Source organism: Crinia signifera, chromosome 5 (genome assembly GCF_055691185.1).
Source record: "Crinia signifera chromosome 5, ASM5569118v1, whole genome shotgun sequence".
In the NCBI taxonomy this organism is placed as follows: domain Eukaryota; kingdom Metazoa; phylum Chordata; class Amphibia; order Anura; family Myobatrachidae; genus Crinia; species Crinia signifera.
The window spans coordinates 253,018,091-253,090,179 of record NC_139221.1 but is presented as its reverse complement, the minus strand read 5'-3'; the positions used below and the strand labels follow the sequence as shown (position 1 = coordinate 253,090,179).

General features: G+C 45.3%; 1 protein-coding gene across 1 annotated transcript; it reads right to left on the bottom strand.

The window, feature by feature from the left end:
• Positions 1-29,532: 29,532 nt before the first annotated feature.
• FZD8 (frizzled class receptor 8) lies at positions 29,533-32,301 on the bottom strand. Its single transcript, XM_083188811.1, has one exon. The coding sequence runs from the start codon at positions 31,968-31,970 to the stop codon at positions 30,204-30,206; it is 1,767 nt and encodes a 588-aa protein (XP_083044937.1). The 5' UTR covers positions 31,971-32,301; the 3' UTR covers positions 29,533-30,203.
• Between the last annotated feature and the right edge of the window lie 39,788 nt (positions 32,302-72,089).

Below are 72,089 nucleotides of genomic sequence, written 5' to 3'. Positions count from 1 at the left end.
CGCAGGTGAGTATGGCTCTGTACATCTTTTAAATTCTAGGTCTCTGGCTCAGTGTCTTGATGACCCCTCTTGATGAAGGCGCTGTGTGCGCCGAAACGGCCGTCGAGGAGACGTGTAAAGTATTGCCTTTTTGTATCTGCCTGATGGGTGTTCATAATTACTCACTGTTCTGAGCCTGGATTCATTATTCATTAAATGAAATCATTTTGAAAAGTTTATTCTTCGACTGGTGCCGGTTGTTCTGCGTGCTCTGAGCATTCTGACAGGACTTTTCCCTATATATATATATATATATATATATATATATATATATATATATATATATATATATATTGAGACCTATTAAGGTCGTCCTCTGACCGGAAATAGGGCTATAATCCTTCCCCTATATAAGAAGGCTGCTTATGTCCATTCATTCTATCCTGGTTTGCAGTGGAGTAAGCATCCACATTCCCCTACTGCGGTAAGTGCTAACATTTTGGGTGCATATGTGAACCATTTTTTGTATTATTGGGAGATTTATACCTATTTACTTGGTTATTGTCTGGAGGTATTTAAAATCCTCTAAAGGGAATTGTTATTTAACTAGAAGTACGCTTTATCATATCCCCTGCTTTGTACTCTCTAGCGACAACATTATTGATTTTGCTGAGACTTTGAAATGTATGAAATGATTTCTCTCACTCTATTGGCATTTTAAAGATATATGCATCTATTTTAGGATGCCTCATTGTATGAGCCCTCCCTTTCATATATGGTTTATTTATATTGTTCTCATTAGGACTGTGTTTCACGTTCATGAATTTACATGTTGCACCCCTATAATGGTGACTCCGCCCCCTGGCTTTTTTGTGTCTCCTCTCTGCTATATATGTTTTTAGTATACCTCAGGAGGTTACTAATGGATTATTTTTGGATTATACCTTTATAGGATTTTACTATTTTTTACTGAGTGTGAGAAAGGAAGTTCCTATCCTCAAGCCTGTGGGTTAAATCCATACTTTTGGATCTCACCCCCTTGGTATGTACGGTTACCCCCTTATATATTTAGGAGTTCATCTTTCCTAATAATTGGGATTTATTTATCAATATCTATTACCTGTAGGCTATATACACCTTCTTGTCCACCTTTGAAGGAATTATATTTGGATTTTTATCCTTGGCTCTAACCTCCGTCTCCACCCACACTGGTATGTGTATATTTAGTTCCGTCATTTATTGCTTGCTCCCTCTTCTTTTAATTTCTTTTAATTAATTTTTTATGATAAATTGTCTATCGATCTGATGTCCAAATGCATTATTGCAGATTTTAACTGACTGTACGTGTAAAGGAACATTGTCCATTACTGCCATTGTTGTCTGGATTTCTGGCCGTATTTGGCCATGGTATGTACAATTCATGTAAGACGAAACTTCTATATATGAATTCCATTCTGTACATAGTTTGTGCCAACATTCCCTTTCTTGTACCACTTTTTAGCCATGCCCCTGATGAAGTCGTGTAGACGAAATGCGTTGGGATTCCAATAAAGAACTGCTTTTTACATTCGAGGTCTTCGGTATTATTTTTGAAGTATACGAATACTCCGTCTGAATAAAAGTGACCGCAGGATCACACCTATTTGGGACTATAAGTTTGTGGCTAGGTGGTACCACTTGAGCGCACTCTGGACACCCCCCATCCGTATATATATATATATATATATTTATATACATACATACATATACACACACACACACACACACACACACACTATATATACACCTATAGATTGTAAGCTTGCAAGCAGATCCCTCCTACCTCTGTCGGTTTGTTACTACCCAGTTAGTTTTTTCACAGTTGTAAAGCGCAACGGAATATGCTATGCTATATAAGAAACTGTAAATTAATATTACCCATGAACTCATGTTCAAATGTAATTTTACTTTACTTTTAAATGTGTTTGTAGGGACAATATATTGAATAGATAGAAACCTGAATCCCTTGGAATTGTAACACCACCACACAACTTAATAAAACACAACAATTACTACATAATACCACAGCTCCATGGACTGCCTTAATAAATTATTTTTTCGACACATTTCAAATACTACACTGATAAGAGCATCTAAAAAGTATATACCTAACTAGCTTAACTCTCACCACTATCTACAAATGACATATTTACTTAATCAGATACAGAAAGCTCATTACGTAGAAAGCAATTCATGTATAATCAAGACTGACATTTCTCTGGGATACCCTCCCCCACGTTTCTGTTGATTTTACTGCGGGGTCATAATAAATCAGAATGAGGGGCTGCAACATACAAAGCTACTCATCAATAACTATGACGAGACGTGATAAATAAGACTAGACTACAATGCCAATCAATACATTAAAGGTTCCGCCATCGCTGTTGAAATTGTAAAAGTATTCAATAGATTTAAAAATGTGTTAATGTCTGATAGTAAAGGGGCGTACACACTGAGCAATTTTGCGCTCTTTTCTAAGCAATCTGACTAGATTGCTTTGAAAGTAAAAACAGATCTCTCCGTGTGTATGCCCCGAGTGATTAATTATCTCCTGCTAAGTCAGTGCATGCAGTCAAAATCTAGTCAAATTGAATAGCAGGTAACTGCAAATCTCTCTGGCCCTTATTCTGAACTGAGCGGTACGGCCCGCGTGCGGCCGTACCGCCGATGTTTTCACTCTGCACATGCGCAGAGGTCAATCTGCGCATGTGCAGGCGAAATCGCCGCACATAAAGTTTCTACGCCGCAAAGGGGGCGTATAGGGGCGTGAGGGGCTTCATACCCTCATTTCCCTATGCATACGCCCCGCGTTTCATGGGCGTTCCCATGCAAACGCGGGGCGTATGCATGGTAATGAGGCTATGACGCCAGTGATGGGGGCGGAAAGCTGACATCGCCGGATGTCAGTTCTCCGCCCCCATACAAGCTTTCACACGGACGATTGTCCGTGTGGTCTCAGCTTGCGGGAGCTGGTGGGGCGTGCGGCCCTGCCTTCGATGGTCGCAGACCATCGAATGCAGGGGGCAGCTCCCACCATGGTGGAGGCGTACGCCCCACCATTTTCATGCGGATCGCCAGCCGTCCGTGTACGGACGGCCGTGGCGATCCGTATTGTGGGCGGGGATTGGTTTGTGCGGCCGGAGCACCGTATGCGGCTCCGGCCGCACAGATCTGAATAAGGGCCTCTGTGTGTACAGAATGAAAGATACTGATTGCAATCTCTTATTCTGAACCACAACTTTTTTTTGTTTAAGCAAACATCCCTTAGCACAAATCTCTGCATGTGTATGTGCTCTCCATGGGCAATCTGGACACAGGTAAATCGCCTACCCTAAATAGCTTAGCATTTCTATGTGTTTATGCCCTTAAGCCTCTATATGTTGTATATTGGCGCAAATATTTTCATCCATTTATATTAGCAACTGTTAATTTCTCCTTAAGTTAAAAAAATCAAAATAAGCATTTTTCCCCTTATTTTATTATTTATTTACAGTTTCTTATATAGCGCAGCATATTCCGTTGCGCTTTATAATTGGAAACAGTGATTAAATAAACTGGGTAGAAACAAACCGACATAGAGGTAGGATAGAATAGAATAGATAGAATTCCATAGTATGGCAGTCCCATCAGATTACAAGACAGTCCTGAGATGATGCAATTAGATATAAATGCTACTGGAGGTTGTGTAGGGGTTCCTGAATATGATAAGCTTGTCTGAGTTGTGTTTTCAGGGAACGCTTGAAAGTTTGGAGCCTAGAGGAGAGGCTTAATGTGCTTGGAAGTTCATTCCATAAGGTGGGTGCTGTCCGACAAAAATCCTGCAAATGTAAAAGAGTCTTTCTAGAAGATGGTTATGGGGCCCATTTAGCATATAATTGCCCCCAATTCCCCCAAAACACCCGTTAGCAGCAAATATTATCTATCCCCAGAATGTATGTACAAGGGTGTCACAACTGGTCAGATCAGAGCTGGAAATGACCACAAGGCGTAGGGGCTGACTAGTATAGGAATTGGGGTGCCTTGATAAGGCTACTGTGCATCACCAGGAGGCACCCAAGGCAGTTAGTTATACCCCTTTCACACCGCACTTGTTAAACAGTATATTGCCGTTTTTTTTACATTTCAAAACGTGTAAGGCTGCAGTGGGAAAGTGCCAGATTTGATTTACCGGTTAAAGATAACCGGTTTTCAAAACGTTTAAAAAGCAGAGTCCTACACGTTTCAGAGATGTTTTTTATGCAGTGAGAATGGCTCAGAAACGGTATTTAGTAAAAACAACAGATTACAGACCTGTGATAGGCTGTCCCCTGCATTCTGCCTTGAAACGTGTTCAGGGGATTAAACGGGTTGACTGATGTGAATGGTACTTAAACGGTATTTTAAACGGTAATCTACTGCAATGTGAAGGCTCAGACACGTTTTAAATACCGTTTAAAAATACCAGTTTTTGAAATGTTTTGGCAGTGTGAAAGCGGTATTAGAAACAAGACTGCAAGGTAAATATTATTAATACCACAGATGGTACAGATAGTAACTGGTGAGACTTATGTGAATGTGAATGGCAACAAATACAACAGGATTCAGTACCATAATAGAAGCATGAATAACATTAGTAGGTGCAGTGTAGGAACGCTGATGCAGTCTATGAGTGCTTGGTAGCAAATGGAGAAGTGTAGCACACTGATGAAGTCCTGTTTAGATGAACAACAGATGTGGTACTGTGTGAGAACACTGAGGGAGTCCAGACAATTAATACAGCAATAACAATATACGGTACAGTGTAAGAACACTGAAGGAGTCCAGATAACAATATTGACAATAACTGTAAAGGTATTGGGGTATGGTGCAGTGTAAGAACACTGATGGAGTCCAGATTATAATACAGACACAGGAGATGCAATATGGAGAAACAGCAAGGTGGTATTGACCCTTGGAGACTTGAAGACATACCGAAGGAATTGGGTCGAAGATAATATGCAGCAATAACTGAAGAATCTTGGATGAGGACTACCGATTGTGGAACATCAATAGAGCTGACGATCACCGCTGGAGTTGCTAATGATGCAGGAGAATCACAGATGATGAATGTAGAAGAAGCTGAAGAATCACCAATGATGCTGAAGAACAATCAATGGTGAATACAGATGGTGGAACATCGCTGGAGCTGAAGAATTACCGATGATGCTTGGAAGTCAACGATGGTGGAACATCGATGGAGCTGAGGAATTACTGATGGTGCTCGAAAGTCACCGATGGTGAAACATCAATGGAACCAGACTGCACACTTGGAGTACACCGGTTCTGGAGCAGGATGGAAAGCTCTGGAGAACAGCACCTGGAAGCAGCTAAAGAGACAGGGAGCGCACCATACAGGTAGCACAATCTGATCAGTAGCACTGGCCACTGGCTTTACTTACCCAGCACCTATATAGCAGCAGGGGAGTGGTGCTTGGCCGGGCAATTAGCACTGCTGAGAGCCTCACAGGATAGCATACCTCCCAACTTTAAAGCTGCTTGAAGAGGGACACCTTTGCGCACCCGAAAATGCATGGCTATCCGGAAAGGGGGCGTGGCCTATAAGTGGGTCTTCCTGTGAGGCCACGCCCCATTTTGCCGCTGTGGGGACATGGTCTCGAGGCTCTGTGAGCCTCTAGCCATACCCCCAGCCCCCCCTGGCTGCGGGAATAGATGCTGTGCGCACAGTGTTTATTCACCGCTGTTCAGCAACTGACAGGGGGGTCTCTCAACAGCTCCCCCTCACAGGACACTGCTGGCTGCAGGAGGGTCACGGGAACGTCCCTGAAAACCGGGACGTTCCCGTGTTAATCAGAACTGTTGGGAGGTATGGGATAGGCTGAGAAATGCCAGGAAGAACTTGGCTGCTCCCATGTTCAGGGAAGGTGCGAAAAGTTGTTTATACAGCACATGGCGCATAGCTGTGGTAATGGCGGTGGAGTGAAAGCCGCAGGAGATAGAGGCTGACAGGCAGGTATGGATTAGTGTTTGTCTGCGGCAGCTGCCACGCTAGGAGACTACTGGATTGCTAATACAGATGCAACCTATGAGTGCTGGATCCCTGCACTGCTGACTGTGGGCAGAGCGCACACAGCGCTGATGTAAGCATGTTTAAACACTTGGAAGGTAAATATACCTGTCTTAATACTCTGGCAGTGACAGAGGGACTGCAGCAGGAATCTTCGATCCCTACTGCCATCGCTCCTGCCCTGCCTGCAGCTGCTCCCTCCCCCCCATAAGTTACTTTGGGTGATGCGATGCTGCCCGATTTATCAACATCACACAGCATTGCATCACATTGGGTCCCATTGTTTCCTATGGTCTACAGACCGCACTGCTGGCGGAGCTGTGCGGTCAATGGGGTCGGCCGGGGGTCCTCGCTAACCGTGCATGCACAGACCCCCAGCACCGGCGAATCTTTCGGGGCCCTGTCCCTGCATCTGCAGGATGATGCAATCAACTGAAAGGATCGCATATTGCAATGGGATCCTGGGTGGTAAATGTCACCCAGATCGCATTGCATATGCAATCCAATGATAAATGGGCCCCTATGTATGTTAATAGAAACAATTGTCATTTTATTCTTAATGCGTAGTGCTGTAGACTAGACTAGGAGTTAATTTCATTTTCTTCCAATCGCTGCTGGTACTGCACTGCCACCTTGTGGTAACTTTTGAAATGGTCACAAATGTATTGATAAAAAACTTTTGTTGCTTTTTAAAGTGTACATAGGGCCTAATTCTGGTTCACTCGCATAAGTAAATTCTCTCTTTCATGGACAAAACCATGTGCACTGCAGGGGGGCAGATGTAACATGTGCAGAGAGCGTTACATTTGGGTAGGTTTTGTACTTCAAACTCATATCTACATTGTAGTGTAAAAATAAATCAGCCAGTATTTACCCTGCACAGAAATAGAAAAAAAAACAAATATAACTCTCTCTGCACATGTTACACTAGTCCCACCTGCAGTATACATGGTTTTGTCCATTAGAGAACAGAGAATTTGCTTTTGCGAGTGAACCAGAATCAGGCCCATAGTATATAGAAGTATATTACAGTTTACGGTATATTGCAATGACTGGGGCTATACTGCTTGATCAAACATTGAAACATGAGGTAAACTCCCACAACTGCATACAATATTAAGCAGATTGCAATAGCAAAAGTGCATATTAGGGCTACATGATTCTAGACGGACACAGAGTACTGTTGATTTGAGTATAAATGTTTCAGTATAAATTATGGATGTGCACCGGCCACTTTTAGTGTTTTGTGAAACGTGTTTGTATCTCCGGCAGTGTTTTGGATCCGTGGATCGGACCCATCAGTGTTTCGTGTTTTGGATCTGTAATTTTTTTTTTTTTTTAAACAAAAAATCCCTAAAATCGCAGAATGTTTATTTCTCCTACGCCATTATTAACCTCAATAAAATTAATTTCCACTTAATTCCAGTCTATCCTGAATACCTCACAATGTCATTTTTAGGCCAAAGATTGCACTGAGGTAGCTGGATAACAAAAGAAAAGAGGTTCAAGATGGACTTTAACTGCAGTATCACTGGACTATAATGGCAGTATGACTGGACTTATGCAGCAGTACCAATGGACTTTAACGTCAGTGTCACTGGACTGGAGTAATACAGCAAGATTACTGGATTGGATTTATGTAGCAGTATCACTGGACTCCAACGGCAGTATTACTGGACTTATGCAGCAGTACCAATGGACTTTAACAGCAGTGCCACTGGACTGGATTTAGGCAGCAATATCACTGGACTGGACTTATGCAACAATATCCCTGGACTGGACTTATGTAGCAATATGACTGGACTTTAATGGCAGTATGACTGGACTTATGCAGCAGTACCAATGGACTTTAACGGCAGTGCCACTGGACTGGACTTATGCAGCACTATCACTGGACTATACTTATATAGCAGTATCACTGGACTTTAATTGCAGTATTACTGGACTTATGCAGCAGTACGACTTTAATGTCAGTGCCACTGGACTGAACTATACAGAACTTTCTCTGGACTGGACTATACACACAGTATCACTGGACTGGACTATACAGCACTTTCACTGGACTGGATTATACACACAGTATCACTGGACTGGACTATAATATATTGCTATCACTGGATATTGTACTGATATATTGGACTGTATCACTGGACTGGACTATGCAGCACTTTCATTGGACTGGACTATACAGCACTATCACTGGCACTGGACTATACAGCCCTTTCATTGGACAGCAGACAGCACTATCACTGGACTGGACGGCGGTGTGACAGGCAAGCAGGCAGGCAGGGAGTCAGGCAGTCGGCCAGGATGTGCTGCCTCTTCACTCTCCATTAAAGGGTCCATATCTCGCAAGTTCCTATGGCAGGATCTCCCAAGATCCAACAGCGGGTTCTTGCGAGGTCGGAGACTCGCGCTCCGAGTCTGGGTGGGAATTCCCGATCAAGCTTGGAGTGCGAGCCCGGATTGGGGGGTGTCTGGATTCCCCTAATTTGAACTTGCACATCCCAAGTATAAATTACCCAAGAAAGGGGCAAGGCTGATACAGTGCAGCATGCACAGATTAGTCATACTTAGGTCTTATTCTTGTGTGTTTTTATTGTGTTCTTTTGTAAGTTTTTTTTTTTAGCAAGGACATTTCGTTAGTTATTACCTCTTATATTACACTTTCAAACCCAAATGCAATAGCCTGTGACCTGCAGGCACAGATGCGTTTTTAAATAAAGAACAAGATGTGTGGTGCGCTATCAACAGCAGCTGGCACAGGGTTGTCAGGCCCCAATAATATATAGGTAATAAATAAAAAACATGTGCCAGCGCTGGCTGAGAAGAGAGTAAAAGAACACGGTTCTCAAAATATGATAACAATTTATTAATATAAAAGATAAAGGATGAATAAAAAGTGAATCACTTTAGAACAAATGTCCATGACACAATCATAAAATGCTATAACAGGGATAGTGAACGTTATATTGGCTTTGAGCTGTTTATGAAAAACAGAACCTATTCTGTTTTACCTAAACAGCTCAAAGCCAATATAACGTTCACTATCCCTGTGATAGCATTTTATGATTGTGTCACAGATGCGTTTTTGTATACTGGTTTAGCCATACCGCCCATCTTTTCAAATACCAGCATCAGGACTCCTGTGTGCGGCCTGTATGCTTTCTGCATAAAAAGTTGCGTGGCCTTGCAAAGTTGGCGCAGATTCATAACCATGATCCACGCCCCCATTTTTGTGTGGGGGGCATGGCCAGCTCCCTGTGAGTAACTGTCCATGTCCCGTTTCCCTGAATAGATGCTGTGCACATTCACACAGCTTATTAAGTGCACACACTGAATGATACCGGTAATTTATACCAAAATGAATCTGCATGTTCATAGATGTACACTAATGTGCAAAAATATACTAATGCTACTGGCACTTAGAATTCCAAACGCAAACTGGCTATGCACATAAATGCAGCATCAGTTGCATATCATTCATAATCAACCATCTAACCCCATGGTGGTGCAGAATGGCTGCTTGGTCTGAGACACTAGCACCGTGGTTTCTGCATACAGCACATGCCATCATAATGGACACGACATTCCTGCATTTTTGCTGCCACTCCCTTCCCATTACCTCCCACAAACCTTCCCTGACTGTCAATCAATTTGTACTTTGGCACAGTCCCTGACTGTCAATCACTTTGTACTTTGGCACAGTCCCTGACTGTCAATCACTTTGCACTTTGGTACAGTCCCTGTCAATCACTTTGCACTTTGGCATGTGCACAATGCGATCTTCGCTCAACTCCATTACAATTGTGACTATGCACGTCTCTGAATCAGGCCCATAGTTTCTTATTGCTAGCCAAGATTAGCAGGCAGCTTTCTCTGTTGAATGATATTGTAAAGAAAGTACACCGCTCCACTGTCCCTGCAGTCATAACAGCCTGGAGCTGTCCCAATAAATCAGGAGTTTCCATCAGAATCGGGATAGCTGTCTGCCAGTGCTGTTCTCTCCAACCTGATGCTGGTGACTGGTCGTCATCTTAGAAATAACGTGTTTTTATACTGATTTTACATACTTTAGTACTTTAGTATGGGGATGTAGAGATTATTTGCAAAAAAGCTTTTCATTTGTAACTTGGTAGTGTTACTGTACACCATTGTGAGATGGGTGTCACAGCACAGCTTCAGGTGTCCCCTTGCGGTCTGCACCTCTCCTGGGGTCTCCTGGGACTGTATGCTGTCTGCACCACTCCAGGGGTCTCCTGGGACTGTATGCTGTCTGCACCACTCCAGGGGTCTCCTGGGACTGTATGCTGTCTGCACCACTCCGGGGGTCTCTGGGGACAGTATGCTGTCTGCACCACTCCGGGGGTCTCTGGGGACTGTATGCTGTCTGCACCACTCTGGGGGTCTCTGGGGACTGTATGCTGTCTGCACCACTCCGGGGGTCTCCTGGGACTGTATGCTGTCTGCACCACTCCGGGGGTCTCCTGGGACTGTATGCTGTCTGCATCACTCCGGGGGTCTCAGGGGACTGTAAGCTGTGTGCATCACTCCGGGGGTCTCAGGGGACTGTATGCTGTCTGCACCACTCCGGGGGTCTCAGGGGACTGTATGCTGTCTGCACCACTCCGGGGGTCTCAGGGAACTGTATGTTGTCTGCACCACTCTGGGGGTCTCCTGGGACTGTATGCTGTCTGCACCACTCTGGGGGGTCTCCTGGGACTGTATGCTGTCTGCACCTCTCCTGGGGTCTCCTGGGACTGTATGCTGTCTGCACCACTCCAGGGATCTCTGGGGACTGTATGCTGTCTGCACCACTCCGGGGGTCTCCTGGGACTGTATGCTGTCTACACCATTTCGGGGGTCTCCTGGGACTGTATGCTGTCTGCACCACTCCGGGGGTCTCCTGGGACTGTATGCTGTCTGCACCACTCCGGGGGTCTCCTGGGACTGTATGCTGTCTGCACCACTCCGGGGGTCTCCTGGGACTGTATGCTGTCTGCACCACTCCGGGGGTCTCCTGGGACTGTATGCTGTCTGCACCTCTCCTGGGGTCTCCTGGGACTGTATGCTGTCTGCACCACTCCGGGGGTCTCCTGGGACTGTATGCTGTCTGCATCACTCCGGGGGTCTCAGGGGACTGTAAGCTGTGTGCATCACTCCGGGGGTCTCAGGGGACTGTATGCTGTCTGCACCACTCCGGGGGTCTCAGGGGACTGTATGCTGTCTGCACCACTCCGGGGGTCTCCAGGGACTGTATGCTGTCTGCACCACTCCGGGGGTCTCCTGGGACTGTATGCTGTCTGCATCACTCCGGGGGTCTCAGGGGACTGTATGCTGTCTGCACCACTCCGGGGGTCTCCTGGGACTGTATGCTGTCTGCATCACTCCGGGGGTCTCAGGGGACTGTATGCTGTCTGCACCACTCCGGGGGTCTCCTGGGACTGTATGCATCACTCCGGGGGTCTCAGGGGACTGTATGCTGTCTGCACCACTCCGGGGGTCTCCTGGGACTGTATGCTGTCTGCATCACTCCGGGGGTCTCAGGGGACTGTATGCTGTGTTTGCTATAGATGTTTATAACTATAGCAAACACAGTGTTACACACTCGCCGGGTCGTTTGCAGTGGGGAGGGATGGGACAGACGGCGGCAGGGACGGGGATCGCACATGGAAATGCCCAGCGTTTTATGGACGTCCCCATGAAAATGCTGTGCACAGGAAGCCAGCCGCCCACCCCGTCTTTGACCAGGCACATGCAAATAAAAGGCAGTTCAGAATGACTTTTATTTGGGAAGGCAGGAGATATCAATGGTTTCTCATGCCGTGGAGGCATGTGAGGGGATGTGTTTTCGTTATACATCCCCTCGCATGTTACCGAGGGGAATCGGCAAAGGTGGGGGGAGGGGGTGGGTTTAGACAGGCGGCGTCTCTGGTGCTCAGTAAGCTGCAATGTTCGCAGCTTACTGAGCAAACCAGAATCAGGACCTTGGTTGGAATTGAACCATGAGTGAGGCAGTAATGCTAACATTACACCATCCGTGCTGCACCAATGTAATTCCCACAGAAAAATCTGTGTAAAAGTGAGCATAATACACATGATGTGCTAGGATCTGAGTGTAATGTAGATTGTGTGGTAGAGTAGTCCCCATTGTAAGTTTCTCCTGCATCCTTTCAGCCGGTTCTGTTAATGAGTGTTCCCTCTCCCTGCGCTGTATGGCAGAGTATTTGTTTGATGTGCTCATTTACACGCTGTTCACGTGTGTGTCTTGTGTGTACCTCTGCCCCAGATAAATTGGGGCTTTGGTTTATAAAAGCTGCAAAACACTAAACTGCTAAATATACATGTATTCTGCGATGAAAGGGTGAGGGGTTGATTGACACACTCCTAATTAGATAAAGGGCCTTTCAGCTTTTTCATTGTGGTTAATTATGGATCTAAAAAATCAGTTCCCTCCATTTACTTAGCTGAGATTAGTTGTCTACAACCCGCGCAATTGCCACACTTCGTTTACTTTTTATACTTGTACATGTTTTATTTATTTTTCATCTTTAAATGTTTGTTTTGCAAATTACATTTGCATATATATATATACACTTCACCTCTCACAAATTAGTTTTTTATTTTATTTTTGATATGCGCTTTACATTGTAAATCACTGGTGACCAGTGGCGGCTCCTGATGGGAAGCTGCAGCACAGTTCAAAATTCAAATAGTGGAGCTGCACCAACTGCCAATCAGTCAGTTTGGAGGAATGGCTGTTGGTGTGGCTCCCCTATTTGTATTTCGGACTGTGCTGCAGCCCCTCCTCTGGAGCCTCCCCGCTGGTGCCCCTTTTAAAAAAAAATGAACATGGTATGGTAATTAACATTAAAGCATAGGTGCATGTTTGGTTCGTTACCAAAGCAATGAATAGGCAGTAACACATTCAACAAAATGTTATTAATAGGGAGAAAGGCATCTCAATGTACATGCATGTCAGCTGTTTGCCCATTTCGGGACAAGGGAACAGAGACACCCCTGCCAAATGTGGGGGCCATTGGGAGATTTGGTAAGAAATTTCAAGTTTTTTTAAAGCAGTAATCACTTACACTGCAACATCAAACTGGTTTTGCAGTGTAAATGATTGCCGCTTTATAAAAAATGGAAATTTCTTACCAAATCTCTCACTTTCTGAATCTCTCATCCTATTAAATCTCACCCATGGTTTATGATACTATATAATAAACTGTTAATAAAATAAATACTCATCAATAGAAGATTCCGGATTATGGCAGGTACATGCCAATAATTTAGTTATATGCAGATGTACCATCCCTTTAAAGTGTGAAGTTTGCAAACAAAGTGACCATTAATGTACTGCTAATTGCAACCATTATTGATATGGCTGGAGCTATCCACCAATCTGAGTCCTGTCATTCATTTACTGTATGGAAGCATGTGGAGAATGGGCGCAGGACTACAGAAGGGAAATGTTATAGAAAAAACTATTGGTGCCAATGAATGGTCGTGTAGGGCCCCAGTGTATTACTTTGCCCAGGGTCTATAATGCTGTTAAGATGGCTCTGACTACTTATAGATGTGCTGATGGCAGCATGCCTTAGTAATTAAAGATGACTGGAACTTTTAGCTCCACGTAAAAAATACTCTTTTGAAAACACATACACCTGAAAATAATATTTTATTATAGTAAATACTACATCTATTACCAATTTATTCTCCACCTAAATCCCTGGTGGAATTTCTTTTCTGTCCTCCAGCAAAAAGAAAACCCCATATAGACAACACACAATGCTCCTTGCAGAGCCTAACTTAATAACAAGTACATACAGGGCCACCAATAGGGGGGTGCTGTGGGTACAGCTGTCCCAGACCCCGGCCTCTGGAAGGGCCCGGGCAGTTCATTTTGCCCACTGCAACCCCCCGACTGCCTCCACTGCTCTGCTCTCAGTGCGCTGAACAAAGTAGGTCCTAACAACCTAAATTCTGTTATTTTAGTGTTTTTTATGCTTTAAAAAAACAAAAAAACAGAACCCAAAACGCTGAGGGGGTGTTTTTGGCAAAAGCCAGTAGAATCCAAAACCTGAAGGTAAGCAGAACCCAAAAGGCAAAAAGTGGCCGGTGCACATCCCTACATAATATGTGATCATATCTGTGAGTGCCTAGATGACCACTTTTCATGCCCAATTCATGGCCGCAGAAGTGCGTAAATCGCTATTCATCATGCGCCAGAGCGTACATGCACATCCCTGAAACTGGAATCATATCAGATCTTGGTTTCAGTGCTGGCCAGGGGCAGCGACAATGCAATGGGGGTCGACGATGCAGTGGTTTGTGAGAATGGTCTGGACAATGCAGGCATCGCTGACAATGCAGATGTATTCGGACCACTCGGGACGAGGGCCGTGGCAGCTTTGTGATGTCACACGCAGCCGCTGAGACCCTCAAACATGGCCGTCCTGCATCTGGCCTTACAGTTATGAATCAGAATCATCATTATTGGCCAGGTATACTTGCGTATACTAGAAATTTGATTTGGATTGCTGTGCAACAGCCAGTTAGGTAACAGTTAAACAGTGACAGTACAGATATACATGACACATACAGGTATTCGCTAGATCAGGGGTCCTCAAACTATTTTGCTCTGGGACCCCATTAGACAATAAAAATTACAGGACCGCAGCAAGTGACTGCAGAAGGTCACTTCTGCAGTCACTTGGCCAGGTATACTTGCGTATACTAGAAATTTGATTTGGATTGCTGTGCAACAGCCAGTTAGGTAACAGTTAAACAGTGACAGTACAGATATACATGACACATACAGGTATACGCTAGATCAGGGGTCCTCAAACTATTTTGCTCTGGGACCCCATTAGACAATAAAAATTACAGGACCGCAGCAAGTGACTGCAGAAGGTCATCACATCACATGTGTAGTGCCAGCATTGTGGAGGCACAGAGTGATGGAAGGAGTCTAAAATAACAGACGATTCAACAGATTGTTTAGACTCCTTAAATCACTGAGGGCCAGATTCTCTAAGCTTCAAAAGTGATAAAATGGAGAGTGATAAACAGCCAGCCAATCAGCTCCTGTCTGATATTTTTCAAACACTGTCTGTGACATGACAGGTAGGAGCTGATTGGCTGGCTGTTTATCACTCTCCATTTTATCACTTTTGAAGCTTAGAGAATCTGGCCCTGACTAAGATGAAGTCGCAAGCCCATACTGAGTAGGTCGGGACCCACTTTGGGGTCAGGTCCCACAGTTTGAGAACCGCTGCGCTAGATGTACTATGGGCATTGTAGATGCAGAAAACATATATTCGTTGAGCTGCACAGCGCCTAGGCAGCCGTGTGGTGTGATCCAACATGTTGGATGGCAATGCCTTGTGCTGGGCGCCCCCACATGCTAGCGCTGGGAGTTGTAGTCTCACAAAACTACAACTCACTCTGACACAGGCCCTTTATCAGCTACTCTGTACAAGATACAAATCAATATAGGCCTAGCTTCTGTTTGTACACCCAACCCCAATGTTTAAGTAAACAAGCCAAGTATTGTCTCCTTTGTACACACACAGTTATTGCTGTTATAAGATTGCACTTCTATATACTAACCAATTGCCTGTCTCTCTAATTGACCCTTTACTTTGCTTAACCCCCCCCCCCCCCAGCCATCATTACTCATGCATGCGTGCGTTACAGAATGTGAACTGTCTCCACGCGCTCGTAAAAAGCTGAGCTGTCTGACATTGTCATTTCCTCTTAATTGTAATTTCGATATTTGTGTTACTAAGTGGGGCTGAGGTTTTTAAAAATATACATTTTAAATGAGGCAAACAGACAAATTAGTTGTAAATAAGATAATGCCTCTTTTGCAGGTAGTAGTTATATAAGCCCTCTGGGTCTCTGCCATTCTCACAGTGATTTACAGCTTAAAATACTCCCAGTCATACACGCCCTGTCTGCCAGGTGTCAGGCTTAATGGAACACAGCCCATCCCATTCTGAAGCCCCTTAGGGTCTAATCTCCCATCCCAAGACCCTGACCCTTTTCAACAGTTCACAGAAACTTGAAACTATTTGGGCTTGCTAATAAATCTTGTATAGGGAACATAATCTTTTCTGAAAGATGAGTGATTAGGATTGGATAACCTATTCACATTTTTTGTTGCCAGGTAAAATCATTATCACTCAATTCCTCAATTATTTTCCCCACCTGGTTCTTATGGTAGAACAGTGATCAGATATACTGTCTTTATAATGCAATATACAGTGTGGGTAGAAACATAGAATATGACAGGAGATCCATATGGCCTATCCAGTCTGCCTGTTAGGGTATCAGTGTAAGGGATCATGTTAGGGGGTGGTTATCGTATTAGGGATGGGGTATTAGGGTTGTTTTAGAAAATTGAGTTAGGTGGTAAGGGTGTTAGAGTTAGTTTAGGGCATATAATTAAGCCAGTCATTCCAAAACTGTGTGCTGTGGCACCCTGGGGTGCTGCTGAGCCCTTCCAGGGGTGCCCTTGGTTAGTGATCAAGACACAATTCAAATTATTATGGGCACTGTAATAGGCAAAACCAGTGCTTGTGGCTTTCATTCATATGTGGACAAACAAAAGCGAATCCTGTCTCTCATCACATAACTGAGCCTAAGGAAGACATATAAACACGATTTATTTAATTTAATACTATTTTTTAAAGTACTAGAGTAATAGTGTGATTCAAAAAAGTTTGGGAAGGGCTATTCTCCCTTGTGTCCATGACCCCCATAGAGAAAGAATAGAACCTGTGGCGAGCACAGCAAGCCTGCAAGGGGCTTGTTTGCGCTCGCCTCCCTGTCTAAGCACCGGCAGTCGGGATTCAGATGTTGGTATACTGACTGTCGGGATCCCGATTGCCGGGCAGTCATACCACACCCAGGCAACCAATGGAGGTACTGGAAGAGCGGATCAGCAGCGTCTTGCTAGGAAGATCAGCCTAGCAGCAGCATTTAGAATGGATTGCAGTGGCGAGAGTTTGCTCTTGGGAAGACCAATTAGGATACTATTGTAATAGTCAATGCTGGATATAATGAGTGCATGGATAAGGGATTTAGGGGGGGATGTTCTAACATCCGCACCCCAGCTCCACCCCCTATCGCCATCCATCGCATTCATAATTATCGCATATGCAGTAACATATGCGATAATTATGGCAAAGGACAGCTCTTGCATTAAGAGCTGTCCTTTGCGATAGAGTCAGCGGGTCCCATGGGAACCCGGCGGCTCTCCCCTCCCTCCCTTACCCAGCTGCTGCTGCGCCGGGCTCTCCTCCTCCCTGTACCCGGAAGAGGATCAGTGCAGGGAGGAGGAGGTCACAGGTCCGGGCAGCACAGCTCTGTGCTGCCCGGACACAGGTGAGAGGGGGGGCGGCAGGGGTCCGTGCGGGACAGCGGTGGGTCGGTGCGGGGCGGCGGAGGATTGCGGTAGAAGCCCATAGGCTTCTATGGGGCATCGTCAGATTTTTCTGGCGATGCCCCCCGCCGGGGTAACCCGGCGGGGGATGCTTAGTGCATCCCAAAATGCGGTAAAAACCCCAATAGCGGGGTTTTTAACGCATTTTTAGCTTAGAGAATCTCCCCCTTAGTATGGTCTTGTGTAAGATAGGGATTTGTGTGTGGCATGTGCAAGAGGCATTAGGACCGCTGCCGAGAAGGGCGAACACCAGGTCCCTAAAGATCTAACATTACCCTGCAAAAACAACTGGGACAATTTGCAGGTACATATACGTGAGATTATAACTCCAGAAGGGTGAGCATTTACTATACAAACTGGTGACTACAAAAATTATTTTTCTGTGCTACAGTATTTCTACTACATTATTGGACAGTTGAAAACCCACTATTTATCTATCACCTCATAATTCTGTGTACACAAACTGGACTTTATTTACTGGCACCACCAATTACAATTATTTGCATATCCCTATAAAGTTTCACTTATAAATGGAGGATTGCTGAATGTCCTAAATCAATACAGCCCATGATACTGGGACTTCAATTCAACATTGATCTGTCTTATATATGAGATTTGTTTTTATTTAAGTGTTTTTATTTTCAGATGTATTAACTGTGTATTTCCATGCCTTTATTTATATTTATATAAAGCATCTATTTGCAACAGTGTGTCAATCATTCAATTTTTCCAACCATACGGTGTGTTTATAGCATTAATATCAAGCAGCGCAAACATACTTCAATTTCCCTCCCTTTAAATGATGCGAAATGGGCCACACCCCTTCCCCAAATGACAGGCCCCATTTTACAAGGCCACACCTCCTTTTTAAACAGGCTTGAGCACCCACTAGCGAAAACATAAATCGGCACCTCTGTCAGTCATAATAACCTTTTTGTGTATATTGCCCAGTGTGTACGCACTATGGGGGCTATTCAGACCTGATTCCTGCTGTGCAAAATTGCAGAGCCCTGTGATCAGATAGTCTCTACTCAGACAGAGGCCCTTATTCTGGTTGACTCGCAAGGCTGCAAAATCTCCCAGACGCCGCAGGGCCAGGCACCCGCCGCCCTCACACCCGCGATCACCTGCACAGCTGGGAATAGATAATTTGCATAAACATCCATTCACAGTGCGGGGAGAAATCATTCGATCTTCGGTGACCATGCAATGATTTCTCCAGCGCTCACACATCTGAGACACCTCTTGGTCCCCCGTGCGAACAATTCAATCAGAATCACCCTCAGAGTGTAAACCTGCTCTGTGCAAGTCTGCAAATGGTTTGCAAAAATATTGCTGATTGCTGGCCATCTGCAAATCCATACGCAACTCACTCACCATTGAATGATTTTTTCAGTCTTGTGATAACAGCTGCCCTTTGCAAAGCAGCCGGTGGGGGGATGAGCGCATCCCCGTGGCTTTCCCCCCTCCTCCTGTGCCCGGCAGCTTCCTGCTCAGATGGCTACCCGGACATCAGGTGAGGGGCGGCGGTGTGGGTAGTGTGGGGCTTTGGTGGTAGGTGTGGGGCGACTGGGGTCATGAAGAGAAGCCCATAGACTTCAATGGGGTTTTGCTAGCTTTTGCTGGGGATACCCCCTGCGGTGCTAAGCCAGAATGCGGTTTTTAATGCATACAAAATTCGGTAAAAACCCGATAATGGGGTTTTACGGCATTTTAGCTTTAGAGTATCCCATCCTGAGCCTCTGCAAAACTAACTATATAAATATCTAGAATTGGATTGTGGTGTGCCATACCAATATCATTCACTTCAACAAAGAAGAAGCAACAATAAAACTGGACCTGTCTGAATTCGACCCGGTCACCCATTGTGGGAGTCTGCATGTGCCCATAGTCACTCATGTGTGAACCCCCGGAGCGAACGAGTTTTACACTCACTGAGACATTCCCAAAATGATTGACAGGCAGGAGGTGGTCGCTGGGATCTGCCCCATGGAAATGTTGAGCGCACACTTGCGAATGCAGGCCTGTCCCTGTATACGTTGGGTCACATAACATCAGTGCCTGCCCCAAATTCGCACAAGAATGAGCAAGATAAGTGTAAGCCCAGGCTTATCTACGAGGAGAAGAGACATCATTCTATGGTGATGGTTTCTCCTCTGCGCAGATGCATGCGAGAGGATGTAGATCTATTTGCATCATGTCGCGGGGATTCGGTTGGCGGGGGCATTTACCTGCTCACTCCCGCTGCAGGGGGCCTGGAGTGGGAGGAGAGAGATGACAGGCTACTGCACCAGCACAGCCTCTCTCCCCAGCTCAGCACACTCTGCTCAGTGAAGTGCTCAGCTGTCCTGTCTCTGGCCCTTGTTTAATTTATTTTTTCACGGGTGCATGACCACACTCCTCCCGGATGCCCTGCACCTGCTGATGTCCACGCCCCCTCTATTTTCCCAGGGCCTGGCTGACCTGTCAGCAGCCCTGGAAAGAAGTAAAGTATGAACAAGATTTTTTTTAAATCATGAAACAATCATGTTAACCTAATGAGTGTTGACCATGGACATGTTGATGTCACGATCCAGGTAAAATAAACACTATTTTACCTTTAAAGTGTCTCTCCAGACTGTCACTGTGCTCCAAGTCTGGATATCCTCAGTGTTGTTTGTCTGCAGATCACAGCACAGATTCTCCAGAGTCTCTCCAGTATTACCTGATGCTGCAGCTGTGAAGCAATACCTGCAACCTTGCCTATGCCTCAGATCATTACAGCTGCACTCGTTACAGACCTCAGCCATGCAGCTTCCCTCCTGGTTACTGGCCAGTCAAGTCTCCTCCCACCTGCAGCTATAAAAGTACTAGGTGGACGCCTGCTCTTTGTCAGAGCTTCCATTGTCAACCATCAGGTTAGATGTGCCTATGTTCAAGTGCTATACCAGCTCCTGCACAGTCTGACTCCTACAGTGCTCGGGCACTGTCTCCTGCTGCTTCCAGGCAGTCTCCAAGCCAGCGGTTCCTGTCAGCTATCATTCCTGTCGTACTTCACCTGCATCCTGCACCTGTGTGCCTCCAATCTCCTTCACTAGTGTCCATCTGTTCCTGCCTTTCAAGACCCTGCACCAGCGTTCCTACACCTGTGTGCCTCCAAGCTCCTTCACTAGTGTCCATCTGTTCCTGCCTTTCAAGACCCTGCACCAGCGTTCCTACACCTGTGTGTCTCCAAGCTTCTTCACCAGTGTTCACCTGTTCCGGCATTCCAAGACCCTGCACCAGCATTCACCTGCGTGCTTCCAAGTTCCTGCACCTGTGAACACTTGCACCTGCCTGCTTCAGTTCCTGCACCTGCGACCACCTTCTCTCCACAGATCTTACCTATCCGTATCTGTGCCCCGGTTCCGGCCTACTCCGTACTTCCGGCACCTGTGCTCCTGTGGTCGTTCTGCAGTCTCCGGTGAACCACACACATCAGAAGCCTTCCTTTCTGGAAATCCCTTGGCTCATCTTCAGACCAATCTCCAACCATCCAATCTCCAACCATCCAATCTCCAATCACTTACCTGGACCTGCAATTCCGTTACCAGTATTATTGTCTTGTAAATCCTTCAATAAAGACTTATTTATTATTTCATCTTGTTGTCCTGGTCACGCCTTCAGGCCCTCCTTCATGTGTGAGTGGATGCCTAAAACCCTTTACGGGTTCCCAGGGTAATACGCCTGCCCCTACGCCTGAGACTTCCCACCTCAGGCGTGACAGTTGATATTTAGCTGAGGGGCTGGTAATGATAGAATCTGATTGGTTGCTATGGGCAACATCCCATCTTCAATAGACCTCCATCTTAGTAAATGTACCCCTTAGGGTCTAGAAACTCTCCACTGGCCCTGGTGATGTTGGTACCGTCCAATTGGCATGCATACAGATCATAGTGTGCATGGGCAAGGCCTTATTGCAATAAAATCCTGCTACTCTTCTAATCACTGTCCGTTTGCAAGGTAATTGACAGAAAGCCGGCATTTATGGGTGTCACCCAGGAGTTTTCTGGGAGTGTCAGGAAAAACACAGGTGTGCCCAGGAGTTTGCATGGAGGGTCTGTGACATCAGCTGGATCCTCATGTTGCTATCACGCTGGATGAGTAGGTCCTGGGCTACACACAGACTGCACACAGTGGGATTTGCAGCTGATTGGAGGCCTGCCATATATTCGCAGGCCATTCACAGGCTTCGGAGCAGGATTTCACTCAGACTGGGCAGCAGCTAGCTAATCGCAGGGCACTGATAAATTGCACCGAAGCAACCAGCTCTGAATAACCCCCTTAATTGCTTGGTGTCTCAATGATGCCAGGGGTTAGCAGTGAATTGGTAGGTTTTATTCCCATGAATGTTGGTTGGTTGTATGCACCTTCTCTAGCTAATAAAAACTGTTCATTTTAAGAACTTATCTTGCTTGAAAATATAACTTATGCCCAAGACAACCAGCTTCACACATACATGCAATGTTGCTATCATTTTATAGATGTAAAATTATTTCTTCTTTGTCTTTTTCCTTTATTTTTCAAAGACATCTATCTAAACCAGAAACACTTATGACCTGATCATTACGCAGAATCATGCTGTGTCACACACACAAACTCAGGGCTAATGAAAAATACAGTAGGAGTCTCTAGGAGTCAAATAATTGTAACTAGGGATGTGCACTGGCCACTTTTCACATTTTGGGTTCTGATTACCTTCAGGTTTTGGGTTCTTCTGGGTTTTGCCAAAACACCTCCTCAACGTTTTGGGTTCTGATTTTTTTTTGAAAGCATAAACAACACTAAAATTACAGAATTTAGTTTTTTTTCTCCTACGCTATTATTGACCTCAATAGCATTCATCTCCACTCATTTCCAGTCTATTCTGAACACCTCATCACACCTCACAATATTGTTTTTAGGCCAAAAGGTTGCACAGAAGTAGTTGGATAACTATGATAAGCGACACAAGTGGACGGCACAAACACTAGACTGATACAACACAATTAGCATCACCCCTGGACTGATATGGCACACTTAGCATCACCCCTGGACTAATACAGCTCACTTGGTAGCACCCCATGAATTATACGGCAGACTTGGCTTACCGCAGGAATTATTTGGCAGACTTGGCTAACCCCTGGACTGAAACGGCACACTTAGCATCACCCCTGGACTAATGCAGCACTCAATGAATTATACGGCAGACTTGGCTTACTCCAGGAATTATACGGCACAGAGGGTGGCACCAGGGGCATATTAAGGTCTGTGGGGGCCCTGGACAACAAAATTGTGAGGGCCCCCCACAGACCCCCCCAGTGGTTGGTACCTGGGTAACGCAGGGGGTCCTTGCAGCAGTCTGAGCAGTCAGCGCCGTGGTCCCTGAAGTGTATAGGAAGTTAGCGGCGGGGTCCCTGCAGCAGATGGGGACTACAGATGGAGCCGGCCTTAGTGTTGCTGGCGCTCCATCTGACTGAGACGCGCGTGCATCCCCCACGCACGCGCGTCTCAGTATCCGGGCGGCGAGGCGGACGCAATACTGTCCGCCTCCCACTCGAGGGGGCTGGGGGGGACCCGAGGGCACTGCGGGGGGGTGCGGTCGCCCGGTGTGGGCACCGGGCGACCGTGGGCAGCACCGTCGGAAGGGGACGCGCGCGCACCTCGTGCGCGCGCGTCCCCTTAAGGCATACAGATGGCGCGGGGCAGGGGATGGCGGCTGGCGTCGCCATCGCCATCCCCTGCAAAGATGAATCCCGCTACATCTGTAGTAGCGGTATTGGCTACTAGTTCGCATCCGCTGCAGGGACCCCGCCGCTGACTTCCCATCCACGGCAGGGACCCAGGCGCTTACCACCCAGACCGCTGCAGGGTCCCCCTGCCCATCTGCGTTGCGCCAGCCCACCTGCGCTCCCCGATCCCACTGCCCTTATGTGTGGGGGCCCCGGGGCGACCGCCCCTGTCGCGCTGTGCTTAATCTGCCACTGGGTGGCACCCCTGACCTGATACAGCACACATGACGGAACACATGGTATTATAAAGCACAGATGGTGGAACCCCTGGACTGACACAGCACACATGGAATTATACAGCACACATGGTGACACTCCTGCAGTAAAAAGAGTTATTCTTTTAATAAAAAAATGCAGCACCCCATGATTGATAAAGCAGAGTTAGCAGCACCCCATAAATTATACAGCACACTTTGCTCACCCCTAGACTGATACGGCACACTTAGCATCACCCCTGGACTGTGACGGCACACTTAGCAGCACCCCATGAATTATACAGCAGAGTTTGCAGCAACCCGTGACACACTTGGCTCACTCCAGGAATTATGCGTCACACATGCGAGCATTTCTGACCTGATATAGCACACATGGAATTATACGGCACAGATGGCGGCAGGCATGGAATTATACGGCAGACATATTCCTGCATTAAAAATAAAAATTTGTATTTTTGTTTGATAAAAAAAAGGAGCAGCACACCTGGAATTATACATCAGACTTAGCAACACCCCATGAATTATACAGCACTCGTGGCTCACCCCTGGACTACAGCGCATTTAACAGCCCTTGCAGTAAAAAAAAAAAAAAACACCTTATTTTTCTTTTCATTAAAAAAAAGGGCAGCTCCCCTGGTCTGATACGGGACACATGGGGACACCCCTGGAATTATACGGCACACATGTGGGCACCCTAGGACTGATACAGGACACATGGGGGCACCCATGGAATTATGTGGCACACAGGCGGGCACCCCTGGACTGATACGGGACACATGGGGCACCCATAGAATTATATGGCACACATGGGGGCACCCATAGAATTATACGGCACACATGCAGGCACCCCTGGACTGATACAGCACACATGTGGGCACCCCTGGACTAATAAGGGACACATGCGGGCACCCCTGGACTGATACGGGACACATGTGGGCACCCCTGGACAGATACGGAACACATGTGGGCACCTCTGGACTGATACGGCACACATGTGGGCACCCCTGGACAGATACAGCACACATGTGGGCACCCCTGGACTGATAAGGGACACATAGAGGCACCCATGGAATTATATGGCACACATGCGGGCACCCCTGGACTGATACAGGACACATGCGGGCACCCCTGGACAGATACAGCAAACATGTGGGCACCCCTGGACTAATAAGGGACACATGGAGGCACCCATGGAATTATACGGCACACATGTGGGCACCCCTGGACTGATACAGGACACATGCGGGCACCCCTGGACAGATACAGCACACATGTGGGCACCCCTGGACAGATACAGCACACATGGAGGCACCCATGGAATTATACGGCACACATGCGGGCACCCCTGGACTGATACAGGACACATGCGGGCACCCCTGGACAGATACAGGGCACATGCGGGCACCCCTGGACTGATACGGGACACATGCGGGCACCCCTGGACTGATACAGTACACATGTGGGCACCCCTGGACAGATACAGCACACATGCGGGCACCCCTGGACTGATGCAGCACACATGCGGGCACCCTGGACTTATACTGTGCACTGGCAGCAATAATTAAAAAACTTTTTTTTATTTGCTTTCAATTTTTGTATTTAATTAAAATAATGCAGCCCCCTCTGTAGCACTAGCAGACCTTCTCTATGCATAAATCATCCCCCCCAGCAGGTTTCCCCCTCACCCACCTCAGCAGACAGCACGGACACATCCGTGCTGTCTGAAATCACCAGCCTGTTTGAAAATGGCGTCAACCGTCGGGAACTATATATCCCCATGTCTCACGAGAATCCGACAGTGGGAAGATGACGTTCGGTTTCGTTTTGGACTCGGAAAAATGGCGGCGACCATTGAACTCCTCGGATCCGACCTCGGATCAGGTAAGTTCGGGGGGGGGGGGCAGTTTCGGATCTCTAGGATACGAACCCGCTCATCCCTAATTGCAACACCTCTTCTTTGAGAGTAGGAAGAGGGATACAGTACTTTAGAGGTGTAACACCACTCCTGTGACAGTAGGCAGAAGGATACAGTACTCTGTCCAACTTTGAATTTCCTACAATTGTGCGGTTCTTTTTTAATGCATTTTATGTCAGTGTGTTTTGACACAAAACTATTCTACCTCAGCATCGGCCATATAATGTAGAACAAATGTGGTTTAAGAATATGCAACCACAGTTCACAAAGTATCCACTAGTAGTATATAATGTTGAATAGGTGCAAAGGTGCACGCTGAAAAAATGTATGTATAGGCCTGTAGTAGTAGTGCCTCTTATACAAATAATGAGCCCAAAAGCTACAATGCCATATCTAGACATTTTGATGCCCTGTGCTCGAAAAGAAATTGGTGTCTCTGCTCCCCACACTCCATTCCCCAAACACACACAAAATAAAGTCATGGTTAGTGCGTGTCAAAAATTTCCACCCTATTGCCCATTATGTCACACATCGTAATGCCCATTACACTTTATACCACACACCGTTATGCCTATTACATATTATGCCAAATGCCGTAATGACCAATATACTGCATATTCTGTCATAATACCCATTACATATCATTCCACACACCGTATTATAGTTACCTTTAAAAACAATTTAATATGCTTAAGTAAAACGCACACAAATTAAATGACGGACATTATGTATATATGTTGTTGTACATTTAATTTGTGTGGTTTTAGTGAAGCATATTAAATTGGTTTTAAAATTAGCAGTTGATTTATTCATTATTTTTCCCTGGTGGTCTAGGGAGAAAACGCTCAGCAGTTGTCCCGTCTGTCGGTTCCTACCCTTAGCAGTTGTCCTCCACCTCCACTACAGTATGCTAATGTTTATATAAAAGTAGACCGGGATGTACAGTAATATATTAAAAAATGAATAATTTATTATAGTATTCACCACACACGGTAATAAATTATTTTTTTAGACGGTCTAATTATATTTAAGGCTATCTCAAAACTCTTCACTAGATGGCAATACAGTACAAGCAGCAAATGACATCTACAGTACCTTGCTTCTCTCCACATGTATCACTCACTTTTTGAAACATTTTTTTTTTACTGAGATGTATTTAGCAGCTGTTAGTGTGACAATGAAGGAAAAAAGTTTCTATGTAAAACGTTGACACATTCAGTCAGAAAGGAAAGTTTATCTGAGTACACTTTCACTTCTGAATATACAGTATATACACACACATATACACAAATTTTAACAGTAATCCTTAATTTGAAAGTTGGACATTTTATGTATAGATGTATGGATTGTATGAATCTAGAGCCTAGTTTATCTCAACAGTCATAGTTATTGGTAAGTAGCTCAAGCTCTTTAATCTGATTAATTCTGTTTTCTCAATAAAAAAACTGAAACAAGGGGAAGGGGTAGCACAGAAATGTCAGGTATGATTATAGATAAGCTGATAGCTGGTCTTTTAGAAGACATTCTGACCTTTTAATCAACAAGTTTCCTCCTGTGTACAAATAGTGAGTGCATCATTTGTAGGTTGTGTAGATGAAGAAAAATCTAAAGCTTGTTTCAATTTTTAATTAGCATCTTCCCTGCAATCAAGACGGACCGGATCATTATTACACTAATAACTGGCTGTATAGTGTGTGATGGGATTGTGTTGTTGCTGCGCTGTATTACATCATTATGTAGCGAAGTGGTTCCCTACTAACTTTTTGGAATCGCAGCACCCTAGTGCAGGGATGGGGAACCTTCGGCCCTCCAGCTGTTGCTGAACGAACATTCCAGCATGCCCTGCAAATGTTTTAGCACACCCAAATATCAAAACTGTTGCAGGGCATGCTGGGATGTGTAGTTCCACAACAGTTGGAGGGCCGAAGGTTCCCAATCCCTGCCCTAGCGTATCACATTTTATCAGGGCACCCCCAGCATCAAATGATTTATTGATTAATTTGAAATACAATATTAAATGAAGTAAATGGTGCCTTTTTTGTCATCCGTAGGTTTAGGTATGTGCTGGTGTACATTTATGCTTCTGATTGGCCAGATGTTATGATTGGCAGCCACTAGCACTTGTTTTGCCTATCACTTTAACCCCAAATAATTGAAACTGATCCTGGACCACAAACCCAAGGAACCCCCAGGAAGAGTCTCACAGCACCCCAGGGTACCTAGGCACACAGTTTGGGAACCACTTGTAGCGTTAGGGTATTAAAATTCCATAGAATCCAGTTTTCATGAGACTAGCCCATTATGTCCTTAACAATTAAGATAACTCAGTCTGGGCAAATTTAGTAAACAGCACGGTCTTATCTGCAGCTTAAACATTGACTCAGTGTAGACACAAGTAATATTTAGTAAAGTCTATCCCAGGGAATAGCTCCAGGCTACAGATAGGAACAGTTACTTGAATCTAGCTACAGTATACCCACACACACACTGTAGTCACCAGACCAGTACCTCCCAGACTGAAAGCACCATTTACTTATCATAGATTCTAGTCTTAGATAAGATTATTCGCTGTCTGCTGTTGGCTTTGTCCTACAAGTATAAAAATGTTTTTTGTTTTAGGTGTGTGTGAGATTATAACATTTGCATGTATTTATTTTATATTTGCACTTATGTCACTGCATTTTAATCATTGTAACTTTTGAAAACTTTTTTTTTTAGTTTTGTGGCTTTGAAAAAAAATGGACTTTTGCTTGCAAAAATTTAAAACCAAATGTAACACACATACAAAATGATTAGATGAGCATGTGCCACCACAGTGCAATAACCAGGCAGATGTTTGTGTTACAAATAATTCTGCAAGTGTCACATAATAGTCTGTGGAGTGGAGGGTGACACACCAGTATTGTAGTGAGGAGAGATTTGGATACTTATTGAGCAGTGAAGGATTCTGCCACCACAGATGACGGATGTCATTAGCAGTCTAGCTGTCTTGCCTGATCCTGAATGACAGGCTAATAAGGGACCCAAGGGCATATAGGCAGTCAAACACATATCCTCCTGGCCATTATTATTATTAAAGTGTGGCCAAACCATCAGGGAATACACATCAGGAATTTATAAAAAGTATGTGGGAAGCCCAGCACTCCTGCCCCATCCCCAGGTCCCCACCAATTTATTTAACTCTCAGGGTCTAAGCACAGAAGGTTTTTTTTTCCCCTAATGAAATCCTGCTTCATAATGGCTGTGCAATTGGTTCAATTAAGGAGAAAGGCGCAGAGAGGAGAATTTTTGTCATGAAATTGTCTTGCAAAGGAAAACTCTGCAAATTGGGGGATTATGTGAGCAGACCACCTGTAGAGAGCACGGCCATTCTACATCCCAGGCTTTGCTGCCTGCAGCCTGGCTAACAATGTAACCAAGGCTTTCTCTTCCCCTCTCTCCTTTCTCCCCTTCTGCTGTCCACTGACTGTTACAAGACCAAATAAAAAAATGAAATAATAGGTTGGGGGAAGGGGGGGAATCCCACATGTCTCTAATTGAAGTTCATTTAAGGCACTGTGGTGGTCAATTGGTGTTCAGAATTGGGGACAGGGAGCTGGGAAACAGGCTACAGACTATAGATCATGTATGAAGGACGAAAAGATCAAAGCTTCAGAGGCTGAAAAGACTTGAGTTCCCCACAGATTAACCCCATTCAGTCAGCCTCAGCATAAGGGGGACCCATGTACTACTGAGCCACTAGACAGGCAGGTAAAATGTTCCAAGGCAAGTAATTCAGCATGCCTTCTAAATGGGGGTTAGGCTTGACAGACTCACAATGCATTCTCTGCTAACAAAGGCAGCACGTTTTATATACACAAGTTAAGTAGAAAAGGTTACTATGATGTTAACCCGTTAAATGAGCCCAATAAATGGATCAATCTGACATTCTAACATCCACTAAAAGATAGTGTGGGTTTTATCTGTAATTGGAGGGAAATTATATATTAATAGGATACAGAACACAAAAAGCAGAATGTACTCCTACTCAGGAGTGGGGATCAAAGCACAGAAATAGGTGGTTAGTTAGGGGAAGTAATGAGTAAACTAGAACTCTAAAGTAACATTTATAAAAATAGTTTATTGACAAAATAGAATAATCAATTATTTTTTCTTTATGAAGAAGCCTCTAAACTTTATACAATTATTTACACAACGTTATAGCTTTGTATATGTACATATTTTACACTTATTACACAATTATTCATATAAATACATCCTGTAGTGTAAGAAACCCGTATTTACTTGGGGTGCTTTACATTATTTCTTAATTAAGACATGATTTAAGGCATATGCTTGGCTAATGTTTGGCTAATGAGCAGGTTGTCATGTGGGGGCCAGAAGGCATATATTGTATCAGGGGGTGGCACTGACAGAGGGACACCATAGACATCCCGGAGAGACATGGTGAAGGACTTGCACACCAACAAGAACACATTTCAGGTTGCCCCAGACCTGGTGACATGGCAGCAGCAGTATAGAAGTTACTGCTTAGTTTGACTTTTTTTTTTGTAATGCAACCCAGAGACAATCCTGTGCCCCCAGCCAGTCACATCCTCACTCAGGAACGCTCCTTGCATATAAATGGGAGATAAATCAGGGAGGCTTCAATACCAGGTCCATTGTCCCGACCAGTCATCCAAGTCCCTACTAATGGATACCATTAAGAGTTCATTATCATGCTAATAGCAAGAAATTGGGGAGAGGGGGGTGTCAGTCCAGTTCACCCCCCTTACACCTGAGATAAGGGCATCTGCTTGGGGTAGGAGACCGAGCTGGCAGTGCCAGACCTCCAGGTGAGCCCCGTGCTGACGTCACTGTACATGGAGCCGGCGGCGGCCTTGCTCCCCCAGCAGCAGCGCGTGCAGAACGCCCTCCAGGAGTCCAGGGTCTTGCCGGACCAGATCCACACCCCCGAGGTGATGCCCACCACCAGGCACATGAAGTACTTGAGCATGAAGACGGCGTAGTCCGGCCTGCGCGGCGGGGGCAGCTCGGGGGGGCAGGTGCGGCAGTTGTGCGCCATCTCCCAGCCCTGGCGGTTGTGCTGCTCGTAGAAGAAGCAGGCGACCACGATGGTGGCGGGCACGGTGTAGAGCACGCTGAACACCCCGATGCGGATCATCAGCTTCTCCAGCTTGTCGGCCTTGCTCCCCCCCTGCTGCTGCTTGATGACGCTGCGGATGCGGAAGAGCGACACGAAGCCCGCCAGCAGGAACATGCTGCCCACACACAGGTAGATGAGCAGCGGCGCCAGCACGAAGCCGCGCAGGTTGTCCAGGTTCTGGTTGCCCACGTAGCAGATGCCGGCCACGGGGTCCCCGTCCACGGAGCTGAGCGCCAGCACGGCGATGGACTTGATGCTGGGCAGCAGCCAGGCGGCCAGGTGGAAGTACTGCGAGTAGCCGGCGATCGCCTCGTTGCCCCACTTCATGCCCGCCGCCAGGAACCAGGTCAGGGACAGGATCACCCACCAGATGGAGCTGGCCATGCCGAAGAAGTAGATGAGCAGGAAGACGAGCGTGCACAGCGCCGGCCCCGTGGTCTCGTAGTGGACGTGCTCCAGCTCGTGCTCCCGGCTGCACGCCACCCGCTCGTGCCCCGCCGCCAGCCGCAGCAGGTAGCCGGCCGACACCAGCAGGTAGCAGGCGGACAGGAAGATGATGGGCCGCTCCGGGTAGCGGAAGCGCTCCATGTCGATGAGGAAGGTGGAGACGGTGGCGAAGGTGGAGGCGAAGCAGAGCACGGACCACAGGCCGATCCAGAAGCTGGTGAAGGTGCGCTCCTCCGGGGAGAAGTGCGGGCTGTGGCAGGGCATGGCGCAGTTGGGGATCTGCCCGGTGCGCACCCGGTTGTAGAGCGGGTGCCTCTCGCTGGACACCGGCACCATGGGGGCCCGGCACTGGCAGCCCGGCTGGCAGGGGGCGCGTCCCGGGAGAGGCTTCTCCCCGTGCGGAGGCTGGGGCTGGTGTGGCGGGGGCACGGGCACCGGCTGCGGCTTGCTCCTGTGCGGGGGGAGAGCCTTGGGCTCGGGCAGGCTGGGCGCCGCCGTGGTGGTGGGCTCGGTGCGGTTGTCGTCCATGCATAGCATGTCCGGGTTCCCCCGCTCCGGCAGCCGGTCGCAGCGCATCCGATCCGGCCAGGCGAAGCCGTACTGGCGCATGAGGGGGGCGCAGCCGGCCCGGGCCCGCTCACACACGCTCCGGCACGGCGGCAGCGGCTTCTTGTAGTCCTCCAGGCAGATTGGGGTGTACATGCTGCACAGGAAGAACTTCAGGTCCGGGGAGCAGTGGATCTCCACCAGCGGCCAGAACTGGTGCACCTCCAGCCCGGCCTCGTCCTGCGTGTCGTGGTTGAACTGGTTGGGCATGTAGGTGTAGTTGTAGCCGATGCCCTTGCACAGGGGCACGGTGATCTCCTGGCAGCTCAGGTCCTTGGCGGCGGCGCCCCGTGTCCCGGGCACCAGCATCATCAGCAGCAGCAGCAGGTAGCGCTCCATAGCGTGGTGGTAAATCGCTGTTCTCTCCGCGGTCACAGCCCGGGCGGCACGGGGCTCATCTCCCCTCCTCACCTCCCCGCCACTCGCAGCTCGCTGGGGGCATCAGGTCCGCCAGCCCCGGTACAGTCACTGCAGCAGCCGGCAAAGTTCTGCAACACAGCTGGGAAAGTGCAGTATACAGGATCCTCTGGGCTGGGAAAGGGGGGGTAATCCAGAGTGACAGCTCCGCCTGAGCAGCAGCAATGCACCGGCTGCTAGTAGTGTACCTGGTGCTGCACCTCACACTCTCTCTGTCCCGGCCACACTACTACTCGTACACAGGCAGCGCTGCACTGAGGATTTATACCGGGAGATGCCAGAGCCAGCCCCTGGCCGGTCCCCTCGTCCCCCCCGCGGGGAGGGGGGGCTGCCGCCTCCAGCAATGCAAAGGTGGTCTCAGCGTGTGTATTAGCAGAGCATTGTTATGCAAGTAGGGGACACACAGCTCTGGGCGCTGCGGCCATAGGTTCCAGCATAAAACACACACATACAATTATTTACAGAAACTAAACTAATGCGAGGAACCGATTACTGCAGCACTGACACAGTGACATGGGGCAATACACATCCCCCACCCCCCAATACCATAACAGTACACTATAGATACCTGTATCTCCATGTATCCCTGATAGATTACATTATAGTCACACAGCCACTGATTACTTGAAATGGATTAATTGAGTGGAAGGAACTTGAGCAATGATTGCATATATCTATCTATCTATCTATCTATCTATCTATCTATCTATCTATCTATCTATCTATCTATCTAATCATTTTGAAGCACAGCACATGATTACCACGTCTGTAGAAGAAGAAACCATTCTAGTTATATGACAGACAGACTGACAGTAAATACACTGTATACCAGTATAATGGCAGTGTTTTCTTTTTACTAGTAGCACCAGATTATTCTGTCACTGTAAGAATGTTTCTGCTTCTTCTCTCCTGAAGTATGTATAGCACAATATGTGTTTATTTATGACCAATGAGACTCTCTAACTGTAGACAGATAGTCTAGGAGCTCAGGAAATTGATACACTACTGAGTGGTATGTTAAGAAGTTGCAGAACATGCAATTGAGAAAAAAGGAAAAAACAACAAGAAAACAACAAGAAAAACAGCACTTAACTAGAAGTGTCTTGCACTAATGCATTGTAAAGCTATTTCTTTAAAAAAAAGTGGCGTCTTTTGGAAAGGTAAATGTAACAGCATGTAGAGGCATGGAGTGCAGTACTTAGAAATCTATTTTAGTTCATCGCTATAATAAACTGCCAGTGGCTTGCAGTGTGTAATCTCACATCCTTAGTTACATGTGTTGGAGATAACATGACAAAGTGTTCATCCATTTTTCAGCGGGCTCTTCAAATAGATTTCCGGTATCATGTGGACTCGTATCCTGTCTTATTAATGATATCAAATAAATGTTCTGATGTACACTCCCTACTGTACATTATATGGGTGACAGACGTTAGTGAGGAGATATGTGCCCAATAGGTATCTGGTTGATAGGTCAACATGCAAACGCTCAACACAATCAAAAGGTCGGCATGAAAAAGGTTGACACATAAAAGTCGACATGAGTTTTTCACTTTTTCTCAATTTTTTTAAGGGACTTTTTCATACTTACAAATTGACTTCTATATGAACAGTATAGCGTGGCAAGTGCAACATAGGGATGGCCAATCAAAATACCAGGGTGGGGCTTCCCGGGGGGTTGGGGGCAGAGCTATGCTCTCTGTCCCGGCCCCTTGATGAAAAAATAAAAACAAAACTTTTCATGATTTCTAATCATCGATGGTCGATGGCCATCCCTAGCGCAACGGTAGTAGAGCAAGACACCATGCCCAAAGCATGCCAAGGGTACACACTACACTAATTAGGGAGCCATGTCGACAGGTGTTGACATTGACACCAAAAAATCATAAAAACTAGTCTTTTCATACTTCTACCTTTTTCATGTCGGCCTTTTGTCAATGCATGTTGACCTTTTGGTGTCAACCTATTGATTGTCTACCTAGATCAGGGATAGCCAACTCCAGTCCTCGAGAACTATCAACAGTTAATGTTTTCCAGGTCTCCTCACAGAATCACAAGTGAAGTAATTAGCTCCACCTGTGGATCTTTTTAAATGTCAGTCAGTAATGAGTGCACCTGCGAGGTGATAATAGAAACTGAACTGTTGGTAGCTCTAGAGGACTGGAGTTGGCTACCCCTGACCTAGATGCTGTAGACCATTCCATCCATACCCACCCAAATAGATGCTTAAGGCTGTAAGCTGAGTGCTTTTGTACAGGTCATCCACAATGGCTTCTTTTATATCTAATAAGTAATAACCTACAGCGATTAGTGTTCTGTTCCTTTTGATACATACGTTTTTCTAATGAACACAAGTGATGACATCACAAAGGCTTGTGGACACTACGTACAGCAGTTTACGTGCACATTCGGGACATCCGTACATTACAGTATCATTATTTGCATATAACCCATCTCCCTGTTCCAGAGAATCTATCCGTGTAATTATATACAGTTTCCACATACTGTAAGTCCCAGTGCCGGTCATCATTAGGAAAGGTGATCTAAGCACACAGTAAGTGCAGGAGGTGCAAGATAAGGTGTTGTACACAGAGTGCATTGTTCCTTATTATTGGTACAAGGGCTATGCTGCTGCTAATACATTATGTACACAGTTTAAAAGTACATTTGCAATGTATTGCATTCTGACATCTAATACACGGGAAACTGTAGAATTGTAACATTACATTGTTTGCTTCTGGAAAATATATATTTAATTAATATGTATTTTTTCCCCTCTTTTTAAGTAGCCCCTGAAGAAGGAGGTAGAGACAAGATTTATGTGGTTACAGAAAACAGCTGGAAATGTAACCAGATCCCCAAGTTTCTTACAATACACCACAAGCCTTTCAAAACTTTTGCCTATGAAAATAACACCCTCGCAGGAAGCAATATTGTGAGTTACAGAAAAAAAAAGTTTCACGCAATACGATCACGACAGCCGTTCCTGTGGTGAACGGCCGAGGTAATGTTCTGCACGTCTGGTGCGCTGAGACATTCTGATTATAGGTTCTGTACAAGGAATGAATTTCTAGGTGAACTGGAAATCATTAAGTAAAATAAAATTGGTTTATTTTATGTAGAAATTAGTATTTGTTTACTAATGGCAGACTTTGCCCAAGGCAAAACTCTTGCTAGATAACGGTTAATGGCATGTCTGGTCTAATCACGGAATTAATCATTAAACTAATCAATCAATCATTGACAGGTAAGCTTAGAATCTGTGATAAATTAATCTGTCCTATACAAGGTCAGATTGTGTTTGCCTTAAATGCTGTCAATACTTTACAAGTAAATCAATCACAGAAAATATTGACTATGTACATTGTGTGGGTTTTGCAATGTAATGTTTTTTTTTAACTATTGAATGAATGCTTGTTATCATAATTTTGAATACTCCTTAAATTATACAATAAAAATACACTTTCTATATCCTTCTGTACATTTATTCTCAAAGGTTTGTATTTATCAACTGGAGAGGTGAATTTAGAAAAATTAGGATTATAAAGCGAAATGCTTAAGTTATCATATATCACTAATGGTTTTTAATACCGCTTTCAGACTGCAAATGCTGGGTTGCACCCGGGAATAAGACACGTGTCCATGCCAGGAGCAACCCAGCATTTGCGGTCTGAAAGCTCCACGTCTGACCTGGCTTATTGCCGGGTTGGTGACGTCACACGGGAACCAGGCTGAGCAGCAGCACGTCATTGGGGGGCGAGGGAGGAGGCAACGCTTGGAGCTGACAGCGTTGCTTCCATACTGCGAACGGGACCCGGGTTACCCGTTCACACTACACCTGACCTGGGTCAGGGCCTTGTTTAATCCTGGTCGCTACCAGGGTTGAACTCCCGGGTTGCTTGATCCAGGGTGGCCCTTTCAGACCATACCTCGACCCGTGTTGGTGTCATAATGACCTGGGAATAACCTGTGCTGAGAGTGTGGTCTGAAAGGGGTATAAGTGGGAATGGCTTTTTCAGAGGGGGCCTTATTCAGAGTTGCATGCAAAGTAATGCAAATAAATCATAAATGACCTGCGGTCAAACAACACTCTCTCTCCAAATGCTTACATACAGTGAATGGCTGTCAGCACTCTGATTGGTGGATAGCTCCAGCCATCCACTAGTAATCAACATGCAGACATCCATTCAGCGTCTGGCTGCAGGCTGGGAGTCAGTTAGAGAATGCTGCCTGGTCGCTGTGATTGTGTTAAATTCACAATTAAGGCGGCTGGGAAGCATTCTCTACATCCCTGCTTGAACGCCCCTAGAATCTTTGGCACTCCGGGTAGCTGCCCAGTTTGTCTTTAACTTAAGATGACCCTGTATGCATAGCTGTGGTTTCATATGCAGCAGACTTGCAAAACTTTGCTAATGGATTGGAAGCCATCTTGTGTATTGAGACGCTCACTGTGCCATCTCACATCCACGACTTGTGTTCAAAAGCAGAAATGTTGGGCGCACATCGGTCGCACCATCGAACCTCCTAAACAGTTGTATAAGGGGCCTGATTCTGGTTCACTCGCAAAAAGTAAACTCATTCTTTAATGGACAAAACCATGTGCACTGCAGGTGCAGAGAGTTATATTTAGACAAGTTATTCTGTTTCTGTGCAGGGTAAATACGAATTGCTTTATTTTAACACTGCAATTTAGTTATCAGTTTAAAGTACAAACCCCATCTCTGCATGTGCCCCACCTGCAGTGCACATGGTTTTGTCCATTAAAGAATAGTTTTGCTTTTACAAGTGAACCAGAATCAGGCCCACCATCTCAGAATGAGCGACTCATCTAAGACACCTGGACCTTTCTAGCCGTTTATGTCAATGACTGTGGCATGTCCAGAAAACGGTCCCGAAATCGCCTGCGTTTTTTTCTGGCCACACCATTACCTCCCCCCAAGCACTGTCTAACTGTCGCTTATTTTGCAAATAACTGCTTTGTGCACATACTGTCGCTAATCTATCCCCTCGTGTGCACATTATAGCTTTGTCTCACAAGCAGTGAGTCTAAAATCACCCCAGAGTTCACACAGTGCGATTTTTCTCGTGATAGGATTCCAATTCCATTGGTATTGAATCTGGATCGAATCAAACAGCTAGCAAAACGCATTTGATCTGTACTATATAGTCTTAGGGGCCGCACATCGAGATTGAATCGGCATGGTATGCGGCTGAAAACCATTCGGTTTCGATTAGATTTTGCTTATATAAGCAAAATCGAATAGAAAAATAGACCACATCGAACCCTGTGTACAGGGAGTTACACAAACAAAGTTGACTGTTTGACACCAATAATTTTATTTCACCTGTGCTGCTTATATTTTCTTTAGATTCTACAGAGCTGAGACATTGAGGATCATAAATGCATACATTTTTTAAATAAACCAATTGATGTTATTTTTATAATTGGTCAATATTCAACAATTCATTTTTATATCTACCCTTGGTTATCGGGAATTAAAAAAAAAAATGGTACAACCAATTGCAGCTAGGCAGCTTATGTAATGTTGTACTAGTATTGATAAAATGAAAACATATCTTTAACTGGTTTCTAGAGGATATTTTACCTTTTTCTTAAATACACCTGCCACAGTTACACGGATTCCCCATATTTTATGTAGGAAGTATCTTTCTATTTACCTATATATTTTCCACATACCTAAATATTTGAGTTTCTAATACTCCTGTATTGGGCTGGTTTAATCCTGTTCCTTGATTACAATGACCCATACGTTATTATGGCTAAATTTACTAAGAGGGGAGTTCTATTGAAGATGTTTCCCATAGCAACGGCCTCAGAATCTACTTATTTATTTAGCACTTTCTAGAAAATAATATACAGAATCTGATTGGTTGCCCATCGCAACATCCCATCTTCAATATAACGCCCATCTTAGTAAATAAACCCCTTAATATATGTAATGTACCAATAAAAATCATAGATACTTTGCTCCATGATCATTTAAAAGTCAACTCAGATTTCATATATATCTCCTTGACAATTGTCGTTTGATATATAGTATTACATCTTGCAATGCTTAAAATCCCAATACATGTTAGTAGAAATAGTAATCATCTTTTCCTTCCTTGATTAAACAGAAAACACATCCTTGATGATGTGTTCCATTAATTGCTTACACTACCTTAAATGTTTCCAGCACAGGCGGATAAACAGGGAGCTTGGCAGTTCCATTCACGCTTGTTAGGACATCCCAGGGGTCTGTCTTACCGTAAGAATGGGCTGTTTACTTTTTAATTGATGTGCTGATGTTTCATTTAGCGCTTGTATGGCACCCATGCTGGGGATGTAATTACTGTAATCTCAGGAACAAGTATTTTCCAATCCTGCAGGGTGGCAGCACTTTCCTCCCCCTTATGTAAAACCTTAAAGATTTATCCAGTTCTGCAGCTCAGCAAACTATTGGGAAGCAAAACCCCCCACTGCAGTTCCGCAACACTGAGGAGGGTCACACAGAATGGGGGGGAGAAGTGACAAGTAAGTAGGTGACCCATTGTGTTTGCCTGGCTTTGTCTGCTTTGTATAAGTTAGTTTACATGGCTTTTTCCTTATACCGACATGATTGGGAGAAAAAACAATCATTAGCTGTGCTAATTATGTGCTACAACTAATCATTTTTATAAGTGAAATATAATCACACTAATTTGCATCAGTTGTTGATGGAGTGTTTCTTCCTTTGTTTTGTACATACAGTATCTGATCTGGGAGGTGGTGAGGATATTAGCTGTCACAATAAACACACCAGGTTAATAGATAGGCAGAACAGTGCATTCTGGGAGCAGGAGAAATGTTGCTCAACTTATTTCCTCTTATTTGATATAGTAAGTTTATTTTAATTGGAAAGAGCATAGTAGTTCATTTTCCGGTCCCTTCCTGAGATTTGCAAACAGCAATGCCGTTCCCTTATGGCTTTTAAATGAGCCATGTATGAGATTTTACTACTGCCGTGCCCGGATTACAGTTCCTAGTCGCAGTTCACCGCACTAAGGGGCAGATTTATTAAGCTCGGTGAAGTGATAAAGTGTCTGGTTTTTATCACTGGCCAATCAGCTCCTACCTGTCATTTTTCAAACCAAGCCTGTAACTTCACAGTTAGGAGCTGATTGACACTTTATCACTTCACCGAGCTTAATAAATGTGCCCCTAAGGGCGGGATGTATTAATATATATCGCCGCCCTTCGCCGAGTGTCCGCCGCGATGCTGCCGCATATGTACTAACATATGCGGCTGGCATCGCGGTGCGGTAACGGAGACCCCCCGCGATACCTGTACTGTGGTCTGTGGGGGGTCTCCGTCTCCTCCCTGCTGGGGACAGCTAAGCAGGCTGTCCCCGGCGCCTCCTCCTCCCACCTGCAGCCGGAAGGACATCCGGCTGCGTTGATAGGGGGATGAAGGGCTTACCTTCCGGGGTCCTGGAGGACCTGCAAGAAGGTAAGCCCAAGGGAGGGGGAAAGGGGGGGTTGGCGAGGCAGCGGGGTTGCAGCGACGCGGCGGGCGGCGAAAAAAAGCCCATAGGCTTCTATAGGGTATCGCCACCCAGAGGGGCGGACGGTTAATAGTACATAGGAAAATGCGGTAATACCCCTGTTTTACCGCATTTTCCCTTTAGTACATCCTGCTTTTAATGGTAATTGTAGTCCTGTAAACTCCCAATAATAATTGGATGTCCTGAGGATGCATGTCTTTCATGTTTTATAGTACCTTCTAAGGGTCTGATTCTGATTAGTACATAAGCTGGTTGGTTTTTGTTCCTAACTGTTGTATCTAGGTCTGGGCAGGACCTGTTCTTCTGCCTTTACTTCGATACTTCTACAAACGCCTCCTGCTGCAATTGGGTTTTATTTGTAAGGTGTCAGGCATCCGCTTCCCTGCTCTGTGCAATACCAAGCACATTAGTATCAAGCTCTGAGTCCGTATGTGAGGTGGAGGTAGGTCCAGATCAATCTGTCGCATATTGCTACAGTGCGATTATCATTTAGGGAAAGGTGTTTTTTTTTTTTTTTTTGCATTCTCAACAATTTTAGCATACACACAGGAGCCTTTCTCATTCACAGAGTAACAGTGTAAGCTACACCATTCTGAATTTAGATGCTGTCTTACAATGTGCACACCTGCTTGCCGCTCTTCTGACTGAGGAAAGACATTACTGAAGGCTAGAGTGCTGCAGTTCCTGTTGTGTATATTGCCGTTTGGAGCCGTCTGCGGGCACCCGCCAAAGTTATTCTTTTAAGTGGCTGTGCCGGACCAACTTGTTTAATATATATATATTATATAATGCGATAAGTTGGCACTCGTCCTTCCAGTTCAATAACCGTGGTGCAGGAGAAAAGGGAAATGTAGATATCGAATGTCCCGCACCCAGCGGATTTAGTTATCATAAACAAATGATCACACAGACGCCATAAGCTTCAGCGACGTTTCGGGGGTTTATTCCCATCCTTATTCACGTCCGCGTGGAGGAAGCGGGTGCACCAAATGGTGAAGGTATTAAGGTAAGCTGTATGTTGCATTTCTTTTGTAAAAAGCCTGAGGATGGGAATAAACCCCCAAAACGTCGCTGAAGCCTATGGCATCTGTGTGATAATTTGTTTATGATAACTAAATCCGCTGGGTACGTGACATTCGATATATACATATATATATATATATATATATATGTATATATATATATATATATACACTGCTCAAAAAAAATAAAGGGAACACTTAAACAACACAATGTAACTCCAAGTCAATCACACATCCGTGAATCAAACTGTCCACTTAGGAAGCAACACTGATTGCAAATGTAATAGACAACAGGTGGAAAATATAGGCAATTAGCAAGACACCCCCAATAAAGGAGTTGTTCTGCAGGTGGTGACCACAGACCACTTCCCAGCTGCTATGCTTTCTGACTGATGTTTTGGTCACTTTTGAAAGCTGGTGGTGCTATCACTGTAGTGCAGGCATGTCCAAACTAACTCCAGCTGGAGTGAAACTACACGTACCATCATGCCTTGCCACAGTTTTGCTATTAGGGAATGCTAAAACTATGACAAGGCATGCTGGGATGTGTAGTTTCACAACAGCTGAAGGGCCACAGTTTGGACATGCCTGCTCTAGTGGTAGCATGAGACGGAGTCTACAACCCACACAAGTGGCTAAGTTAGTGCAGCTCATCCAGGATGGCACATCAGTGCGAGCTGTGGCAAGAAGGTTTTCTGTGTCTGTCAGCGTAGTGCCCAGAGCATCAAGGCACTACCAGAAGATAGGCCAGTACATCAAGAGACGTGGAGGAGGCCATAGGAGGGCAAAAACCCAGCAGCAGGACCACTACTTCCGCCTTTGTGCAAGGAGGAACAAGAGGAGCACGGCCAGAGCCCTGCAAAATGATCTCCAGCAGGCCACAAATGTGCATGTGTCTACTCAAACGGTCAAAAACAGACTCCATGAGTGTGATGTGAGGACCGGACGCCCACAGGTAGGGGTTGTGCTTACAGCCCAACACCGTGCATGACGTTTGGCATTTGCCAGAGAACACCAAGATTGGCAAATTCTCCACTGGCGCCCTGTGATCTTCACAGATGAAAGCAGGTTCACACTGAGCACTTGACAGACGTGACAGAGTCTGGAGACGGCAAGGAGAACGTTCTGCTGCCTGCGATATCCTCCAGCATGACCAGTTTGGCAGTGGGTCAGTAATGGTGTGGGGTGGCATTTCTTTGCGGGGGGTAGGGGGGGGGGGGGCGCACAGCCCTCCATGTGCTCACCAGAGGTAGCCTGACTGCCATTAGGTACCGAGATGAGATCCTCAGACCCCTTGTGAGACCATATGCCGGTGCTGTTGGCCCTGGGTTCCACCTAATGCAAGACAATGCTAGACCTCATGTGGCTGGAGTGTGTCAGCAGTTCCTGCAAGATGAAGGCATTGATGCTATGGACTAGCCCGCCCATTCCCCAGACCTGAATCCAATTGAGCACATTTGGGACATCATGTCTCGCTCGCTCTTTCCACCAACGCAACTTTGCACCACAGACTGTCCAGGAGTTGGCAGATGCTTTAGTCCAGGTCTGGGAGGAGATCCCTCAGGAGACCATCCGCCACCTCATCAGGAGCATGCCCAGTCATTGTAGGGAGGTCATAAAGGCACGTGGAGGCCAAACACACTACTGAGCCTAATTTTGACTTGTTTTTAGGACATTACATCAAAGTTGGATAAGCCTGTAGTGTATTTTTCCACTTTAATTTTGAGTGTGACGCCAACTCTAGACCTCTATGGGTTAATAAATTTGATTTCCATTGATAATTTCTGTGTGATTTTGTTGTCAGCACATTCAACTATGTAAAGAACAAAGTATTTAATAAGAATATTTCATTCATTCAGATCTAGGATGTGTTATGTTAGTGTTCACCTTTATTTTTTTGAGCAGTGTATATAAATTGTTCTCACTCACAATTTTGTGATGTGTTTTGTTATTCGCTCAACTGTCTTTACTAACTTGTATTTAATTGAATAACATGAAGATGGGACAATGCTAATTTGTTAAGACTATGTTTCTACATCAAATATAATTTGCTTGTACTGTATACGGCTGTATCCTATAATTTACCTATTACCTGCACAGTGCTTTAAAGGTGACCTCATATTCATGAGAAAGCAGCCTCATCTATGTTCTGTGGTGTGTTTTGCTGGGGCAGGACAAACCTGCCCTGGTAGGTTTGTCCTGCCCCAGCAAAACCCACCACTCAAAGGGTTAATAAAGCTTGTAAAAATGAAAAGAGATGAAGCTGCCCTTAGCATCCAATCAGATTCTGTCTATCATTTTCTAGGATTCAATATAAATATTCACTGTAGACAGATAATTATTATTATCCTTTATTTATATGGCACCACAAGGGATCTGCAATGCCCAATTACAGAGTACATGAATAAGCAAAGCAGTGACTTACAATAGAGGACATGTACAGGGTACATATCCATAGCTGCATCAGCAGGGGGCACTGAAATAAATGTCAGTGTGGCCGCACACCGCATTATTTGGTGCCATCAAAAATTGGGCACTTGTTTCCTAGCATGGCGCCCAGATTTCCTACGTACGTTAACGTAGTGAAATCGCATCGCATGGGCCATTTTAGTGCCGTGCGATGCGATGAATTTTTTTAAATGTAATTTATTCACTGCTCTGTATGCCCCACGGGATTGCATCGCATCGCACTTCCCGCAAAATCGCATGCGATTGCATGCGATTTTATAGGGTGTGCGATGCCATTACATGAGCTATACAATAATATCATTGTATGACATACAATGATGTTTTACGCACCCTCCCCACTATCCACTCCACCCCGAAATGTGGCGAGCGGCAGTGGAACGCGTCCTCTGACGTTTTCATAACCCCCACTATCCACGTCGGCATGGAGTTGATTTTATATAGTGTGGCGAGCGCAGCGACCCACCGAGCCCGAAGCGTGGCGAGCGGACGCGGATTACTTTACATGTATATAAAATCAACTCCACGCCGACGTGGATAGTGGGGGTATGAAAAGGTTGGAGGACGCGTTCTGACGCCCCTCGCGGGGCTCGCAGCGCTTGCCACGCTTCGGGGTGGCGTGGATAGTGGGGGGGGGGGGGGGTGCCTAAAACCTCTTTGTATGTCATACAATCATATTATTGTACAGCTAATGTAATGGCATCGCACACCCTATAAAATCGCATGCGATTTTGCGGGAGGTGCGATGCGATGAGATCCCCTGGGGCATACAGAGCAGTGAATAAATTACATTAAAAAATCATTCATACACAGTTACATAATTTTAAAAAATTCTGCAAACATTACATGCAACATATGTTTGGTGTCTCAGGTTAAAACACCTTACTGTATCGATGTACTGGTACAAAATGGGATTATTATATGCATCTATGTCTTCACTTTATGGTACGGTCCTAGGGGCTGCTGAAAAGTTGAATGTATGCCTATTTGCGCAGAGTATCTTACATCTGTTTGCACTGCACATGTTCCAGAAATGAAATTAAGTACAGAATATGCAGAGTCCAAGACATTTCAGCTACATCTATCCTGCAGCCAAAGAGCCATAATGAGAGCATGACAGGGTGTTCTTATGTAGGCAAAGTTCCGTGTGCTGGTAGTCGTGTAAAGGGGTCCTATGTAGTTCTCTGAATGCAAGGCAAAAAGGGTTGGGTATGGGAGACCAATACTAAGAATGCCCATGGTCACATGACTGCAAAGGTATTCTCACACCCAGAATCACGACAACTGGTGGATACGTATACTACCTTCTTCCTGGGCAGGATTCATCAAAGTCTGCCAGTGCATCTCGCCACACATCGCTGAGCTTTGCATTCATAAAAATTACATATGCACTAACATATGAGATTATTAATGCAAACGACAGCTCTTCCGATAAGATCTGCCCTTTGCGATGCGGTTCCAGTGCTGGACTTCCGGGTCTTCCGAATGACAGCTACGGGCGCAAGGCGTGCTAATCACTGACAGATCCCTCTGACAGCGCCACGAAGAGTGTTGGTGTTACCCTCTGTGATGGAGCCACGGCAGAGGGGCTTTTGGTGCATTTGGAAATGTTTTTCCGCATTTTCACTTTAGTGCATCCTGCTCTCTAACCATAACCCTAACCCTCTTTTCCCGCAGACTAACCCTAACTCTCCATTCTTGCAGCCTAACCCTCTCTCCTCACAGCTTAAGCATAACCCTCTCTCCTCACAGCCTAACCATAACGCTCCCTCCTCTCAGCCTAACCGTAAGTCTCCCTCCTCTCAGCCTAAGCATAACCCTCTCTCCTCACAGCCTAACCGTAATGCTCCCTCCTCTCAGCCTAACCGTAACGCTCCCTCTCAGCCTAACCGTAACGCTCCCTCCTCTCAGCCTAACCGTAACGCTCCCTCCTCTCAGCCTAACCGTAAGTCTCTCTCCTCTCAGCCTAAGCATAACCCTCTCTCCTCACAGCCTTACCGTAACACTCCCTCCTCTCAGCCTAACCGTAACGCTCCCTCCTCTCAGCCTAACCGTAAGTCTCCCTCCTCTCAGCCTAACCGTAACGCTCCCTCCTCTCAGCCTAACCGTAAGTCTCCCTCCTCTCAGCCTAACCGTAACGCTCCCTCCTCTCAGCCTAACCGTAAGTCTCCCTCCTCTCAGCCTAACCGTAAGTCTCCCTCCTCTCAGCCTAACCGTAAGTCTCCCTCCTCTCAGCCTAACCGTAAGTCTCCCTCCTCTCAGCCTAACCGTAATGCTCCCTCCTCTCAGCCTAACTTTATTCCACCCTTTTTGCAGCCTAACCCTTTCTTTCATACTTATGTTCAGGGGGTTGGCTGACAGGATTCTGATGGGTGTTATGATTTTGGTGCTGGGCTTCTGACCTAGTGGGAATCCTGTACATTGGAATGCCCACTACATCCAAGCAAAAATGCACCTTTATGGAGGGATTTCCTTTATGCCAAATATAAGCCAACTGTGTACTCATGATGATGACGTGTAGAAACCAGTTCATATGCTGCGGACGCAGAGAGAGTCACACTGCTATGCATTTATGCTTTTGTCCCATGAAGGCTTTTATGAGCTGATGATTTACTTCCGAGTATGCACCAGGCCTATAGCGGAGAAAAATACTGCATAACACAATCTGTTCAACTTTTTATTTTTCCCTATTCTCTTAGTAATATTCATAAAATCTTAATTTGCTTTATTTCATTGGAATAGTTTTCACAGAGTAAATCAGCACGAAAAGCGGATTGTGACTTTATTTCTAGATCTGACAGGATGCTTTGTCGTATGCGTCACTTTCCTAAAAAGTCATTGAGTGTCAGATGAAGTCATGTCCTTTCTCCTCACACTGCAGACAGAAGTGGAAAATCCTGGCCAACACTGCAAACCATGAATTATATATCTTTCTTCCTCTTTCCTGCAGCTGGCGGGGGAGGATCCAGACTAGCCATTTGTCTCTGGCTCCCAGTATATGCTATAGTGTTTGAGGCATCTTTACACGGGTTATTTAAAGTGCTGAAAATCGATTTCATTTAGAATCTGATGTAAAAGCAGTTGCCTTAAAGTTTAATAAGTTCACTGTGTGATCGCAAATAGTGTGTATATGCAACCTTTATCTTACCTCTGTAGTATAACTGTATAGTAGATATATACACACACACAGAATAGGTGAATATATATTATCTCGTATTGATATTTGTAGATAGGTTGTAAAAATAACTTCAGGACCATTAATATAAATGGACTAGTTAAAAGCCAAAACAAATGATGGCCACCAGGGCTGGATTATAGGGAGAGTGGCAGGGCCTGATTAAAGGTTTGAGGTGCCCTAGGCTAATACACAGGTAGCTCCCCTTGTAATGCTGCTAAACACATGTGCATGGCCGCTCAGGGACTCGGCAGTCATACTGCCTATGTGCATGTAATGAAGGTTATACAACAGGCATGTAAGATCTAATGCTTGTGGCTTGGGAAGGAGACTTTGGCTTTAGACTGCCTGGCTGGCGCTGTAGCACAATGTACAATGTAATGGTTCCATCAGTAAGTTACATAGGCACAGACATCTGGCAGTCACCTTAATAACTTCACACCCCCCCCCCCCCCAGAACACTGAGAAAGGTGATAGCTAACAAGTATGGAATAAATTAGGCCTTAATTGTATTCCTCGACTGTCACCTGCAAGGCGCCCCCCCCCCCCAGTTCTGGCACCCCAGGCTGCAGCCTAATCAGCCTATTGGTTAATCAGGCACTAGAGAGTCATTGCTACTCACACAGTAGCTGCTGGATTTATCTCTCAGCCAGTCTAGGGGTAGAGGAGAACAGTAGCCACCAGTAGCTGTCCAGATGTGTTATAACATGGCCTGTGCGGGTTGTTGGATGGATTAGGACAGGACCCTGACCCTCCACTGGCATGCAGTACAGTATACAGGGCTGCCGAGAGGGTGGGGGGGAGCAGGTACTAATTACCGGGGCCCAGGCTTGCTGGAGGGGCCCGGTGGGGGCTCTGGTCCGACCTCCCCTACCCTCCTCCTTCCCTACCTTCAGCATGTGCTGTGCTGACAGCAGGCTCAGTATAAGCGTCTCACTGACAGCGTGAGAGCTCAGGCATACCTTTCGGCAGCCCTGACAGTATGTATAAGAAGGAGCTGAGCTGGGTAACAGCCTCCTCACCCACATCATCTGTAGCCCCAGCACTTACCTCTCTTCTTACCAGTTAACGCAATCCTCACCCTTCCTGCTGAAGCAGCTTCTTCCCCGCCACTGGTAAGTGGCCACATGTGTCTCTGGTGCCTCTGCTCTGAGCATTGTGGGGCTGCCTGGTGATTCCTGCATCCGTTTCTGAGAGCCTGACTAGAGAACACTCCTCCTGGCTGTGAGGTAACTAATTGGGCACTTATAGAAATTTCTGTACTATTGAACCACTCGAGCAGGTGATAGCTTTAGGCCTGTCAAAACTTTTTTCCTGTAGGACCATAAGAATAGGCCTGGTGCCCATTCTAAAGGGAAATAATTGGTATTCTTATCATCCCAAACTCCCATGAGGAATCAAGCCCCTACACATCCACACTTATTGCGGCTATAGAATTGTTTTACCTGTTTATCATACAGTGCAATTAGTGAGGCCAATCCCGGGATCGGCGGGATCCTGGGATTTTGGCCTACAATCTGCGGGATTTGAATCCCAGGGTTGAAGCTTCCAATCCCGGGATTCGTACCCCGTGTAAAATGCACTCTTTTTTTTTTAAAGCCGGGCAGTGCTGAGCACTAGTATATGGCTCAGATGCTGCCCGGCTGACTCTTCTCACCCCTCCTGTGGCGCCGCTGTTAAGGACAGTGATCTGAGCTGACAGACATGGTGGCGCCCAGACTGTGCAGCATGCCCCCTGACATTACGTCATGCTGCGCAGCCTGGCCGCCACTATGCCTGTCAGCACAGATCACTGTTCCGAAACCAGATGCCCAGCCACACGCCCGCTGTACAGCCTGTCCTGCCTGTCACAAGTTTACAACCCACGTAAGTGACTGCAGTGCACTGTCACTTACAGGGGATGGGAGGATTGTCTGGAGTAGGGGTGGGTTTAGTACACATTTATGACATGTGCGGGGCGGGTAGTTTAGGGGGCGGGTTAATAAAAAAAAAAATTAGGTACTCTTTATCTAGAAGGGTGCCCACGATTTTGATCGTGGGTATCGTAAGGAAAAAAAAAATTGCGTCGGTCGCATCGCATGCGACCAAAAAATCACATGCGATGCGACCGACGCGATGACCGCGATTTCCCATAGGGAACAATGTTAAATGTCCCAATTGACCCGATTTTCCATAGGGAACAATGTTAAATGGCCCACAGAGGCCAAATAGGCACCCTGAAGTGCGAAATGGGCCCCCCAATTGTTAACGCCACCCCACGATCAACGTCAACCCGAAGCGTGGTGAGCGCAGCGAGCCCGCGAGGGGCGGCGGTACGCGTCCTACGACCTTTTCATACCCCCACTATCCACGTCGGCGTGGAGTTGAGAATAGAAAGTGTGGCGAGCGCAGCGAGCCACCGAGCCTGAAGCGTGGCGAGCGGACGCGGACACCTTCACAGGTATACGCGTCCCCTCGCGGGCTTCACAGTGTCCGCGTCCCCTTGCGGGGCTCGCTGCGCTCGCCACGCTTCGGGCTCGGTGGCTCGCTGGGCTCGCCACACTTTCTATTCTCAACTCCACGCCGACGTGGATAGTGGGGGTATGAAAAGGTCAGAGGACGCGTACCGCCACCCCTCGCGGGCTCGCTGCGCTCACCACGCTTCGGGTTGACGTTGATCGTGGGGTGGCGTTAACAATTGGGGGGGCCATTTCACACTTCAGGGTTGCTATTTGGCCTCTGTGGGCCTTTTAACATTGTTCCCTATGGGAAATCGCGGTCATCACGTCGGTCGCATCGCATGCGATTTTTTGGTACATGCGATGCCCGCGATGGGCGCCCTTCTAGGTAAAGAGTACCAAAAATTATTAGAGAGGCCAATCCTGGGAATCCCGGGGATCCCGGGATTGAGCATTTTTCAATCCCGATTCCAGGGATTGAAAAAATGCCACGGGATTGGCATCCCTAAATGCAATCTAATTTAAAGGATCCCAGTATCGAATACTAAAGGATAATCGATTAAATTAGCCAGAGTGTATCCAACATAAGGCTTGGTGGTACTTGTTTCCTATCTGGGCGCCCGTCGTGGTGATCGCGGGTACATTTATGTCTGGCCGCGACGCGACCGACGCGATGCCCGCGATTTCCCATTGAAACCCATGTTAAACATGGAAATCGTGTCGGTCGCGTCGCGGCCAGACATAAATGTACCCGCGATCACCACGACGCGATGCTCCCGATTTACCATAGGATTCAATGTTAAAAGGCCTGATGGACCCGATTTTACTGTTAAATGGCTCAATGGACCCGATTTGGCCATAGGAATCAATGTTAAATGGGCCACATAGCCCATTAACCCTTAAATGTCCCCCCAAATTTTTAACGCCACCCCACGATCCACGCCAACCCGAAGCGTGGCGAGCGCAGCGAGCCCGCGAGGGGCGGCGGTACGCGTCCTCCGACCTTTTCATGCCCTACTATCCACTAGGGCGTGGAGTGATAATAGAATAGTGTGGCGAGCGCAGCGAGCCACCGAGCCCGAAGCGTGGCGAGCGCAGCGAGCCCCGCGAGGGGACGCGGATACCTTCACAGTTATACGCGTCCCCTCGCGGGCTTCCCAGGTGTCCATGGCGACGCGGACACCTGGGAAGCCCGCGAGGGGACGCGTTTACCTGTGAAGGTATCCGCGGCCCCTCGCGGGGCGCGCTGCGCTCGCCACGCTTCGGGCTCGGTGGCTCGCTGCGCTCGCCACACTATTCTATTCTCACTCCACGCCCTAGTGGATAGTAGGGCATGAAAAGGTCGGAGGACGCGTACCGCCGCCCCTCGCGGGCTCGCTGCGCTCGCCACGCTTCGGGTTCGCGTTGATGGCGGGGTGGCGTCAACTACTTTTGGGGGGATATTTTTATGTTCAGGGGTGTTTTTGCCCCATTTCCCATTGTTCCCTATGATAATTTGGGGAAATTGATCCATTTAACATTGTTTCCTATGGTAAATCGCGGTCATCGCGGGTAAATTGAAGCATTTAACATTGTTCTCTATGGGAAAATCGCGGGCATCGCGTCTGGCACATCGCACCCGATTTTTTATCGGCCGCGATGCCCGCGATGGCCCCGATTTTACCCCCGATGACCGCGATTATGATCGTGGGCGCCCAGATAGGAAACAAGTACCGGCTTGGTTATCCAGATCAACCCTAGAATCGTAATTTTCTATTTACGCTACCAATACTACAAAAATGTTTTAGTTAAACCCCTGAAGAAGTCCGTTTGGGGACGAAACGCGTTGGTTGATTTAGCATGTTTTACTATAAATGTACAACAAACATCTTCATTGAATACTTTTATTGAAAAATACTTTTAATAAAGAAAGAAATGTATTGATATGTTTTGATATGATACAATATTTGTGACACCAGTAGAAGTGTATTAAGGACTTTACATCTAGGGCGCCACTCCACAATTGTCTATATACTGTATATCAACATATCAAGCAGTGTAATGAGTGGATACATTGCCCAGAGCAACCTATTAACTGCTGAGTAGCATTGATCAAGTACATTCTATAAAAGGATAGGGTCAAGCTGATTGGTTATGATCTACCTTTACACATTTCAGGTAGAATCTTCTGTTTTTTGGACAAGTGAGAGAAGTAACAAATACTTGCATAATTATATAATAGTCTTGGTGGATGAAGAAAGCACAAATCAGCTTCAGAAGGCATTGTCACTCTCACAAATTTTATGCAATGGTGATCTGACGGGGCGTAACTACAGGACAGTAGGGAGCCTGGTTGGGCCAGGTACTTTTCAGGGACTTGGCCTAATTGTGGGAGGTGCGGCCATACACCCTTAGAATAAAATACATAAAAAAAATAGCACTTTAAGAACCTCCCTGGCCACACTGTAACCCAGCACACAGCAGCATGTGATGGGTGGAGAAGAACTGTTGGAGCTGCTGTCTTAGGTAATAGGGGACACAAACATACCTTGGCCCGGGTATTTAGTTCCCCCTCCCTCTCTTGGCACTACTGCATAGCAACCCTTTAAAATTTTGACATGGGGAATGTTGACAGGGTCAACTGTCTACAAGGTGAAAATGTCGACTTAAAAAATTTAGACACATGACAAGGTCGACATGAGTTTTTTTTATTTTAACTGGCTTCACCATCCATGTCGGCATAGAGGGAGAATATAATAGTGTGCTGAGTGTAGGGAGTCACCGAGGGTACGCATTATACTAATTGGGGGTCCTTGTCGACAGTTTTCAACATCGAAACCAACAATTTGTCGACATCGACACCAACATTTTTAAAAACTCATGTTTGCCTTTTTTACGTGTCTACCTTTTTACGTCAACATTTTGACCCTGTCGACACTTCCCATGTCGACATCTTGACCCATTGACACTTTCACCATGTCAACGCTTCCCATGTGGACATTTTGATCCTGTTGTCACTTTCACCCTGTTGACATATTGCATGTTGACCTTTTGGGGTAGACCTATTGACTGTCACTGTCTATCTATGTAATAATCTACATAATAATCCGCACCCATTACGAGTGGGATGGAAGTTTTTCCTCTATAATAGAAGTATAATATAAGTATCTCCATACTGGGCCTGTGCACCAACATTCCATATGCTAGGACCAGTGGTTGCCAACCCTAGCCCTCGAGAGCTACCAACAGTGCACATTTTCCAGACAACCTAGCTGCTGCACAGCTGCACTCATTAATCACTGACACATTTTAAAAGATCCACAGGTGGAGCTAATTAGCTCACTTGTGATTCTGTGAGGAGACCTGCAAAACATGCACTGTTGGTAGCTCTCGAGGACTAGGGTTGGCTACCCCAGCGCTAGGTGATGCATACATAGCAGGCAGGTATGGGTAAGCATCTACATATTGGTGCATTTGCAGGTACACCTATTAGGAAGTGCATCTTATGCCGTTGCTGAAAATCCAAGGGGGATAGTGGAGACCACTACCTGGGCCCAGGCCTCTGTAGGGGCCCAGGATTGTAGAGGAGGTGTTGCTGCAAGTCTTTGATGCTGCGGCCAGCGTTCAGGTAGATGCTACCCTGCTATAATGAATTCCACCTTGCGAATTAGTGTGTACACAGTGCAAATGGATGTGTAGCTTCACAGCCATGTGAAAATATCTAAATTAATTTGTAGGACGCTTATCCTTGGATGAGGATTTCACTGGTCCCCACTCACAGGCTAAGAGGAGCCAGAGGCTTACTAAACGGCTGCGATTAAATCAGCCTGATCAAAGTTGGAGCATTTTCCCTATTACTCCCAGACTTTTCCCTGCACAACGAGCATTTTCCTTAAAGATACATACACACTGGGCAACTATGCCCAGCGTGTATGGACAGCGATGATCGCGTTCAATGCTGGGGGGAAAGACACTCAGTGCATACACACACAAGTGGCTTTCCCCCTGCCCAGCGCCGACGTCGGGTTTACATAGCACAGTCCTCAAAGCCGCTCATCTGGTATTACCAGCAGATGAGTGGCTTTCCCAGCAATGATGCGGGAGCGTGCAGCAGCACTCACTGCTCATCGCTGGGGCATACACACTGGGCGGCTTTGAGCTGAAAGCTGCTCAAACATGCTCTTTTGAGCAGTTTTCAGCTCAAAGTCGCCCAGTGTGTATGGGCCTTAACACCCACTAAACTGTCGTTACCAACCACAAGCTCCAACTTGCTGTCAATCACCTTGCGAATAATGAGAAAAGAAAAAAGTAGCAGGATTTCACCTCAGCATAGCGTCACGCAAGCACATTGCAGCCCATACACATGTGCAGTGCAGTGTAAATTCTGTGAGAACTGAATTACCCCTATGGTGCTCCTGATGGTCAACAATTTACCAGAACAAGATACCACTTGTAATGCAACTTCTGCCGTTGTTCCAGTATTTGTGGGCATTCTACTGACTCCCAGGGTTGTAGGTAACACTCCCTCATGCCACCAGCTTCTCCTATTCAGAGTAAGACTGGCTTATTCGGGATCGGCTTCCAGTCCATGTACCGGATGCGAGGGCAATGTTAAGAGGCAAATCTAGATAAAAATAACAAAACCTGCACTTAAAAAAAAAAAAAAAGACATCACAGAGGCGACTAAACAAAGAAAATATAATTGTATTTATTTATTCAAAAAAACATAACCAATTAATTAATTGCAGTATAAATACAGTCTTACATTCGTTCTGTCAAAGATATGCTGTATATAAGGTGCACTAACCATGTTGTAATGTAGAATATAATTTATACAGAATACACTAATTAGAACTATTCCCATTGGGAGGGGTGCATCAAGAATGGAGCAGGCCTGTGTGCAGTCTTCATTTGGGTCCCTCCTCTATAACCAGCAGAGCAATAGACTCGGGGCACTAGGGGCACTAGGAGACCCTAGTGCCGTTGTACATCCTAGTGCACATGCCTCACCTGCAGTGCACATGGTTTTGTCCATCTATGAAATATTTTGTCAGAAAGAGTGAACTAGAATAAGGGCCTCAGTTCCTGCTGGAGCCTGCTGAAAAATAGCCCTGGGCACACTTATCAGTGCCTCCCAAACTATTTTAAATGTCACAAATTTCTAAAATAATATAAAGAAAATACTTATTACACAGAAACAGAATATGTGTCATAGTTATATTCTTTGTATTATATTAAACAAAATTACAGGGGAAGCTCTGCCTCCCCTGCCTGCACGTCTCTGCTAGTCAGCCCTGCTGAAGACCAATTCAGTGTAATGAATTCATTATGTCAGGCTAGTGTATACCAGGAATCTGGCATGGTATCGGTCATCAATTGCCAGTCATCAAAATGTCTGCCTACCCTAAGTGTTGCACTGTGATAGTAACATCTTCGGGAATGCTGTGGACACACCAAAGCCATGTCCCTTTCCTGTGAGGCCATGCTTCTTTTCAGACACGCATGCTGAAGGACTTTTTTTGTGATACTTCTGAATACTATTATTAGAATCCACACAGGCTATCTCCACAAAGCTATTGTATAGATTTCATGGCACAAATATATTCTTGTCTGCAGTCCTAATGCATTCAAGTGTATCCCGGTGCCTTTCTCAAAAGTGGGCAAAAAGCAGGAAGTTTATCTTTACAGCACTGTTTATAATAAGCGTAGCTTATCCTTAGAATAGATAGAACATAGGACTGTGTATTTATATTAGGATCTTTATGTAGTATTTATTGGTTATGTTTTTTGTTTTAATAAATTATATATTCTCTGTTTAGATTACTGAGATATCCATTTCCTTTATAAATGCAGATTACCATAAGAGAAAGCTTTGATTTGTAAATACCTAATGTTTATTGTAATCCTGATCCATTTAGAATTTATTTTTTTATTTAAAAATTGCTTCCCCAGTGTCTTAGTTGGTCTAATGGTGCCCAAAGGTATCTTCTGGTATGTGATTTGTATCCAATGTTTAGAGGCATCTGGGGCCTGATTCAGACTTGGGGGATGCACTAACATCCACCGTCCCACCTCGGTGCACATCGACGGCAACTCATCGATAATAATCCCAATATGCACTAATGGGTGTAACTGGATGGGAATTTGTCGTTTACACATAGGATAAACTTTCAGGAATCTATGTTCTGCGCAATGGTTTTTACCACTGCGATAGATAGTCTGTTGGTCTTCAGAGGTCAGGTATTCAGGCTGCCTGTCAGTCTCACTGGAGTCCTTGCTGTTCTCAGTGTACACCCATTCCAGGAACTTCATTGCCTCCTGCTGGTCCAGACACTGGGCTCCGCCATTACAACTGCGGTCAGATGACTGGAGATCTTCCAATCACAGCCTTCACAGTGGTAAGCTCACTCAGACTCTCAATCATTACTGACCAGGGCAGATAAAAGGGTAGCTCAGACAAAAAGGTAGACGCCTTGAACAATGTGACATTTTGGAGAAATTCCATATTTTAGGTTCTACTGTTTTGTCCTCACGCTGTATCCTGTGTGGTGGGTTTAGTTCAGCACTCCTGAATTCCAAGTGTATTCTGTACTCTGGATTTAGCTCAGCGCTCCTGTATTCCAAGAGTATCGTGTCCGCTGAGTTTTGCTCAGCACTCCTGCATTCCAAGAGTACCCTGTCTGCTGAGTTTAGTTCAGCACTCCTGCATTTCAAAAGTATCCTGTCCGCTGAGTTTAGCTCAGCACTCCTGCATTCCAAGAGTACCCTGTCTGCTGAGTTTAGCTCAGCGCTCCTGCATTCCAAGAGTATCCTCTCTGCTGAGTTTAGCTCAGCGCTCCTGCATTCCAAGAGTATCCTCTCTGCTGAGTTTAGCTCAGCACTCCATTCCAAGAGTATCCTCTCTGCTGAGTTTAGCTCAGCACTCCTGCATTCCAAGAGTACCCTGTCTGTTGAGTTTAGCTCAGCACTCCTGCATTCCAAGAGTATCCTGTCCGCTGAGTTTAGCTCAGTACTCCTGCATTCCAAGAGTATCCTGTCCACTGAGTTTAGCTCAGCACTCCTGCATTCCAGTGTAGCCTGTTTGCTGGAATTAGTGAAGCACTCCTGCATTCCAAGTGTATCCTGTCTGCTGGGTTTAGCTCAGTACTCCTGCATTCCATGTGTATCCTGTCTGCTGGTTATAGTTGAGCACATTTTTATTCCACATGTGCCCAGGATGTCCGGTCCGGTGGTCCGTGTTCTTGTCCGGTTTTTACCCATACCCACTCTATTGCTTTCTTCTTATTTCCAGATTCATTGCTTATTGTATGCAGGCTGTTGCAAATGCGCAATTAGTGATTCGACTTTAGAATTTCTTTAAGTATTAATATACATGATGATACCTCCCATAGCATTATAGTTAATAGTGATTATTTTTCAGTGTTTTCATAAATGATGCAGAAGATAGAAAACTAGAAATCTTGAAAACACATATGGATGACTTTCTAGACGTTTACTTCATTTTCATACCACAAACTCTGAGGAGTCCATTGCATGCAGACGCACATCTCAGGATCTCGCTGGGCTCAGGCACTGATAAATAATCTTATTGTAAATAGAGGTGAAATTGGGGTAACTGAAAAAGAACAATTAGTGGAAGGAAAAGAAAGGAGTTTCCTGGTTACAAATGTATCATATCGTATGAAGCACAAGCTCAACTGTTACAAAAAAGTATTTTGGTATATTAAAAAGTGACCAGGTTCTCCTTTGAGATTTGACAACAGATGTCTTAAGTTCTAGAACTTTGAACAAGGATAAAGAGAACAGATGAGCAAAAGTTTATATTGCTTTTCCCTCTGCCCTTTGTAAGGTATTGGTTACAGTGACATTAGACCCTCTGCCTTATCCAAATGTTACTTACTTTGTAGCGTTTAGGAGGTGACATATGGAGGGTAAAGTGCATGTGAGTGTTTATAGTGGACTGATGATAAATTAGTTTTTTATCATAATATTTAGGACACCTTTTCCAAGAGGTTTCACAAACTGTAGAAAAAAATACATTATACCTTAAAACATAAACTGCATCATTAAGAGGGGCAACAACATGTTTTAGAAAATCAAGACCAACAAACACTTGAGAATTGAAACCAAAATTGTGAAAAAATCTGTGTCCTAGTGTGTCTGAGAAGGCACGTCAGCCCTCATTTAAATAAGAAAAAAGTAGCGAGCCCGCCCCAAGTAGGGGAGACATCTAAGGGGGCGCTTGGTAGGAGTGGCGGTACTTGTGTATTATAACGGCGCCCATCGCATCGCATACCTTAATTAGTGGTATGCGATGATATGGGATGCGATATTCGGGTGAAAAGACCCGCAATGTACAATAAAATATCGCATGCCAGCAAAATGGCATGCGATGCGATTCAATGCGATTTTTTATTGTACAAGCACCCTGATGGGTGCTCACTATGTTAAATGCACCCCCATTATCAAAGCCACCCCCACTATCAATGCCAACCCGAAGTGTGGCGAGCGCAGTGAGCCCGCGAGGGGCGGCGGTATGCGTCCTCCAACCTTTTCATACCCCCACTATCCATACCCCCACTATCCAACCACGCTTTGGGTTCGGTGGCTCGCCACACTATCTAAGGTGAACTCCACGCCGACGTGGATAGTGGGGGTATGAAAAGGTCAGAGGACGCTGTCATACAATTAAAAATCGCATCTGATCGCATGCGATCAGATGCCCTGCGATCAAAATCTTGGGCGCCGTGATAATACACAAGTGCCGGTGTGGCTTCCCAGCAGCTGCTGTAAAACAGGTTAGTTAATCCTGTGTGGATATAAACAGAAGAAAAAAGGGTAGTAGCTGCACTAAAAAATAATTTGAAAAAGAAATTGGATGATCTTTACAAATAGATTTTACTTAAATATAAAAAAACACGGATATGTAAACAAATAAATAAAATTGGCAAGTCCATTCCTAATATGCCCAGATTTAGCGAGGGGAAGGTATAGTTACCGCTCCATACATGTGGATATTGAATTGTCCTGGTGTCCACGTGGTCGGCCCAAGATGGCACAAATAACCGAAGTCCACAGGAATTGATCTCAGACAATATGATGGATAACCTCAGGTACCTGGGTAGTATACTTTGGAATGGTATGCGGTAAAATTCCTGGATATAATGTCCCAAGATGTTAAAAGGGGCAATGAAGTCCTCTGCTGGGCTGGTCCGGACTGCAATCCAAAGTGGTGATGGTGGATGGGGGGCAACAGCACTCCTGACACGTTTCGCTGCTTCAGCAGCTTTATCAACTTTATTAAGTGCAACTTAATGTAAGCAAAAAAGAGATTTCTTATGTGTGCATTTTGAGTTTCCCCTATATTAAAATATGTGCAACCATATCAAAAAAGCGCGATATACTGTATAAATAAAAAAACTTACTTAGATATACTCGATGTGTATATGTTTTATGTCTAAATCAAAATAAATACATAAATAAAAATGTCATAAGATAAATTAAGCCCAACTCCAACCCAATAGACACCAGCACCCTACCACAACACAACACAAATCTGCAATCAATCACTAATGCTGGGATATAAGCAGTGTGTGGTCCCTCCAGGGCCCCATGCAGAACTATTTAGGGGCAGCATTTCTAAGTGTGTGGGTGAGGGTAGGGTGTTATAGGGTTAGAGGTGTATTGGGTGTTTGCATATCTTGGGTTTCATAGAAAGGAAAAAGGAAAATGTATTACAAAATGTTGACACAGACCGCCCTGTCGGTATGTCAATATCAGACACCTAGCATCGACCAATTGCTATTCACAAATGACACTGATTTCAAACCTGATATATACCAATCATTATACAAAATACTCACCAACATTCCTTCCAGATCTCTACCCTCTCTCTGAATATTAGACCTCACAATCCCGGCTTGTCACTGGTTTGGCCAACATTGCCCTTTTTTTACCAGATTCTCCAGTGGTTACCATTTACAGCAGCCACCTGTAATTATGCAACAGTATCGGCATCAGTCACATGATGTCAATACTGTATGTGACTGAAAAACTGGAATGACTGCTTCTGATGAGAAAAGCCAATGGTACCTTCCATTTACTGACTGTTGCCTTGAGTCAATTAATGTTACATAGAAACAGGCCTTTGTCAACCTATTCATATTGTGAATCAGCTCCATCCCCCATTTAGAAAACAATAGTGTACTCTGTGGAAGTCTCAATGAGCACTAGCTCATTAATATGCTTCTGCTTTTATAACTAGTAGCAGACTGTCTCATATATTTTTTTTACCTTAAATATAATTGTTATGCATGTCCTGTAAGTGATAGTATTGTAGCATCATTTTTTTTGTCTTCTTTTCTTTATCGACACCGTTTAAAATTTGTTTCAGAGTATATCAACTATTTTAAGATTGGGTCAATAGTCAGAGACTGGAGGCTGTCTGCTTAGCATTGTAGTCAGAACTGTGGGGATGAGAGTGTTTTGTATACCCTGAGAGGTTTGGAGAACATGGGTTTAGTATAAATGGGCTCCTGGGTCAAGGGAGCTGCACCCGCACCCTTAGACTATACTTACCTCTATGTGAAGCACTGCAGAAATCACTGGGAAAATAGCAGCAGCACCATTTTTTATTATAAGATTATAGAGGTGATCAGAGCATGTGCTGACCTATTTTAATGTAGATTTGGGATTTTGCATTAGGCTTTGGCACAGTGCCATAGTATACCCTTCGCATGCTTTGGTAAGAGAGGGAGGAGCCTACAAGGTGGCCCCTCCTCTCTTGAACCAGCCCTGTTGGCAGTGGCGGGTTGGGGGGCAGGGTGCCATCTACCCCCCGGGCCAGTAAAGTGCAGCTGTTTGGGGCTGCAGGCATGCTGCACTTGATCATAGCTTGCAGCCAGGAGACATGGAGAGTACTGTCCCAGCAGCTCTGAACCTCTGCCCAGTGTATCCACAGATGCAGAGGTTCAGGACTGGAGCAGTCAGGTCAGAGTCCCACACACACTTACAGTTCCTGATCTACTCAGTCAGCTGCTGTCTAGGGATGGCCATCGACCATCGATGATTAGAAATCATTGATTGTTTATGGTTGATGTCGAATAGTTTTGACATCGATGGAGGAGAACCAGATGGTTTTCAACCATCGATGTCAGGCTTAACTGAATAGATTAGTTTTTCTATTTTCATCAAGGGGCCGGGACACGGAGCATAGCTCCGCACCCAACACCTGTGAAGCCCTGCCTTCGTATTTTGATTGACCACAGGCCAATCTTTCAAAGCAAATGGATGACCATTGATATGTAAAAACATTGATGGTAATCCATTGCATACTTATATGCCATCGATGGCCAGTTGCACTTTTGCCATTGATGGCAACCATCGATGGCAAAGGCAATGATGGCCATCCCTACTGCTGTCCGACGTGATTACTGGAGCCAGCCAGTCCCCTGGGACCAGCTGCCAATGAGCTTATCTCATCTACAGACTGGCCCCTCCTCTCCTGTCTCCCAACCTTCTCTCTTCTACAGCAGTCTCTCTCTCGTCTCCTCCTGGCCAGCAACCACCCCAGCCTTCTGCCAGCTCCACCCAAGTGCTATGCCTAGGGGGGAATTATTATATGTTCAGTGAGTGTTTATTTATTTGTGTGGTGTGTACAGTATGTGGGGGCTGTTTTTTTCTTTAATATATTTGTGTTTATGAACTTTATGGACTGTGTTTGTATGTGAGTGTATGGAAAATATGTGTGAGGCACATGTGTGTGTATGGGGGTTGGGGGCTAAGTTTATCGGTATGTGAATAGACTGCTCCTTTTTTTAATAGAGAGCCCATAGATTTTTTGTACATAGTTCCAAAAGAACCAGCATATCTAAAGTATTCATGCAAAAAAAGACTTTAGCAAAAACATATACAAAGTTTAGCAGCAATACCTGAAGTGCATGTACTGCATAATCCATGATCTACAGATGTAGCCACAAAACCCAGGCACACAGCGGTGCACTAGTGATGTGTGCTGAGCGATCTGTCACGGCCAGTGCTCTCTGGTGAGAGAACACTGGCGATGACTACATTTATAGTGCATGCAGTATAAACTTAGTCAGGTGATGGTGACGCGCGGGAACACACATCGCTGTCGCTGGGGTATATGCACACGGAGTGACCCTTGCTTCATTTCTAATCGATCTAGTCAGATCCCTTAGAAATAGCCCTCATGGCGCTGAAGTGGCTGAAGCATGGGGGCATTCCCCGATGCAATAATTGAAGGTATCTGACCTGAATCCTCCCTCTTTGCTCAGTCCTGCTCCCCCCCCCCCACACACCTACCCTGTTGCTCCTTACCAACATTAAGCAAACCATGCCTCCAGAATTGTCATGCTCATATTTACAATGCATGTTCTGGCAGAAGAAGAGGGGCCACTTGCTCGGGTGTGCCCCCCAGGCTGAAAGTTGCCAGCCAGCCCCTGCCTGTTGGATGGAGAAGGCAGGATCATGCCTTCATCAGAGCAGTAGGATCTAACGTATAATTTTAGGCTCTTAAGTTGCATAACTATTTGCCCGTCTTTGCATATAAACACCCCATTAGGCTTATCAAATTTTGGGTTGTCCGCTGTTACTAGTGCTAACTGCAAAGTCAAACTTTCAATGATCACCTGTGGTTCCAGGCATTAACCTGAAGCTGGCTCCCAGCTATTAAATTGGAACTTGAGTGGCGTAAGAAATGCACCTGATTGAAACGCCATGGCACTTACAAGGTTAGGAGTTTTTCTTGGTCTAACTAGAAAAAATTTTCTCAAAGCACCAAAAATGTTAGTAATGCATTGAAATGAGGTTGGCAGGATCATAATTGCTGCATTTGTCTCATTGCTCAATGGTTTTATTAAAAGGGCCTCAATGACTTTTTAATACCATGCTTCCAGCTGTTATATATATGTGATGTAATAATGTTTATATTCAAGCAGATGTGTTGCTATTCCTGGAAGAATGATGATTGAAGAGCAATAGACTACTCCTAAAGGTATATTATTATATACAGTTTATTTGCACATTAGGTTCCTGCATGTGTATAATAAATCAACTTGTCACATATTACTCTTCCAAAAACTTTCCATAAACTATAATAATACAGTGCCACCATAAGAGCAGTTTAAGAGGGGAACCCAGGGCATACTCTTCCCTGAGCCCGCCAGCTGGAGTGCACTGCCATAACTAGCTCTCCCTTTTATGCAGCAGCAGAACCTGGCAGTCAGAATGCGTGTAGTACAATATGCAGTGCTACTAGAGAAACAGGAGTATAGGGTTTATGAGCTACTGTACTAATAGAGTTTCCTAACCAGAGAGATAGGAGGTGGATAGAGCTGTATGTGACACACAGATTACAGCTTTTCCTCTCCCCCACCTGAGTGTCTATGCATTATTAAACTATTAGCTTAAATATAATATACATAATTGGTTTACATTTTTATATATACAATTCATACATCCTAACGTAATCTATTCCAGGAGGGCCAAAATGCTCTCTACCTGGACTTCCTTCTTAAGTTATGATTGCTTTCACCTGTGTTGAAACACCGATCTTACCAATTATATAGTTAAACACTGGTGACGCCAATCATAGATTAAGGGTCCAGGTAGAGAGTATTTGGCCCTCCTGGAATGGGTCATGGTTGGTAGATATGCACAATCAGGGGTGCTGGAACGTTTTTAGGTTGGGGGGGGCAAGATATAATCTCATTTTGGCGCCCCCTAAATTGCTATATGTTACCGCCTGATAGTTATACACAGGGCAGCGGCATATACATGTGGGCATTATACACACGGCCAGCGGCATATACATGTGGGCATTATACACAGGGCAGCGGCATATACACATGGGCATTATACACAGGGCAGCGGCATATACCCATGGACATTATACACAGGGCAGCGGCATATACCCATGGACATTATACACAGGGCAGCGGCATATACCCATGGACATTATAGACAGGGCAATGGCATATACACATGGGCATTATACACAGGGCAGCGGCATATACATGTGGGCATTATACACAGGGCAGCGGCATATACACGTGGGCATTATACACAGGGCAGCGGCATACTATCCCCCCTCCAATACATTAGCAGATGAATCCCAACAAATGTTTACATCCCCAGTAGTTACACACAGTGCACATTTATTTGATCTAATGGGCACACTGTCAGATCATACAAATTATACACAAATTAAATATAATGCTGTGCTTGGCTCTCTTACCAGACACAGGACAGTCCCCTGGATTCCTACCCCCTAGTCCACTTCAACCACACAGACTGCTGCGGCTCCCACCCACTTTCCTGCGCCACAGCTGCCAGCGCACAGGACCTCTGCCGTCCGGCTCTTCCATGTGACGTCAGACGCACGGGCAGGCGTCGTCATGATCATCCACTTGCCCGTGCTTCTCTGTCTGAGACTGCAGGTGGGGTGGGGGACTCCCGGCAGGTACGCGCACGGGATGCACCTAAGCACCTGACCCCCGCCCGCCATGATTCTTCTTGCTCGGCGCCGGCGGGCGGGAGGCTGCGATTAATCAGTAATATAGGCGGACGGGTGGGAGGCTTAATCAGCCCACCGCCCGCCCGCCTATATTACTGATTAATCAGCCGCCCGCCCGCCGGCGCCGAGCAGGAATCCGATAGCGCCGCCTCAGTAATTTTGGGGGGGGGGCAAGCTGCCCCCTCGCCCCCCCCGTTCCGGCGCCACTGTGCACAATCTAATATAACCGCCCCCCACACCACCTTTCAACTGTGGTCTACCTGTCTTAAGTGCCCCAGGCATCCACAAGGCTTAATCCGCCCATGCGTAAGAGTACATGTACATCATGGGAAAGGCACTCAGTCATATGGCTGACATTCACAATGTCGATAATCATATTGTTAATACCATATTGCCATCAGTTATGATGTTAACAATGTTCAAATATCGATAGACAGATGCCAACATCCGCAAAATATCAACATGTTCATAGTGTCAAGTATTAAACTGGGATTTGGGGTCTAATTCAGACTGGATTGCAAAGCAATTTTATTCTCTAATGAACAAAACCATGTGCACTGCAGGTGGGGCTGATGTAACATGCACAGAAAGTAAAGGCCCCAATATACACCTCCGACTTCAAGAAGGAACTAATTTCCCTTGAAGTCGGCAGCTTCCCAAGACGGCTATATACGATTTGGCATTTGATGTGCCATTTTTTACATGCGATAAATTGGCGGGGCAGGAGATTTCAAAACTACCATTAAAATGAATGGGCGGCTGCTGATTAGAGAGAGCAGTCTAAGATAATTAACCACTGCCCATTCATTTAAATAGGAGTTTAGAAATCTCCTGCCTGCTCAATGCTACCACAGCCTCTCTCTTTGGCTTCCAGCAGTGGGGGGAGGAGATTGGGGGGTTCTTGAAGGTGAAGAGCGGGGAGAGCACCTCTCCTGCCATCACTTTCCTGCTCTGCAGACTATAGGTGTGGCAATGATCGGATACGATACATTGCAGGTGCTAAAGCACCCACATGTGCCGCTGATGGGTCCGATCCGATAGATTATACATACTGCACGTATGATCTACAGGATCCGATGTGCACAGGAACGTGCATCGGATCCAACCTGCTGTCAAACACCTACGATGTGGCCAGTTTCCATCTGATACTGTATATGGGGCTGTTCCATACGAATCAAATGAAAACAGGCAAACTTGGACCTGTGTATGGGTACCTTAAGATTTGGGTGAGGTCAATACTGGCTGTTTTATTTAGATTTAGAAATTTAGATTTCAGTTTGAACACACGTCACGCCTCACCCAAATCTAAATCTCTCTGCACAAGTTACATCTGCCCCACCTGCAGTGTAACATGGTTTTGTATATTAGTGAAAAAAATGTATTTTGTGATCCAGTCTGAATTAGGCACAAGGGGCGCGATGCGCTAAAACAAAAATGTGGTAACAGGATTTTGCCACACTTTCGCATGCTCTAATGCCCCTCCGTCGGGCCAGCGCTACGGAGGGTATCTTCAGCTTTTTCTGGCATTACCCTGTAGAAGCCTATGGGCTTTTTTCTGCAGCACTGAGTGATCCCATCACGGATCCCTCCCAGCATGCCCAGCGGCCCGGCACCATCACTCTGAGCATGTGCAGAGCGACTCCCGTGTCTCAGACCTGGAAGTCCAGAGCCGGAGCCGCATCACAAAGTACAGCTCTTATCTCTTAAGTTGTCCTTTGCATTACTTACATATTTGATTAGTAAAAATGCATTACCCAAGGGGGGGGGGGGGGCGATGTGGGACGGCGGATTTTAGAAAATCCTGCCCATAGGCTTTTATGATGTGTGATGTTTATGATGATATGTGAAATCTTTTTTTGAACCTTGAACAAAATGTTTAGGGTTGTAATACTACTTCAGTGATATTGTGTTACTTTTGTGCCAGAAAAGAGCACACTACACATGGACACATACAGGTGTATTGCTGGTGTCTCACGCATGGGTTTGTATAATCAGTGACTGCTGTCCCAGTGGCCATCTCATTTTATTCTGCCTTCAGCCTAAGCCATGACTGAAAAGATCTTTGTCTTCTAGTGTTACCGGGTTAGGCTTACCTGCATTCTACAACAGATCTTAGGTTGCCATCTGGCAGTACATTAAAGGAACATATTCAGCCAGTTGGTTTTTACATTGGGTTAAACAATTTAAAAGCTAAAACTGGCTCAAGTCTTTGTGATGGGAGTCTCTGGAAACCTAAACTTCTAAACCAACTCACAAGGTGTAAAAAAAAAAGTAAAGAAAACCAAAAACCGCCCCAGGCAGTGTTGTCATTTTAGGACGTTATTCAACATAGCGTGAAACTACCTTATTTTCTACAGGATTTACTTCTAATGGAATGGCACAGAAAATATTAATCCGGTAGTGTTCTTTTTCAGGATTCAAGTGTTGTTTTCAACCTTAATTATTTATTCCCTCCTAAAACACTGGATATCACTACTCAAATCTAATTTCTACATTGCAAAGAAGATAAAATAAATCCAACATCATCAGAACAATGTACAAGGCAGGCAAAGCATGATACGTTTAACATTTCTCTATACAAAATTAGAAATAGAGAAAGTGGCAATAAAAAAGCAATTATAAATGAATGGAGCTATGCAGGGAAATTAGTAACCCAGCAAATATTTGTTTGTACTTTGATCCTTAATTGCAATTTTGGAAGCTGGTAAAATGCATTGAGTCATTTCAGTCAGTGCTCTTCGTTCTGCAAAGTCAGCAGATAAATATAGAGAAAATCCTTACATTGATGAGAGAGGTAAATGTATCTCAATGCTTTGTGTGTACAGGATTGGAAGTCCTAAGTCCCGGCAGCTTTTCCGCAAACAGCTTTCCTTATTCTTTGTAGACATTAGTGAAAAATCCCCAGCAGCTGATACTTAGTGCAAATGAACTGCAATGACTTCTACTTAAGTTGCGAATGGAAATACTGACCGCCTAACACATTTAAAAGGAGGAAGTGCACTGTTAACAAAAGAGCACACAAAGGGGCTTTTATCAGCATTGTGGCTGATTGAGTTACCTGGGAAAAGTCAAATGAGTTTTATAAAAGTAGCAAAAAGAACTGCCTTACTATATACATATATACAGTTATAGGAACAGCACTGACTAATGTTATATATCCAACTAATGTTATCATTATCCTGATTAAATATCCTACTTTTTCTTCAAACTACTACCGTATAAAGGTTCATACAAACTGGGTGATTATGCCCGGCATGTATGGACAGCGATGATCACTATCATAGCTGGGGGGAAAGCCGCACAGTGCATACACATTGAGTGGCTTTCCCCCTGCCTGGCGCCGTCAGCGAACAGCGCTATGCAAAGCTGTCCGCAAAGCCGACCCCAAAGTCGCTCATCTGCTGGTAATACTAGCAGATGAGTGGCTTTCCTGGTAATGATGCGGTAGCGTGCATCACCACTCGTCGCTGAGCCATATACACTGGGTGGCTTTGAGCTGAAAGCCGCTCAAACTTTGAGTGGCTTTCAGCTCAAAATCGCCCAGTGTGTATGGGCCTTAACTGCAAACTTTCTATCGCATCTTGGTTTATATAACTTCAGTACCAGCTCTAACGGATATGAAAGATTATTATATTTAAACCTTTGAGTGCCAAATTAATTTGTCAAAAAAGGTGTGAACATTTCCAATCAAACTTTTTATTCATCATAATGACCTGTAATGTGTACCTTATATAGAAAATATCATCTTTTTCACACATTTTTTATTTTTGAATTGATATAACAAATGTGAGCGTTGCTGGCATTTTTACAGCGATGTTGGCACTCAAAGGGTTAACCTGTGACACTGAAAAAAAAAATGTATAATGGGGTAATTCAGAGAAAAAAAAGCACTTTTATGTGGCGCTTAATAATACATAAACAACAATTTAAATGAAATGAAAACAATACACAATATCACATATAAAAATACAGAGAACCTCCTGGGGGTTGTAGTATTCAATTGCACAAAAAAAAAAAAAATGTCTGCATTAGTAGGCTATAAGTAATAGCTGCTTATATGAAAAGCTCAACAGGAGTAGTTCTCCTCATATACTCCTAAAGGAATTTTGAGCACTGCGCGGTGTTTATGGAAAAACCATATTACTCATTGCATATATAGGTTATCCAGTGAAATAGTCACAGATAGTCACTGCGCTGTTTTATCCTGTGCAAAGACAGACTCTGATTAATTATCGGCACATACAAAGGTAATTTTAGCCACAATAGGCTATCTCCAGGTTCCCAGTATCCCAGGGTTGGCTTGCACCACTCCGTGAAGATCGTAATAGGTGGCGGCTTGCATGGCTTGTGTATAAACTGCGGTCACACTGGATTACATTGGGCCAGACGCACTAAGTTTCAAAAGTGATAAAATGGAGAGTGATAAACAACCAGCCAATCAGCTCCTGCCTGACATTTTTCAAACACAGTTTGTGGCATGACCGGTAGGAGTTGATTGGTTGGCTGTTTATCACTCTCCATTTTATCATTTTTGAAGCTTAGGGCATCTGGCCCATTGTGTGGGGAATATCGAGAAGGTCACACCTGGTTGTCCGTGTGCTGGACTCCTGCACTGTCTCGCTGCTTTAAACCATGCTTCGGCTGCTGTTGTGATGGCTAATCAGAGCCAATGATTTTTCTGGTAGGTGCAAGGCCGCTTTAGATGGCTCATTGTGCAGGCAGCGATAGTCCTTAGTCTTACACCACATGTACTTTAACTTGTTTCACCACTTTCAAGGTGGCTTTTTTTTAAATGGGGTAATTCAGACCTGATCGCATGGTTGAGAATTTGCACAGAGGCCTAAGATCAATACACTGCGCACGGCCCATAGTACGCATGGGCATGGCCATCCTGCAATGAAATCCTGCTACTTTTTCTACACGCAAGCCACTTGCAAGGTGATTGATAGGAAGAAGGTGTGCTAAGAAAAATGCAGGCGCGCCAAGGAAAATACTAGGAGTGTCAGGGAAAAAGTAAAAATATCTAAAGACTGTGAGTGCCGCCCAATCGACTCTATAGGCCAAATGTAAAAGGGTGACTGTTTTAAAGAGTGAGAGGTTTTGGGAGAGTTTTCCCAATTTTTAAAGCAGCAACCAGTTACACTGCAAAACCATGTGGACCCAGTGGCATAAGTTCGTTCCAGTTGCCCGGAGGCAAGATATATATTGGTGCCCCCCCCCCCAATTACACACACAACCCTATATAACCTTATATATTTATTTTAATAAATATAGATAGAGAGAGAGATAGAGAACACATATATATTTCAGAACTCAGCCACAGAAGCAATATCGTTGGCTTTTAAATAACTGATTTAAACTTGCAGGGGAGGAGAGGTGGCCCCTTGGGAGCAGGAGCCCCACGGCAGATGACTCCATTGCCTCCCAGAGTTCTGCCTCTGTGTGGACCTATGGGCCGCCATATGTTCCCTGAATGTCCGTTCTGTCTTGCCGACATATGAACATCCGCACTGACATATTAGTTGAAATACAGTATATTCGGATTTACACATAAGCCTATGTTTAATTTGAATGGGTTTGCCTGTTAGGGGGTGGTTGAAGGTGGCACCTGCAATTAAATACTGGCAGGTTGTACACCCACATCGTACACATCCCAGGTTAGCAGTGAGAAAAGTAGTAGTTATCTTACATTTGGGGGTAATATCAGGCCTAACTAGGATGTCACGTAGACTCTTGCCTGTAGTATAGCATGAAAGTAGTTTTTTTAGCAAGTGGAAGCTCACGATCACTTTGTACAATGGGCCATCATTTTTTTGATATTTGATTGGTACCTTGGCTAGTCTGATTGAATTGGGTGACCCATGGTACCATAGGAGTGGTACGCTTTTTGCAAGATGGTGTCAACAATTCAGCTCTATCACGGCTAAGTGCTTTAGTTTTAGCCTGTTCTAAAAGTGTAGGGCAATAGCCCCTTTGTAGGGATTTATCTGACATTTTATTCATTTCAACAAGGGCATTATGTTTATTAGAGGAAATGCGTAAAACCCGCAAGAATTGCGAGTAAGGCAATCCTCGCTTAAGCGGTAAAGGATGAAAGCTCTTGAAATGAAGGAGGTTATTGCGATCTATGGGCTTGTTGGAGGTGGATGTTACCAATTGGCCTTCCTTGATGGCAATATTGACATCTAAATATGCTATAGATTCTCTGTAGGTACAGTAAGTTTGATTGGATGACTCAGGTGATTGTGACTATCAATCACTTTAATTAGTGCCCCTTCACTGCCTTTCTGCTTTTAAGGCTCACATTGTGCTTATGGGGGTTATGCACTTTAGAAGACCATAGTGGGGGCCTTGGTCTGGGTTCCTGATTGTCCGACTTATGGTCAGTGATTCAGAAATTGCTTTATAAATATAATCAATACAGCAAATATTTAACAATAATAGAATTGTCAGAACCCAGACCAAGTTCACAGGAAGAAACAATCATATTGGTAACCCCTGTCTCATTGTCAATTGTGGGTGGGCGGAGCGCTCTGATGTACTGATCATCTATAGTGACATTCGAAAGGGGGGTGGGACAATGTAAGAAGAGGTGATTAAAATTCCTGCTTTTACCAATGAATTGTTGTCATATGTTTTCCTGCTTTTATATATGGGATTACAGCCCCTTTTTGAGCCTCCCTAGTTCTCCATGCACTTAAGTTGTGAGTTTAGGGCAGATGGCAAGTGTGCTGCTCACTCTCTCATCCTTAAACTCATATTGCTGATGTGTTACTGTTCATTTCACCCTTGTTTTGTTAGCTTACAACTCAGAAAATTGTACAACTAGGGGTGCTGTGCCTTTTTAATGTTTGTCAGTGTGAATCCATTACTTCAATTCCCTGTCAGTGCACTCAATTATGAGCTAGATGCACAGGATGCCTTCTGATACACATTCAACTAACCATTAACAATCAGCCTATTACCTCATAAAAAGCTCGGTGACCCAGTGCAAATATAGGGCAAGCCTCTGAGCTTGTTCAGTCAATGTCTCTTTCCCTATTTGCATTTAAGTGCTTCTATACTGTTCTATGCACAAAACAAGTGCTAAAATAGTAGCACCTATGTTGTCCCACCCCAAACCATACCTCCCAACTGTCACGATTTTAGAGGGACAGTCCCGATTTTCGGGTCCTGTCCCGCTGTCCCACCCGCGGCAGGCATTGTCCCGCTGCGGGGGGGTGACAGTTGGGAGACCCCCAATCTAGTAGAATAGACGCTGTGCGCATGCGCACAGCGTCTATTCTCGCATGAAAATGAGGTCGCGGCTAATTAGCATACGCCCCCTTTTCGGGCAGTGTCCCTATTTCATACGGACAGAAGTTGGGAGGTATGCCAAACACCTTTATTTCCACCAGAAATGTGTGTCATACTTGCCTACCTGACCCTCTCCTTCAGGGAGAAAATGCTCTGTTCCTGGACTTCCCTGGTAATATATGATGGCCATCACCTGTAGTGAAACACCTTTCTTATCAATTAACTAGCTCACCACAGGGGATGGCAATCATACATTACCAGGGAAGTCAGGAACAGAGCATTTTCTCCCTCATGGGGAGGGTCAGGTAGGCAAGTATGCATACCTCCCAACTTGTGTCCGGATGAAATAGGGACACTCGCGGGGCGTATGCAAATGAGGGCGCGGCTTATGCTAATTAGCTGCAACCTCATTTTCATATGAGAATAGACGCTGTGCGCATGCGCACAGCGTCTATTCTACTAGATTGGGGGGTCTCCCAACTGCCACCCCCCGCAGCGGGACAATGCCTGCCGCGGGTGGGACGTCGGGACAGGACCCGAAAATCGGGACTGTCCCGACGGAATCGTGACAGTTGGGAGGTATGAGTATGATGTGTGTGCATCTGCAAACTCCCAGAAACGCGAAAGAAGGTGCAATGATATTGCAGAATGGATGTTTACTGTAGATACTCAGATTGTATAGTCTTGTCCTTTGTAAGACCACATTTGCCTCCCCCTGAGATAGCACATACGTTTGTGTGCATGCAGATGACAATAAGCTATAGTGCAGGAAAGTGTAAAAAAAACTGCAGAGACCTGTCTACTTCCACCTGAGAATGACAGATGTGTCCTCCTTCAGCCTGCATTTTGATGCCACAGCGTACATCTGCACTATGCATTCCTATAGAAGTGGTGCACTTGCACAAGCCAACACACAGTTACAGGCACACTATTAATGATCAATGATTTGCACTTGATGCAAACAGATGTCTAGATGGGTATGAGCACATATGTAATTCCTTCATTTCAAGTTTATTTTTCTTTGAAATGTGACTGTATCATATCTTGTTTGTGTGTTTAACCCTTTTGCGTTGATTTTGTGTGTGTGTATATATATATATATATATATATATATATATATATATATATATATATATATATACTAGCTGACCTGCCTGACGTTGCCCGGGAAAACCTTTTTTTATTTTTTTTATTTCCAGAATTGCTGTAAAATGTCATCTTATGCTGTGCCTGAGGCCCAAGATTGTAATTTTTGAAAACCTCCACCATAATGTTAGAATGTGTTTGCATTGATACTCAATGACAGCAATGAAATCAGGTGTGGTGTTGTTGTTGTTTGAAACGCACCACTCCTGACTTGATAGCTTGTGTGTGTTGATGAATTCCACATCCACTCCTGAGATTTAGCACCTATGATGCATTTTTTTCGTGTGTGTTTGTGTGTGTTGTACTGTTTTTGTGTGTGTTGTAGTGTATGTGGGTGTGTGTACTGTGTGTGGGGTGTGTTGTGTGTATCTGTCCAATGTGTAAGTGTGAGATGCGTTATGTGTATATATATATATATATATATATATATATATGTGT

What these genes read in the sequence shown, in the direction of transcription:
- FZD8 (XM_083188811.1), bottom strand. Translation starts at nt 31,970, where the DNA reads ATGGAGCGCTACCTGCTGCTGCTGCTGATGATGCTGGTGCCCGGGACA.